This window comes from Cherax quadricarinatus, chromosome 71 (genome assembly GCF_038502225.1).
Source record: "Cherax quadricarinatus isolate ZL_2023a chromosome 71, ASM3850222v1, whole genome shotgun sequence".
Taxonomy (NCBI): domain Eukaryota; kingdom Metazoa; phylum Arthropoda; class Malacostraca; order Decapoda; family Parastacidae; genus Cherax; species Cherax quadricarinatus.
The window spans coordinates 21,700,285-21,769,369 of NC_091362.1; the positions used below are offsets into that span (position 1 = coordinate 21,700,285).

A 69,085-nucleotide genomic window follows, 5' to 3' on the forward strand; every position below is an offset into this window, starting at 1 on the left:
TGTACTCACTGGAGCGGAGAATACATGCTAATATATATCTGGAAGGTACTCGAGGGCCTGGACCCATAACATACTGGAATGAGAGATATGGTAGGAAGTGCAAGATAAACCCTAGTGAAAAGCAGGAGTGCAGTGAGCATAATAAGGGAACACTGTATCAACATTCGTGGTTCCAGATTATTCAACATCTTACCAGAAGATATCAGAAACACCGCTGAGACAAGAAGTTTTCGAAAGGAAACTGGGCAAGTATCTTCACCAGATGCCAGATCAGCCAGGCTGTGTTGGATATATTGGGCTGCGGGCCACCAGCAGCAACAGCCTGGTTGACCAGGCAAGTACAAGACGAGTCGGGCACATGGCCGGGCTCCGGGAGTAGAAAAACTCTCGGAACTCATCAAAGGAACCATGGGGAACGAGAGAGAGAGAGAAAACATCATACAGGTTGGATGGGTCACCTAGGAGAGAAACATCCACTTTAAGCACAGTCCTGCAGTAATTAACACTAGACAGGTGGCTGGTGGACGCATTTTTCCCCCTCTCTTCTCCTAATTGAGTTGTTAAGCTTAATTAAGTTTCTCTTGATAATGTAAGTATGAGGAAAATGAATACCTCGAGGCTTCTTCTCTATACCACAAGGAATAAACACACACCCACGCATATATAATATAAATATATATATGTCGTGCCGAATATGTAAAACTGGTCAATTAGCAAGAACTCATTTAAAATTAAGTCCTTTCTAAAATTTTCTCTTATTCGTTTAAAGATATATTTTTTTCATTAATGTTAATGTAAAAAAATTTAATTTTGCACCGAAAGAATCTTAGAAAACTTACCTAACCTTATTATAACAAGAACAATTTATTTTAGCCTAACCTAATTAAATATATTTTAGATTTGTTTACAGTAATTTAATACTAAACAAACACAGTGAAATATATTTTTTTCGTTAGGTTGAGAATGATTTTGGCGAAATTATTGCATACACAAATTTTCACTTGTCCTATATGGCAAGATGAGCGTTGATATTTAAGCCAAGATCGCAAGTTCTGCCTATTCGGCACGACACACACACACACACACACACACACACACACATATATATATATATATATATATATATATATATATATATATATATATATATATATACGTATATATATATATATATATATATATATATATATATATATATATACGCGTTTACGTTCATCATTTTTCCACATTTCATGCTAGAAAAATTGGAAGTCTGTTTTAACTGTGCGTATATATATGTTGGTGTGTATATCCCTGGTATTTAGGCGAGGTTGGTATATTGGGTAACGGGTGGTCGTAGAGCAAAGCAGCATTAGCATAATTGGCTTATCGGCATGTAAATACATAGAGCTGCAGATATTGTCACTGTGTAAAGAGTATCAGTGAGAGGTTAAATATTTACCCTGTGTTCTCTGTTGATTGTTAGCGTGTGTCAGTATATTGTGTATTGTCACCGTGTAATATTGTGTCTTGTCACCGTATATAGTGTGTATTATGACTACTGTAGGGCGTGTTGAGGCAGCTCTTGAACTGTGAAATCGAAAATTGTGGGAGTGCATACTGTGTTGTATTTTATGTAGTGTTTTTTTATTTATGTTATTATTACTGTAATTATTGTGATGGTGGGAGAGAGAGAGCTCCGCTATGATATTCTGGTGGTGTAGAGGGAGGGTAGCTGTGGTAGTGAGTAGAAGCAACTTCCTCTATGCACCACTCTTACCTTGGCCCTCTGCCGGCCTCCCACACCTCCCAGAGGACAACTTGATCGCTCACCCTTTTACCACACTGACATCCTCTTCCCCTTCACTGTAACCTCACCCCCCCCATCCTGGCTGCAACACCCCTCAACCTCACTTCCCCCTGGCTGCAACACCCCTCAACCTCACCCCCCTGGCTGCAACACCCATCACTGACTGACGACGAGGTCAAAATAGAAGGTTACAATATAAAACGCTTAGATAGGAACAGAAAGGGTGGTGGAGTATGTGCCTACATTAGAAATGACTTAGCTTACAACCCAAGACCTGATTTAAATAACAATAAACTGGAGATTCTATGGTTTGAAGTGCTGCTTCCTAAGACCAAACCCATCTTAGTAGGAACTAGTTATAGCCCTCCTACCCAGGACCAGTTCTTAGAAGACTTTTCCAGAGTCCTGTCCGGAGTTGAAAACAATTGCGAGACAATAATACTGGGCGATTTCAATATCTGTTTTCAGCAGCAAAATAACGGGCTATGCAAAAGGTATAAGCAAATTCTAGGATTAAATAGTTACACTCAACTAATTAATACTCCAACCCGGATCACACAGTTCTCAGCCACCCTAATTGACCACATACTTTGTAACCGCTCTGAGAACATTAGTCAGTCAGGCGTCATTACCACAGGTCTTAGTGATCATTTCATCATTTACTGCACCAGGAAAATCACTAGGGATAGGATAGGCCTACACAGGACAATAAAAATGAGGTCAACTAGAAACTACAGTAAAGAAACACTGGTAAATAGGCTACACAATTGTGACTGGACAGAGATAACAAGTTGCACGGAGGTAAACGATGCCTGGGAAAAATTCAAAACAATGTTCACTACCATCCTTGATAATATTGCACCAGTTAAAGAGGTTAGGATTAAACGAAGAACTGAACCCTGGATGAATACTGAGATATTAGATAATATGAAATTCAGAGACCAGCTGCTAAAAAGATTTAAAGCAAACAGACAGGATATTGCAGCACTAAATGAATTCCAAAGGGTGAGGAACAGAGTACAGAGACTTATAAAAGGAGCAAAGGCAAAGCACTACTGCTCAAAAATTGAAGAGTATAAGCATAACCCCAGAAAGCTCTGGCAACAACTAAAACAGTTGGGGTATAGCCATAAGCCAGTAGATAGGTCTAACATAGTACTCACTATCGATAATGAGGTATGCCACGAAACATCTAAGGTGGCAAATTGCTTTAATTCCTACTACACATCTGTTGCATCAACACTAGTAAGTAAACTACCAGCTGCATCAAATACCTTTAACACAGACTCTGATAAGTTTCAAACATACTATACCAATAAAGGGGTAACCCCAAACAGTTGTCAACTAGTAAGTGTATCTCATGACTTTATTCAAAAAGAACTAAGCAGGTTAAACCCAACTAAGAGCACAGGCCCTGATAACATCCCGTCTAAGTTCCTAAAAAAGATGGTGCTTCTGAACTGTCAATCCCTATTGCTCACATAATAAATCTATCAATCACCACTAATACCGTACCGGAGGGGTTCAAGGAGGCCAGAGTTACTCCTATCTTCAAGAAAAATAGTAGGTCTGATGTAAGCAACTATAGGCCTGTTAGTATACTCAGTATAATATCTAAAATTCTAGAGAGGGCGGTGTATTCTCAAGTAGTTAAGTACCTTAATGACAACAACATTCTCCATAGCTATCAATCGGGCTTTAGAAGATCCTACTCAACCGACACCTCCCTTATTAATCTGATGGATTACCTGAGAACTGAAATGTCAAAGGGGAACCTCATAGGTATGGTAACCTTAGACCTGCAAAAGGCCTTCGATACTGTCAACCACAATATATTATGTAATAAACTTCAAGCTATCGGTATAGGTTCTGTAGACTGGTTTAAGTCCTACCTTAGCAACAGGAGACAAATAGTCAAAATCAACAAAACAGAATCAGAACCCCTGCCGATAACATGTGGAGTTCCCCAAGGCAGTATTCTGGGTCCCTTATTATTCTTATGTTATGTCAATGATATGCCTATCAGTGTCAAGTGCAAACTCCTACTGTATGCAGATGACAGTGCTCTGTTAGTGTCAGGTAAAGACCCACAAGATATTGCTAATGTTTTAACACTGGAACTGGAGTCCTGCAGCAAATGGTTAGTAGACAACAAACTATCATTACACCTAGGGAAAACTGAAGCCATTCTCTTTGGCACGAAACATAAACTGAGAAGGGTAAATAATTTTAATGTTCAATGTAATGGGGAGCCCATCACTTTGGTTTCATCAGTAAAATATTTGGGAATCCCCTTTGACCCATGCATGTTAGGAGAATTGATAGGGAACAGTGTAGTAAAGAAAGCGAATGCCAGACTGAAGTTCCTGTATAGACAAGCACAGTGTCTACCTACTGAGGCTCGCAGGACCCTATGTCTAGCCCTTATACAATGCCATATGGATTACGCTTGCTCTTCTTGGTACTCTGCCTTGAAAAAAAACTGAAAGATAGACTGCAAATCACCCAGAACAAAATCGTAAGATTCATCCTGGGGCTGGGACCAAGAGAACATGTAGGCCAGGATGAATTACAGCAGTTGGATATGCTGAATGTTGAAGACAGAGTAAAACAACTGAAGCTAAATCATGTTTATAAAATTGCTCACAAACAATGTCCAGAATATCTTGCTGTCAATTTTGTCAAGGTTGGGAACCAAAGCAATCATAGTACAAGGGGGGGAGAGAGCACAACTTTGTAGTACCCACAGTCATTGGCCAGGCTTCAAACACCTTTTATTGTACGGCAATAAAGGAATGGAACAGACTGCCCGCACATGTCAAAGCCAGTCATAGCATGAACCAGTTCAAGAAGACTGCCAAAAGGTGTCTGATGAATGTAGCTACAGAAAGGGAGGGGAATGATTTTCTATTTTTTAGCTAACATACGTGTAAATTTTACCTTATTCCTAGTAATGACCCTCGTATGGTAGATAGTCTTAATGACCCTCGTATTGTAGATAGTCTTAATGACCCTCGTGTAGTAGATAGTCTTTTTAGTATGATAATAAGATGTTATCTTCATTGTAGAATAATAAGAAAATATTATAACCTTTATATTATAATAATAAGGTAAAAGGACCCCAATGGAAATAAGTCACTCTGTCTGACTTTTTTGGGTTATCCTAGGTTCTCTACACATATGCTGCTATGTATGATAATTCTATGTAACTGTATTTGTGTATACCTGAATAAACTTACTTACTTAAATCAACTTCACCCTTCTGCTGCAACAACCCTCAACCTCAACTCCCCTTGGCTGCAACACCCCTCAACTTCACCCTCCTGCTGCAACACCCCTCAGCCTCACCCCCTCCCCCTGGCTACAACACCCCTCGGCTTCAACCCCCCCCCCTGGCTGCAACATCTCTCAACCTCAACTCCCCTTGGCTGCAACACCCCTCAACCTCAACTCCCCTTGGCTGCAACACCCCTCAACTTCACCCTCCTGCTGCAACACCCCTCAGCCTCACCCCCTTCCCCTGGCTACAATACCCCTCGGCTGCAACATCTCTCAACCTCAACTCCCCTTGGCTGCAACACCCCTCAACCTCAACTCCCCTTGGCTGCAACACCCCTCAACTTCACCCTCCTGCTGCAACACCCCTCAGCCTCACCCCCTCCCCCTGGCTACAATACCCCTCGGCTGCAACATCTCTCAACCTCAACTTCACCCCCTGGCTGCAACACCCCTCAGCCTCACCCCCTTGTCTGCAACACCTCTCAACTTCACCTCCTGGCTGCAACACCCCTCAGCCTGTAACACCCCTCAACCTCACCCCCCCTGGTTGCAACACCCCTCAACTTCACCCCCCCCGGCTGTAACACCCCTCAACTTCACCCCCCTGGCTGTAACACCCCTCAACTTCACCCCCCTGATTGCAACACCCCTCAACTTCACCCCCCTGGCTGTAACACCCCTCAACTTCACCCCCCTGGCTGTAACACCCCTCAACTTCACCCCCCTGGCTGCAAACCTCTAGCTAGAATCCCCCGCTCCCCATAATGCAAACTTCCTTCGTTTCGTTTTTTCTTCAAGGGTAACGCTAACGACATTGCCACGTTCACCATTCACTCGCGAAATTATTATTTTATTCATGGGGAAGCGCTAAATCCATAGTCATAAAAGGCCTGGAGAATGGTGGGTAAGGGAGGGAAGCTTCAACTCCTTGAAACAAGAAGTCTTTACCGAGCATCAAGGAAACTTATTAGAGGCGAAGCACACTGTAAATCCAACAGACTAGCAGTGTGTCAATAACTGGTGATGCAGTATACATGTGGGAGGCTGGCTCCAGCCTGGCACCAGCTTGGCGCCACCAACCTTGCCTACTCCACCACTCCCACTATTGACGACCCGACTGTGGACCAGGCTTTTTTGTTGATTGCCTGGAACACTTGTTCTGCCAATATTTCTCATATATGCTGGTACCAGATTGAATAGTCTTGGACCACAGATGTTGACAATGTGTTCTTTTATTTATTTATTTATTTATTTATTTATTTATTTATTTCTATTTGTGCACACATACAGAGGTACAAAAAAATACAGATAAGAGCAGTATGCCAAAGCCACTTATACTATGCATAGCATTACGGGCTGGCTTAAAATTAACTTAAGATTAACTAAGCAATGATGAAATCAGTGATAAAACATTAATGTAAACAGATTACTATAAAGCACAAGTGAGTATTACAAAGACAGGTCATATGGTTGCATGCATTGTTGTACATTCAGTCGTATGGAGTATTCTGTTAGGTAGAGTATTTAAAAAATAATAAAGTTAGATTCGGTTTTAGGTTTAACATTTATGTGATATAATTGTGAGAAACATTTAAGATTTACAATTTATAAGGTTCAGTTATTCAGTATTTATTTGGTTTTGGGTGAGTAAGTGATCTTTGAGAAGAGACTTGAATTTATAATCAGGTAGTGTTTCTTTTATATTTACAGGTAATGAATTCCAGATTTTAGGGCCTTTTATGTGCATTGAGTTTTTGCATAGTGTGAGATGGACACGAGGAACATCAAAGAGTGATCTGTGCCTTGTGTTATGGTCATGTGTTCTGTTGAGGTTGGCAAGGAGATGTTTGAGGGGAGGGTTAATATCAGAGTTAAGTGTTCTATGTATGTAATAGGTGCAGTAATAAGTATGGATGTTTTGTATGGTGAGTAGGTTTAGTGTATTGAATATTGGTGGAGTGTGCTGCCTGTAGTGAGAATTTGTTATCATTCTAACTGCAGCCTTTTGTTGAGTAATTAGTGGTCTGAGATGGTTAATTGTTGTTGAGCCCCATGCACAAATTCCATAGGTGAGATAGGGGTAAATAAGAGAGTGATATAGGGCCAGGAGGGCTGACTGTGGAACATAGTACCGTATCTTCGATAGTATGCCTACAGTCTTGGAAATTTTCTTAGAGATTTGTTGTATATGTGTATGAAATTTGAGTCTATTATCAAGGTGGATTCCTAAGAATTTTCCCTCTGTTAGTTTTGTGATAGGTGATCCGTTTATCATTATGTTAAGAGGGACATCTGTAGCTCTGTTACCAAACTGAATGAAGTAGGTTTTGTCAATGTTTAGTGTAAGTTTGTTAGTCCTCATCCAGGTAGATATTTTCTGTAATTCGGTATTTACAGTATTGGCTAGCGTGACTGGGCTCGGGTGAGAGAAGACGTATGTAGTGTCATCTGCAAATAGTGTGGGTTTGAGTAATTGCGAAGCATTTGGAAGGTCATTTATGTATAGGAGAAAGAGAAGAGGGCCAAGGACACTTCCCTGTGGGACACCAACTGTAATTGGTTGCGCAGAAGAGTTTGCCCCATTTGCGTACACATATTGGCTTCTGTTGCTGAGGTATGACTTGAGGTAGTTGAGGGAGTGCCCTCTTATACCATAGTGTGACAATTTTACGTGGAGCAAGTCATGGTCAACTGTATCAAAAGCTTTACGTAAGTCAATGAAGATCCCCACTGGGACTTCTTTTTTCTCTATTGCAGTGTATATATGTTCTAGCATGTGTATAATAGCATCATTAGTATTTTTATTAGGCCTGAATCCAAATTGGCAGGGGTTGAGTATGTTTTGGGAGATAAGGTAGGAGTAGATTCGTTTATGAATTAATTTTTCAAAGATTTTTGAGAGAGGGTGTAAGTTGGATATTGGCCTATAGTTATTCAACTCTGTTTGGTCTCCTCCTTTGTGGATCGGGGTGACCCTTGCTATTTTGAGTACTGTAGGGAAGGTGGAGGATTCAATGGATTTGTTAAAGAGTGTTGCAATGATTGGTGATAGCACTTGTGACACTTTTTTGTATATAAAGGGTGGTAAGGTATTTAAATCTCCTGCCTTGTTTTTTAGTGCGTTGATAATAAGGGAGACTTCATATGGGTTAGTCGTATGGGTTTATCTTGCACTTTCCATATCTTACTTTCACCCTGGTACATTGTTATGGTACCTTGTAGACTTGGTACTAGGTCCTCAGGTATCTTCCATATTTATCTGTCGGTGTATATAATTTTGAACACTGCGTCTGCCACCGAGGTAGAGTGACAGACAAAGAATGAAAACATTTAATTTTTCTTTGTAATTTATACAGAAGGGTTACTAGCCCCTTGCTCCAGGCATTTTAGGCGCCTCTTACTACACGCATGGAAGATTTTTCTCTCATTTAACCATGGTAATGAAAAGAAACACTAACATATACCTTACCTTTGATAAGTTTCGAGAGTTCTTTTAGTCCCGGAGCCCGGTCATGGGCCATGCTTGTCTGGTACTAGTCTGGTCAACCAGGCTGTTGCTGCCCTACATACCCATCTTAGCCTGGTTGATCTGGCACCTTGTGAAGATAATTGTCCAATTTCCTCTTGATCAAGAAATATTTAGGAATTACAATAAAACTCAGATAAGTGTGTATTTACATACACAACTGCAAGTGTAGTATGTGTTTGTAGATCAAAGATAAAGATACAGTATAATGCAACACTTTACTGAGATCTGTTGATTAAGGCCAGTGTGTAGATGAAGCATGGTTGGTATACGTATGCACTTACATTCATGTATTACATGTGATATATACACATGTAATACCTGGACATGTACTTACTGAGTACAGTACACTTAACATCACAAGCACAGAGAATCACATTTGTCCTGAAGTCACATTAACATTTCATAATGGTTTTATATATTTCTTGAAATTAAGAGTTGGAAATGTTTGCAGATAAGTGGGTTTGCCGTGATCATCGTTGGTGCGGTGATTGAAGCCAACTACAGGACCTACCTTGACTTCATCTCCTCCACCTATGTGTCCGCCTCCTCCATCCTCATAGCCGTGGGTGTCCTCATCTTCGTGGTGGGCTTCTTCGGCTGCTGTGGCGCCGTCAAGGAGAACCATTGTATGGTAGTCACGGTAAGTAGTGTTTCGTTATGCTGTAGAAAAAAAAAGAGATAACCCGCATGTAGGAGAGACAAGCTTCTCTCTCTCCCCTTTGTGTATTGTTCCAGTCAAGGTATTGTGCCATTTTGTTCTTTACTGCAGTAAAGCAGAAGAGCCTGACCATGGGCCAGACTGTAGGAGTGAGAAGACTCAATAACAGTCACAGGTATACCCTTGATATATCACAGGTATACCCCGTGATATATCATAGGTATGCCCTTGATATATCACAGGTATACCCCTTGATATATCACAAACCTCAATATAACAGACTTCAAAAATATGGGACAAAATTGCCAAGTCGACTGATTTACAAAAAAAAAATGATATTCTTGGGGAAGCACTAAACCCAGAGGAGACATACAGTGCTTGGTGGATGAAAGGTAATCAGATATAATCCAAGGGGCATTCCAAATCCTTAGATCAAGAGCCCTTCACATACATCAAGGCACCTCTACTTGTAGGCTCCTCTATGAACATTATCATCATAATCAAAACTAAGTGGTAAACCCAGCAGGGTCATACATCGCTGCTCCTCCATGAAGAGCAGGGCTGTGGTTCGTATGTTGTACCACCCACAATAGCCTGATTTATCAGGTCTTGATTCAGCTGGTCCTATAATACAGACAGCGTAATGACAAGTTTTAAAATTTTGAGTGTATCGTGGAATGAAAAAGTAAGAAATTAATGCAGTATGCCTTATCTTGTTATAAATTTACATATCATTCACCTGGACTGGAAAATGATTAATGGATAATGCTCTGTGCTTCCATTATTTGTAGTTAATATCAGTACCTGACCAGCTGGGCTGTGGTTCGTACATTGGTTTGCATACAGCCAGGAATAACAGCCTGGTTGATTAGACCCTGAACTACCTCAAGGCCTGGGTTGTGGGGGCGTTGACCCCTGGAACACCCTCCAGGTATAGCATGGTTAGCCACAACTAGTGGTGGGATAAACAGGATTTGAAAAATATCATTATACAGCCTCTCCTCACTTAACGGCTGAGTTCCGTTCCTAAGACCACATCGGTAAACAAATTCATCGCTAAGTGAGGAGCATACTATAATGGTAGTGGGTTGGTATCAACTATCTTTGATATTGTTTTACTGCCACCTTTGCACCATTTATAACATATCTGGTATGTTTTTAAAATGTTTATACAGTAGTGTACTGTACGTATATTGTAATAAACAGAATAAAGGAAATCAGCACTAATATACATTATTTAGGTATGCATACAGGTCAGAGAGCCCGTCGTAAGTCCAAGGCATCAGTAAACAAGTACGTCGCTAAGTGAGGAGAGGCTGTAATGAAAAAGAAACGCGAAACCTCCAAGAGTCATACTGATCAGAAAAAAATTGATAGAATTCCTCTACAAATGCTGTTTTTTTACTGGCAGAATACTTTGGGTTAAAAGATTACGTATATGTTTTTGATGAATTTTGTTACATTAAGTAGGGTAGATATTTGGTAACTATAACTCAACATTTAAATTATATAAGTTTTGTTAAATTTCATAAATTGTGTCTGAAATTCCTTTTATAACTATTGCTTTGCCATATAAGATATTGTAAACCTGCTTCTGTAACTATTGTATTTTCTTGGATACTAAACTGAATGATAGTAATAATAACAACAGAATAATAATTATTCTTAAATCCCTATTGGGACAGAGTGCCTGGGAAATATTAGATACAGCAATTATGTTTGATCTAAGGAGCATGATGAATTAAGTTACTAGTGTATTCTCTGTAAAACTCCATTAAAATCTTTGTTTTTTTTTTCAGTTTGCTGTGCTACTGTGCATAATCTTCATCATGCAAATTGGTGTAGGTTTAGCATCTTACGTGCTGCGCTCTGATGTAGAGAATTTCCTGCACCATAACATGCTGGTCTCCATGCATAACTACACGGAAGAGCGTCCTGGCATCTACAAGACTTGGAACGTCATTCAGCATGAAGTGCGTACTCTCCCTCCCCACCTTGGGGAATTATTCTTTTAAGATTCGCGGGGAAGCGATAAACCCATGGTGGTCATGTACTGTACTAAAGTTTGAGCTTTGGAAAGGGTGTTCACTGACCTGGGGAATGTTTTGAGGGTCACCACCACCTGGGGAGTGTTCCGAGGGTCACCACCGCCTGGTGAGTGTTCCGAGGGTCACCACCGCCTGGTGAGTGTTCCGAGGGTCACCACCGCCTGGTGAGTGTTCCGAGGGTCACTACCACCTGGTGGGATCATAATTCCATTTCTTTGCATTCACAGCTTGTGATCAGTATCAAGACACTTGCATTGAAGGGGGTCATCTCTGGGAATCATTGTTTTGGTAAATTGTTCATTATATGTACATTGTTTATTCAATATTTATTATACAGTATTTAGAATAGGTTCAGCAGTTCATTCATTCATTCTCTCTCTTACTACATTATCGATGCCAGGACCTGTCACATAGATCTACGTCATGAGCTCAGCTCACTCAGATAAGCTGTGAGTGGTAAATTTTGCCTGGATATGAGAGAATGGGTCTGTGCAGTGAGTGTGTTTACCTGGAGAGAGTTCCGGAGGTCAACGCCCCCGCAGCCCGGTCTGTGACCAGGCCTCCTGGTGGATCAGAGCCTGATCAACCAGGCTGTTACTGTTGACTGCATGCAAACCAACGTACGAGCTACAGCCCGGCTGGTCAGAAACTGACTTTAGGTGCTTGTCCAGTGCCAGCGGTCTGTTGGTAATCCCCCTTATGTATGCTGGGAGGCAGTTGAACAGTCTCGGGCCCCTGACACTTATTGTATGGTCTCTTAACGTGCTAGTGACACCCCTGCTTTTCATTGGGGAGATGTTGCATCATCTGCCAAGTCTTTTGCTTTCGTAGTGAGTAATTTTTGTGTGCAAGTTCGGTACTAGTCCCTCTAGGATTTTCCAGGTGTATATAATCATGTATCTCTCCCGCCTGCGTTCCAGGGAATACAGGTTTAGGAACCTCAAGCGCTCCCAGTAATTGAGGTGTTTTATCTCCGTTATGCGTGCCGTGAAGGTTCTCTGTACATTTTCTAGGTCAGCAATTTCACCTGCCTTGAAAGGTGCTGTTAGTGTGCAGCAATATTCCAGCCTAGATAAAACAAGTGACCTGAAGAGTGTCATCATGGGCTTGGCATCCCTAGTTTTGAAGGTTCTCATTATCCATCCTGTCATTTTTCTAGCAGATGCGATTGATACAACGTTATGGTCCTTGAAGGTGAGATCCTCCGACATGATCACTCCCAGGTCTTTGACGTTGGTGTTTCGCTCTATTTTGTGGCCAGAATTTGTTTTGTACTCTGATGATTTAATTTCCTCGTGTTTGCCATATCTGAGTAATTGAAATTTCTCATCGTTAAACAACATAAAATGTACAATATAAAAAATATCCTGCCGCACACAGTGCATGACGAGAAAAACAAACCTAACTTTGCGTTTGGTTAAAAATAGTAGCAACTTTGAGGTGTTTTCTAATATGGTTTCATTGACTGTTTCTTGATATCATTTGATAGAATGGAAGAAATACTACTGAAATAGAGATGATTTTACTTCGTTCCAGAAGTAGCTTGAAATTGGCCTCAAGCTAGCAGAAATATTTGTCAATATTCCTGAAAATGAGTGAGGCCTTCCCCCCCCCATCTGTTTTATAGGCTTTTACTAGGTCTGATCCAATTATTGGAATGCCATAAATCATTCCTGGTTGTATTTTATAATCCAAGAAATATTGTAAATCTTCAATTTTTTTTTTTTTTTTTTTTGTGAATTCAAAAATGGAAGGCAAGTGTAATATAGGAGAGGCCTGGGGATGTGAGTTTTGCGCAGAGGGAAAGCTTTAGTGCCGGGGATGTCTACGCTGTTTATTTGAACTCTATTGTTAAATTTTGTTAGTCTGGACAGTGAAAGGGTTAAGTTAATATGTTGAGCATATAATTTCTTTAAATTTTCATTAATTTTAACATCAGCTTCTCTCTGCTTTTCCATTATGTCACTAGTTGTAAAGAAAAAAATTCAGTATCCTTTCTGCTCAGTTTTTTTTCTTAATTTATATCCATGACCTCTTGTTATCCCCTTTGAATTATTGTTACAATCAAAACTAAGCACTAAACCCACTAGGTATCCCTGTTGATGGTACTAAAATACTTCCTTACCAATTCTTTCATTTTCTTTAAAAACTTATATCTTTCTTCTTTCAACACACTGGTCGTATCCCACCGAGGCGGGGTGGCCCAAAAGGAAAAACGAAAGTTTCTCCTTTTACATTTAGTAATACATACAGAAGAGGTTACTAGCCCCTTGCTCCCTGCATTTTAGTCGCCTCTTACAACACGCATGGCTTACAGAGGAAGAATTCTGTTCCATTTCCCCATGGAGATAACAGGAAATAAGCAAGAACAAGAACTAGAAAGAAATTAGAAGAAAACCCAGATGGGTGTGTATATATGTGCTTGTATATGTATGTGTAGTGTGACCTAAGTGTAAGTAGAAGTAGCAAGACGTACCTGAAATCTTGCATGTTTATGAGACAGAAAAAAAGGACACCAGCAATCCTACCATCATGTAAAACAATTATAGGCTCTCGATTTACACTCACTTGGCAGGACGGTAGTGCCTCCCTGGGCGGTTGCTGTCTACCAGCCTACTACCTACAAAAACTTTTATATAGTTATCATAATACTTTTCTTCCTATCAATCAACAAGGATATACATCTTTAGTGTTTTCAGCCTTTCTTTGTAAATCACATAGTTTGTTTTAACTTTATAATTCATTTGTAACTCTTCTCTGGATTTTAGTTTGCTTTGATCCCCAGTTTTTTTTTTTAGGGTTATAGGTACTATATAACAGCTGCATAATTAAAAGTATAATAAACACTTGTCAATGCTCAGTAGAAACAAATTTAGGAGGTTAATTAATCTATATATTTCAACCTCCTGGGATCCTTTCTGCATATTCCAGTTTAGAAGACTAGTTTTTGTATGACAAGTTATCGTCCAGGTTGGACCAGAATTGGCTAGTGTAGTACGTACATGTATATGCATTTCTTTTATAAGAGCTTGTGAATTTAATCTTAGATCTCATTCCTTGTATATGTCAAAACTTTTTTCATGTAATTGTATATTCTTAATGTGGTCGGATTTTGCTTTCTCCTATTTCCATTACGTATATGGCATTTATCAACATTATATTCCATCATACATGTCACTTCATTTGCTTAATTTATTAGTCATTTTGTAAAGATTTAGTCTCTGTATTCTTTATTTTGTACATCACCTAAAAATAAATTTTATTTAATTTTCTATTCCATCTGGTTCCACAAATCATTTATGTAAAGGTAAAAGGACACAAGTGCAACTAATGTGACATTTTATTGTGGCAACGTTTCGCTCTCCAGGAGCTTTGTCAAGCCGTTAATTCAATCAACATATATAAATCGTTTAATTGAAAACACTACCATATATGATCAAATAACATTGTCCAGAGACATTTTTCATCTTTTCACTGCTTACATTTTCCTCAAATTATTCATTGTAATAATTTTTCCTTTCATTCCTCCTATATTTTAAAGCTTCACAATTACTCTCAATGGAAAATTTATCTGGATAAATACAGTTTATTCATCCATACAACAATGAAATCAGAAATGAAGCAGTAAAAACTATGTCTTTTGCCTTATTTATGATCCTTTGTTCACAGGTGGCCAAGATCACATTTTTGGCCTTGTTTACATCACATATGTCAATGAACTCAAAAGGTGGACGAGGGGCTCAGGCTATGGTTTGAGCTCATCCGCCTTTGTTTATTCACACATATAAATGTTTTGTGTTTCTTTTAGCATGCTTGCTGTGGTACAGACAACTACACGGATTGGAAGGAAACGCGCTTTGGAGAACACATTAATGGAGTTCCTGAAGCCTGCTGCATTCAAAACACTGATAATTGTGGAAATGACGTGTTTACCAAACCACCTTCAGAGGTTAGTCGAGTTAAATGAAATTTCATCCTGTGTATTAGATGTTGCATTTGAAGGTGATGTATGGTGTGTATGCAGGAGGGCCCTGTTTCTACAGCTGTTATGGTCCCATCCCTGACAAATGAAAATTGCCAGTGGGTGGGGAAAAAAAAAAAAAGCATTTTTTCAATATCGAATGCGTCTAAAATGCCTGATAACATGTTTAAATTATCATGTATTAAGTACTCGATACAGCTTTGCCTAAAAAAGACACAAAAGTGGCTCTTGTTGCCCTTCCCTTACACAACTGTTGTGTGAAGATGGTGGAAAAGCAGAAGCACTGAATAATGGCTCAGTTAAAAAAAAAAAAAAAACATGGAACACCAAAAAGAGGATGCCAAATATGCAGAGCCTTCCTATATTGTGCCGAGAATTCAGAGTGTGCAGGTTAGAAGACATGGGGTTACCAAAGTGTAAGTCTGAGACCATAGGAGTTGAGATGGTTTGGTCACTTAGAGATGCAGCAAAATAGGATGACTAGGTATATACATCTGAGGTAGAGGGGGTCATCACAGGAAGGGTATGAAGTAAATATACATATTTGGGAGTGGATTTGTTGGCAGGTGGGCCTATGAAAATGAGGTGAGCCATAGAATTGATGAGGGAGGATAAAGAGGAGTGGTGTATTGAGGCATCAGTGGCAACAAAGAACTTAAACCATGAGGGTAGAAAGGGAACTGTACCTGAATATAGCAATATTAACATTTTTATATGGTTGTGAAGTATAGATTTTTAATGTTACAGTGAGGAGGAGGAGGTTGGTGGCAGTGTTTGAAGACAATGTATAGTGTGAATATTATGCAGAGAATTCAAAGCTTGGAGATCAGAAGATGTGGGGTTGTTAAAAGCATTATTCAGAAGACTGAGGAGGGGTTGTTGAGGTGACTGAGCATTTAGAGAGGATGACTTAGGTGGGGGTATTATTCTGGGGCAGAAGGTAGTAGAAAGTCATCCCAGAACAGGTTGGAGAAGGAGGATGAAAAAAGGTTTTAAGTAATAGGGGCTTGAACATCCATTAGATAAGAGTAGAAGTGAATGGTTTTTTTTTACAACTTCATTGCTATTGGAGTGCTAGTAAGGTAACAGCTATGAAGGGATTCCTGGGAAACTGGTTAGCCAGACTAGAGTCCTGGAGGTGAGAAATGCAGCGATACCAGTATGCTTCTGGCAAGATATTATTATTATAATCAAAAAGAAGCGCTAAGCCACAAGGACTATACAGCGCTGCAGGGCAGGAAGGAAGCGAGGGCATCAGGTGGCAAAAGGGAGATGGACGAGTAATAGGTCACGGATAACAGCGGGGTAGTGGATGGTGAAAGGGTAAAGGGCAGCAAGAGACTGAACTAGAAAGGGCTGAGGGGAGAGTGAAAAGTATCATCAGAGTTTGTGGAGTAAATCAGTCATTGTCAAGAAGTCAATGAGAGAGTCAGGATTAAAGGAGGGTCCATCAGCAAGAAGGGAAGGTAAAGAGAGAGTAGTAGAACGAAGACGACGTTGGAGGTAAATTCTGCGTGCTCGTTGATAGAGAGGGCAGTCTAACAGAATGTGGCTAATCGATACTGGAACTTGACACTGCTCACAGAGAGGAACAGGGTGCCTCTCCATGAGATACCCATGAGTAAGACGAGTGTGGCCAATGCGAAGGCGGGAGAGAGTGGTCTCCCAACCTCAGCACTGATGACAAGAAGACGGCCAGTAACCTATGCTCGGTTTAATAGAATGAAGTTTGTTACCGAGCAGAGTTGACCAACGTTGTTGCCAACGGGTGCGAAGGTGGGTAGCTATTGCAGCAAAATAGTCCAGAAATGGAACACCTCGATAGGAAATCGGTAGGTCATGTACTGCTGACCGTGCAGCAGTGTTTGCCTGTTCATTGCCCTATACGTCGACATGACCAGGGACCCAACAAAAAACAATATCTTTGTTTGGTAGAGATACGGCATAGCCAAAGTTGGATACGGAGAACTAGGGGATGAGATGTATCAACTTTTCGTATAGCCTGTAGAGCACTAAGGGAGTCTGAGACTACCACAAATGATGACACAGGCATAGATGCGATACGAATAAGTGCTGCAAGAATGGCATACAGTTCAGCAGTAAAAATGCTAGCTGAAGATAGTAAATGGCCCCGCACGACGCTGTCCGGAAACACTGCTGCGAATCCGACGCCGTCTGAAGACTTAGAGCCATCTGTGTACACAGCGGTGGCATGAGAATGGGAGTGGAAGTGATCAAGAAAAAGAGAGCGGGAAGCCACCGTAGGCAGTTGAGCTTTCAAGCAAGGGAGTGAGAAAGAACAGACCCGAACAGCTGGAACTTCCCGGGGGGGGGTAGGGAAAAGTGAGATGCTACATGAACATATAAAGGTGGTAACTGAAGGGAAGACAAGAGTGAATGTAGACGAAGAGAAAAGGGACGGAGCAAACAGGGGCGGTGAACGAATAAAGAATGTCTACTAATATCGGTGACCATTCTATAAATGGAAGGATTGTGTAGATCGTGAGAGCGTACATAGTAGCGAAGGCAATGGGCATCACGGCGATCAGACAAGGATGGAACATTCGCTTCTGTATAGAGGCTCTCAACAGGGGAAGAGCGAAAAGCACCAAGGCACAAATGTAATCCTTGGTGATGGATAGAGTTAAGGCTAGAGAGAGTAGCAGGAGAGGCCGCGGAATAAATCTGGTCACCATAATCGAGTTTCGATAAAATGAGGGCTGAATGTAGGTGAAGCAGAGTTCGACGATCAGCTCCCCAGGAAAGATGAGCAAGGGTTTTAAGAAGGTTTAGCTGGCTGTGACAAGTTGCCTTCAGAGAGGTAATGTGAGGTTTCCAGGATAACCGACGGTCAAAGAGAAGGCCTAGAAACCTGACTATCACGTTCGGGGATACGGGAGCCATAGAGATACAAAGGATGATCGGAGATAACAGAGCGTCTAGTGAAAGTAATTTGGTGAGTTTTGGTACTTGAAAATTTAAACCCATGCATGGTGGCCCAAGTGGAAACACGGTCGACCGCATGCTGGAGAGAAACTGCAATAAGATGACAGTCAGCGCCTGCACAAGCAATAGCGAAGTCATCAACATAGAGTGATGACCAAATATTAGGTGGAAGAACAGAGGCCAAATCATTTATAGCAAGGAGAAAAAGTGTTGTGCTTAGAACACATCCCTGAGGGACACCTTCAGCTTGGACGAAGTCTGGGGAAAGAACATTATTGACTCGAACACGGAAATGTCTGTCATTTAAAAAGTTCTTAAGGAAGGATGGTAGATTGCCTCGGAGGCCTAAGGAATGGGCCTGGGCCAAAATATTATACCTCCAAGTTGTGTCATATGCCTTCTCAAGGTAAAAAAATATGGCAATAACTGAGTGATTATTCGCAAAGGCATTACGAACATACGTATCCAAGCGTAGTAAGGGGTCTATGGTAGAACGACCCTTACGAAAGCCATATTGACTAGCAGAGAGACTGTTGTGTGTCTCTAAATACCACATTAAACATCGATTTACGAGACGTTCCATTACTTTGCAAACTGCACTAGTAAGAGCAATGGGGCGATAGTGGGAGGCATTATGTCCTGTAGTACCCGGTTTGCGGAAAGGGAGAACAATGGCAGATTTCCACAGCTGGGGAAGAACTCCTTGTGCCCAAATAAGATTGAAGAGGTGTAAGAGGACTACAAGGGCTGACCGATGTAAATGTTGTAACATACGAATATGAATGTCGTCAGGCCCAGCTGCCGATGATCGTCAAGCGAGAGCGTTGCCTCCAGTTCTTGAATTGTAAAAGGCACATTATAATGTTCTCTGAGAGAAGAAAAGTCCAAGGGTACTAACTCTCTGGCAGACTTTGAGGAAAGAAACGAGGGGCATAGATGGAGCCCTCGAGAAATACGGACCAGATGTGTGCCAAGTTCAATGGCAACTTCGAGAGGGTTTGCTACATCAACACCAGCGACCCGTAGAACAGGAGCCGGGTCAGGAGAGTATTTACCACTCAATTTCCTCACTTTTTTCCAGACTGCACTCATAGAAGAAGCAGAGGTGATGGTGGAAACATAGTCTCGCCAACAAGTGCGTTTAGCTTCACGGATGACACGGCGAGCGATCGCACGCTTCTGCTTAAAATCAAGAAGTCTCTCAGAAGTTCTATTGTACCAGTACCTGCCCCATGCAGCACGTTTCAAACGTACTGCACAAGCACAAGCAGGAGACCACCAAGGCACGCACTTCTGAGAATGCCTGCCTGAGGTTTGGGGTATAGAATGAGAAGCTGCGGTATAAACTGACGTCGAGAAGATGTGTAGGAGCTCATCAATGGAGGATGAAGAAGGAACCTCACTAAAAGCAGTGAGGTGTGAGTAAAGATCCCAATTTGCCCGATCAAATTGCCAGCAAGGGCTACGGAAAGGTGGTGAATAGGAAGGAGAAGTAAGAATGATCGGAAAATGATCGCTGTCATGTAAGTCTGGTAGAACAGACCAGGTGAAGTCTAGTGCAGTGGAGGAAGAGCAGACTGATAGATCGATGCAAGAGAGAGTATGAGTACGAGGATCAAAATGGGTGGGAGTACCCGTATTTAAAACATGGAGGGGGTGAGAGGCGAGAAAAGCCTCCAACTGGATGCCGCGTGAGTCCCCCCCCCCCCCCAGAGGAAATGGTGGACATTAAAATTACCAAGTAACAGAAGTGGTGGTGGTAAGGATGAAACAAGAAAGGCAAAGTCTGGGATAGAAAATGCCCGAGAAGGAGAGAGATATAAAGAACATATTGTAAACCACTTATTCAAGTGGATACGGGCTGCAGTGTAATGCAGCGAGGTATGGACAAATAGTTGACGGTACGGAATATCATTGCGTAGAAGAAGGGCACTTTCATTAAAGGTCCCATCTGAGAAAGGATCCGAAGAATACAATAAATTATAGCCTGAGATAGGTTGGAAAACAGCCGAGTGTAATTTTGGTTCTTGTAAGCAAGCACCAACAGGGGAAAACCTGGAAAGCAACATCTGAAGCTCACCCCGATTACCCCTGAGGCCATGGATATTCCACTGTAAATAGGCCATGATTGGCGATGAAGAAAATACCAGGAATCTGTAGGTAAAGGCACCTACGGACTAGAGGGGTTAGAAAAGTCAACGTGTGGTGGCATTGGAAGACGTTCAAGTAGTGAAGGAATGGAGCGTTGCGAAGAATGGGGTTGTGAAGATGGAGGAGAGGGAAGAGAAGGAACAGGAAGTGAATCAGTGTCCATTGAAGGTTTAGTCTCTGCAATATATTCTGAAATGGCTTCAAGTGTTTCTGAATTCAAAGATGTATGGGAGACCACATTGGAGATAGAAGGAGGAGGGTGAGTAAAGATTGGGACAGTAATGGACTGTACCAAAGTAGAGGGGGAGGGAAGAGTGTAAGGGACTGGAGATAAGTGTGGGGGGGGGGGACAGAAGAGGCAGAAACCTGGGAGGGGATGGGGGTGGAAGGCATAGTACGAGGAGGAGGGTGAATCTCCACACTTGTAATAGAGCCAGAGAAAGGGGAAGAACTAGGTACAGAGACTGGAAAGGTAAAGTGTGGAGGTGGAAGAAGGGAAGGAAGGGGGCAAAGATGATTTGAGCAATGTGGATTTTTTGGACTTCTGAGTAGAGGGGCGATTGGTATTAGGTGTCGTACGAGGTCTTGTCGATACTGGGGCTTGTGAGGAAGGACGCGAAGATGTGAGAACAGACTGAGTTGTAGTTGGGACGTCAGAGCCAAGGACAGCAAAAGGATTAGATGCCGTAGTGGCTATGGGAGGGGTAACAACAGAGGAGGCTGCAGAAGATGGGACCCCAGAAGTGGGGGGATGTTTGGAAACACGAGAATAAGAAACACGGGGTAGTCTCCCTTGGAGGCAGAGATGAGTAACTGCCATAGCATAAGGGAGACCTTCTGCCTCTTTGAGGCAACGGATTTCACGTTCATTTAAGTAGACCTGGCAACGGCGGGAGTACGAAGGGTGAGCTTCATTACAATTAAGGCACGATGGAGGTTGACTGCAAGATGTATTAGAATGGTCGTCGGCACCACAGACTGGGCATTCGGCCATAGATCTGCAATATTTCGCTGGGTGACCAAAACGCCAGCAATTTCTACATTGTTGCGGTGTAGGTATCACCTTTCGAACTTGTAACCGATGTCCCGCGACATATACAGAGGACGGGAGTTCTCGGCTGTCAAAAGTTAAACGAGCCACATTGCAAGGGTAACGTCTCCACCCCCGGGCAGGAAGGACATAAGTGTCTACTTTGAGGATTGGGAGATCCTGGAGTTCCAGCTGTTCAAAAATGTCATTGCCACATGACTGGAAATTCTGTTGGACTATGGTATGGGGCAGAATGACAGTACCACTACAAGAATTGAGAGAAAGATGTTTTTCAATAGTGATAGGAGTAGTATCGATATTCGAAAGGAGAGAAAGATCATGAGCTTGGGTAGCATTCTGGACAGTGACGATGCGCATACTGCTCTTGAGAGCATGAAATGAAATATCTCTACCAACATGACGCAGGAGCGCTTTGCCAATACTATGGTCAGAAAGGTAGGCAGAAGAAGAAGTCAGTCTTAAAGTAAAGAATTTAGTCCATTGTGTGGTCCGAAACTGAGCGTGGAGAGGGAGTGCTTGACGTGTCGGTCTTTTCCGAGTAGAATGGGAAGGTAACGAAGGAGCATCATCAGGAGATTGACGTTGGCGTTTAGAAGTAGGACCGGAGTTGGTCCGGCGTGAAATGGGCGGGCGATTCGAAAATTGCTGTACCGTAGAGGGAGAAGCCGGAAGCATAGTCAAAGGAGAGCGGAGTTCAGACAAATCGAAGGAGTCAGTCGAAGCCCCGGTACCTGAAGCGGGTGAGGAAACAGCACCAACAAGAGGTACAGGGGCATCAGGAGTGTCCGAAGAGTGGTCTAAACACAAGGCAGGGTCAGAATGGGGTGCGGTATCAAGAAGGGGCCCGGGGGTAGTGGGTTCATGGACTAGGGCTGCCATGGTTAGGTTACTCCTTTGCTTTTTGTTTTTAAGAAAAAAAAAGAAAAGAAAATAAAAATAAAAAAAAAAGAATAAAAAAGGGGGGAGTGGGGAGGAATAGTTCCCAGGAGGAATGAAAGGGCCAGAAATCTCCCTCTGCGCCCAAGAAGACCTCAGCACCGCTAGTAGCGCAGATGCAGCATGGAACCCGTGCCATACCCTACCCTTCATGCCAGTAAACCAGCAATCTGGGATAGCAACCTCACATCTGCCGAGCTACCTCGGTGGACAAAAGAGAGGGCGGCCGGATATCTGCCACAAAGCATACCTCCTTCGGCCACCACCCCCGGAATCCGAAAGGTGGCTTCCAGAGATACACCCGTCGCCCGAAAGACACCCAAAGCTACTCCGGGATACCGGAGAGGGATCGGGACATCCCCAGGCAATCCAGATTCCACGGCAAACTACGCCACCACCAAGAACCTCAACGGAATGGGATGGACCCCGGTGTCCTTTCCCCTACCTAGGAACTAGCGCGCCTGTGGGAGAAATCCCAAAGGCCAAAAAGAGGAAGGGCAAAAGGGAGGGGTGAGGAGGAGGAATGGAAAAAGGGGAGGATGGGATAGGGGAGGGGAGAATGGGGGGTAATTAGGTTCGGTCTGAGGAAGAAGACCGACAGGGCTAATTCCTCAGACCAAGAGCCTCTTCACCACGCCAAGGAGCCCCCCTTGAAGAGGTCTGGCAAGATAGTGATTGAGTGATGGTGAAAAAGCATTTCTTCTCTCAGGTCACCCTATCTAGCTTCATGCAGTAATTACATTCCAGGTTGACAGCAGCATAAGCTAAACCAGGCTATCAGTACTTAATTCCACATAGTAAAAACCTTCAGTAGGTTTTGCAAACCACAGTTTAGTATGTACCCCATACCCATCCTGTGGGCAGTAGTCAAAAGATTACAGAGGTACATAATATGTCCAGGGACTGGGCTCCAAAGTTTTGATAGCTGAGCAAGTTACAAAGGTAATGAAGTCCAGGTAGATCTGGTCACAGTCATGACAAGTTACAAAGGTATATAATGGGTCCAGGGACTGGGCTGCCCAAAGTTTTGATAGCTGAACTAGGTACAAGGGTAATGTTTGCAAACCATGCAGATTCCATATGGCAAATGTCCATTACATGTATGGAATTACAGATAGAATTAGGACATTGTATGATTGCAAATTTGCTTAAAAAAAAAAAATTATGTATAGTAGTCTTCCCATACCTGTGGGTGATGTGCTCCAAAACCTGCCATGGATGCTTGAAACCTCGAATAGAAGTGAACCCTATATACAGGTTGTTCTTCATTTACATGTACATACATACCTATGATAAAGTTTAATTGATAAATTACACACAGTAAGGCTTTGAAGAACTGCAAGCATCACTACTTTTGTGCTTTGCAGCCATTATTATTAAGGGTTACTTTCACAACAACACTGCAACAAATGCGGACAGCGAAAATGGTAGAGGCTAACTGGATGCGAGTAAAGTGGGCCAGCTCAGGTACAGAGGACAAAGAGATGTGTACCAAGACAGGAAGGTTTCACTGCGTTACTCAGAAAGGCGTTCAGTTTGAAACTTATGAATCATTTATTTCTGAATAATATTTTTTTTATTATTTTTTTATTATCACACCGGCCGATTCCCACCAAGGCAGGGTGGCCCGAAAAAGAAAAACTTTCACCATCATTCACTCCATCACTGTCTTGCCAGAAGGGTGCTTTACACTACAGTTTTTAAACTGCAACATTAACACCCCTCCTTCAGAGTGCAGGCACTGTACTTCCCATCTCCAGGACTCAAGTCCGGCCTGCCGGTTTCCCTGAATCCCTTCATAAATGTTACTTTGCTCACACTCCAACAGCACGTCAAGTATTAAAAACCATTTGTCTCCATTCACTCCTATCAAACACGCTCACGCATGCCTGCTGGAAGTCCAAGCCCCTCGCACACAAAACCTCCTTTACCCCCTCCCTCCAACCCTTCCTAGGCCGACCCCTACCCCGCCTTCCTTCCACTACAGACTGATACACTCTTGAAGTCATTCTATTTCGCTCCATTCTCTCTACATGTCCGAACCACCTCAACAACCCTTCCTCAGCCCTCTGGACAACAGTTTTGGTAATCCCGCACCTCCTCCTAACTTCCAAACTACGAATTCTCTGCATTATATTCACACCACACATTGCCCTCAGACATGACATCTCCACTGCCTCCAGCCTTCTCCTCGCTGCAACATTCTGAATAATATACCATTCAATATTTTTGGGCCGTGGTAAACCATGGATAACTACGGAAACCAAATTTGCGGATATGGGTATGTATTTTAATTTTTTTTTTTTTCAACAAGTCGGTCGTCTCCCACAGAGGCAGGGTGACCCAAAAAAGAAAGAAAATCCCCAAAAAGAAAATACTTTTATCATCATTCAACACTTTCACCACACTCACACATTATCACTGCTTTTGCAGAGGTGCTCAGAATACAACAGTTTAGAAGCATATACGTATAAAGATACACAACATATCCCTCCAAACTGCCAATATCCCAAACCCCTCCTTTAAAGTGCAGGCATTGTACTTCCCATTTCCAGGACTCAAGTCCGACTATATGAAAATAACCGGTTTCCCTGAATCCCTTCACTAAATATTACCCTGCTCACACTCCAACAGATCGTCAGGTCCCAAGTATCATTCGTCTCCATTCACTCCTATCTAACACGCTCATGCACGCGTATTTTAAATATAACCAGTATATTTTATGGATCACCTGAAGATCCACCCCATAAGTAAAACGGTTAAATTAATATTATTCAAACACATTATTAAAGTAGAACCTCGGCTTTTGTATGCCCTAGTTTGTATGTAAAACTATAGTTATTCTCTATGAAATGTACATTTATAGAGAGTATAGTTTTACATACAAACTAGGGTATATGAAAAGAGAGGTTACACTTTATTTGGGGGAAACTGCTAAATCAATAGAGATCATATAACACCTGGGAAATGGAAGCTAATCAGGTTCAGTTCAAAGGAGGAGTCATCAGGTTCAATTAATTTAATCAAAATGAAATATTATTTCAACCATGAGGAAAAGGGTCAACACAGTGTCTAGGGAAATGGCAGACATTCAGGGTCTATCAATGGACAGGAAAGTCACTCGTGTCTGGAATCAAGAGGTATATAGTTTACCAGTATATCATACAATAGGAATTTATAATTAATGATATACACTATCACAGTTTTTTTTTAACATTCCTGTATACAGTGAGAATTATAAAATTAAATATTAATTCTATGTTAAGTCTCTTATCTTGTGCATACTTGTGAAAAAATTGTTAAGATCCTCTCTAATTTTATGGTGTCCTGTGGCTAAAGCTCTCGCTTTACATGGTGAGGGTCTGTGGTTCGATTCCTGGCGAGGGTAGAAACTTTGGACATGTTTCCTTACACTGGTTGTCTATGTTCCCCATCAGTAAAATGGGTACCTGGGTGTTAGTCGACTGGTGTGGGTCACATCCTGGGATAAAACTGACCTAATTTGCCTGAAATGCTCTGCACAACAAGCAGCATTCTATATAATAGTATGTCATTGATGTCAGCTAGGCCTGTATACCTTGTACTTGTAGGAATAAAGATGATATTATTCTCTTGAATAGACTGATAGAACAATTAGTATTTACCTCATAGGTCAATTAAAAGTGATTATGTTAACTCATAAAAATGTAATTACCAGTACCCAGTATGAGTAATATAGAAATATATTTTTGTGATTATTGAAGTCTTAACATATCTGACAGTTATGTCAACATAAAAGGTAATTGCAACACAACCTGAGTAAAGAATTGTGTTGTATAATAAGACTTGTTTAAAATTGTTAATATGAGACTATACAAATTTTTTTTTTATTTTTGCAGCTTGATTACATCAACAAGGAAGGCTGCTTCGACAAGCTTAAGGGAGATGCTAAAGAAAATGTCACCATCTTGGGAGGGGTGGCCATAGGCATTGGCTTTGTCCAGGTAGGCCTCAAAGATTCAGTTACATTATTTTTTTTGTTAACACATTGGCTGTATCTCATCGAGGCAGGGCAACTTGAAAAAGAAGAAATGCTCATTATCATTCACTCCATCACTGTACCAACACTACAGTTCAAAAACTGCAACGTATCTCCATCCCTCCTTCAGAGTGCAGGCACTGTACTTCCCATCTCCTGGACTCGTCAAGTCTGGCTAACCGGTTTCTCTTCTTAATGTTACTTAGCTCACACTTCAACATCGCATCTTAAAAGCCATTTGCCTCCACTCGCTCCTGTCTAACATACTCATGCATGCTTGCTGGAAGTTTAAGCCCCTTGCACACAGTCTCCTTTACACCCCCTATCCTGCCTTCCTTCCACTACAGATTTATATGCCCTTCAATTCATTCTTTCAACACACCGGCCGTATCCCACAGAGTCGGGGTGGCCCAAAAGGAAAAACAAAAGTTTCTCCTTTCACATTTAGTAATATAGTATACAGAAGGGGTTACTAGCCCCTTGCTCCCGGCATTTTAGTCGCCTCTTACGGAGGAAGAATTCTGTTCCACTTCCCCATGGAGATGAGAGGAAATAGACAAGAACTAGAAAGAAAATAGAAGATAACCCAGAGGGGTATGTATATATATATATGCATGTGTAGTGTGACCTAAGTGTAAGCAGAAGTAGCAAGACATACCTGAAATCTTGTCATGTAAAACAATTACAGGCTTCTGTTTTACACTCACTTGGCAGGATGGTAGTACCTCCCTGGGCAGTTCCTGTCTACCAACCTACTACCTAGGTCTAATTTGTTATACCCTCTCTAAATGTCTAAACCACCTCAACAACCCCTCCTCAGCCCTCTGGATAATACTTTCAGAAACCCTGTACCTCCTCCTAATCTCCAACCTACGTATTCTCTTCATAATATGCACACCACACATTACCCTCAGTCACATCATCTCCACTGAATGTTGCAACATTCACCCCCTTCCCCATGCTTCACACACTTAACTACACTCATATGTTCCCCTCTCTGCTTCCATTGATAACATTCTTTGTCTCCATAAACTCCTCAGTTCACCACTCACATTTTTTCCCTCATCAGTTCTCCTGACAAGTCACTCCCAAATGTATGAACACATTCACTGCCTCTGTACTCTTTCCCTCCAATCTGATACCTAATTTTTCCCCTCATCACATTGTTAGAATTCTATGTTCATTTATAATTTCCTTGTAGATACCCTCTCAAATTCGTCCACCAACCTCTTTTCAGAATCTCTCAAAAGCACAATGTTATCAGCAAAAAGCATCTGTGACAACTCTTACTTTGTGTTAAATTCTTATCTTTTAATCTCGCACTTCTTGCCAACACCCGAGTATTAACCCCATCTATAAATATATTGAACAACTATGGTGACATAACGCATCCTTGTCTAAGGCCTACTTTTCCTGGGAAATAATCTCCCTCCTACATACTCTAACCTGAGCCTCACTTTCCTCGTAAAAACTGTTTTCAGTAACCTACCACCTATTCCATACACAGTATTACTATTATTATATACAACACCTGTTGAATGAGAGGTAATTGGATTTGTTCTATAAATACGTGTTTTAGCATACTTACTGTGCTTCTGAAATTTCATACTTTTAATTTAAATGAACAGTATATCTAATTAAATTTCCATTATTTTTCAGCTGATTGGAGTTGCATTTGCTTGCTGCCTGGCCAAGTCCCTGAAACGACAATATGAAACCGTATAACTTCTCGTAATTCCTTCTGCCATTATAAGATGAAATATTCACATACCCGCTCAAACATTTAAATTTGGCTCCTGTTCAACATTTGTAGTTGTTTCACTTAAGAGTCAGAAGTGTTTTAGCAAGACTATTTTATGCATTTGGTTACATCGGCACTGTCATCCTTAATCAGTATTACAAATTTAGCTGCATAAAAATATAAATACTGTATTAGTAATAAATTAATTCAGCATTTTCTAATAACTGAAGAAAGCAAGATGCTAGTCATAATTTACCAACTGATTTAGCATGACATTATTGAATGTCAAAGTTGTTGTACGACTTGAGTGATGACAATGAAATCACTAGTAGCATCGGCAACGTCTACATGTTGATGGCATGGGGCATATTGTGAGAAATGAGAATTGCTTAATTACCTTCTATATTATAAGAATTTTGCAAAGCGCTTGGCTAAAGAAATAACCGAAGACCAAGAATGGAATGACTAATAAAATTGAGATCTTAAAGATAAATTAAGTTTACTTGGTGAGAAGACAATATGCTCAAAACTTTGGTTGTAATTATGAAGGCCAATAGACAACTGAATACATTTCAAGTTCCATCTATACTTTCAATTTCCTAGCAAGTATACCACCTGTGGTCGCGTTTACTACACTGTACGACGACTGTTATCACTTCTAGATCTAAGGTTGCAAAACAATTTTTTTATTAATAACTGATCCACAAGTTAAATAATTGGTTGTCACTCTTCATACACAATGTAACATTGGAAATTTATTAAGGTTTAGTTTTGAGATCATTTTCATTACTGTATTGGAAGAAGACAATGAACTAATTTTTTCTTCACCTGAAATTTCTTGAGTATTTAAAATTTTAGTTGGAAAATCCATCATTGCAGATACACTAAATATTGTATAATCATTCAGTTTTTACGTTAGGAGGACAAGTACCTGTATTGTTTTGATTTCAGAAATTTACTTTTCAATACATTTTGTTTTTTACATACAAACTTTAAGATTAGTGATGTAAAAGAATTATTTTAACTTGTTTCATTCAGTATAATATCAAAATTGGATTAAATTATTTAGGACTCAATATAGAGTACCTTAAAGAAAAAAAGAAGTCACTGCAGTTATTATTTTGGTGCAATAATACAATTATTACTTGTGCTTGAACTATTCATGAAATTGTTGTTTATTCAGTAAATATTGTCAGAATTCTTGAAATGATGAGTGGAATTAATTTTCTTGATCAGTCAATGCTTGTGTCATTAATACAACAGAAGTAAATTATGAAAGAATATTGTTATATGTTGAAAGTTCAATAATTATAGATACAATAATAATGCAGTGGTAATAAACAGGGACAATTGTTGAGTGCATCATTGACCAAGATTTTATTTTTAATTAGGTTTTTTGGCTAATGCATACAATTATAATGATGCCATACTAAAGTGAAAATGTTGAAGTTCGATGATTAATATTTAAGAGCTTTATAGATAACAGTGAAACACTAAGTGGCAAACCTAGGAAAACCAATCCAGCAATGTTTTGTAATTCTTGTGTTGCAATTTTTAGTACATTATCAGAAAATTATTACTTTGAGAATTGCAAAAAGAGGCAAATTATTTTTTATAGTTTTCACTCTCCTTATTGAATATATGATTTTAATTTGAAATGTTTCTGTATTTCTATAAATACAATAACAGAATTAATGCAACTGTGAGGTAGACAAAACATTATTGGGTATGTTTTCATGCCTCTATCCCTCCACTTCTGGTTGGTAGTTGCTGCTGTTATGCTTTACATTGGTGTTAGCATTGAGGGGCTGCTGGGAAGTCCTATCAACATCACAAGCTGAGAGTTGTTGGGAATGAAAACCTGTGTAAAACAGTGTAAAAAACACGGACTCCTTATCAATGATGGCTAATGTGTCTTGTGGCACTATCCTCATGAAAGCAACCAATCAAACTGGGGTAAAAAGCCTTTAGATTTCAGGTGAAGGAAGTATAATAATAATTATGGATTATGTTCAAATATAAAAGCCTTAATATTTAAGGTAAATAAGTGGAGATTGAGATATTTAAAGTGTGTCAGATCACAAAGGATTGTAGTAGGAACGAAGGCAGTCGTTTGATTCGTGAGCCGTGAGGTTGGGGCTTCCTTATGCTCCAATAGTGGCAAACAAGTTATTCTTGTTTACAAATGTATAAAGCTTTCATATTGGCAGAGTAGCAGTATTTTGATATTTACCTACAGGATGGCTGGAAATGAGAGTTTAATATAAGATGAAAGATGTGCCAAATGTACACAAAAGAGACAGGCTTCTGTTTGGCTCTGGGCTATGTCCTGTTTGTTATAAATGGCACAAAATCTTCTTTACCTTGCTGCTATAATGGCAAGGAGCACATCTTTTATAAGTCATATCATAAGTTTGAATTTTTGTGTAAAACTTCATGGCTAATAGCTCAGCTGCATAGTTAATTTTTGTATCTTCTGGAGAAATAGGCGGGTAAATAACCTATTAATGCCATATTTTTTTAATCTTTATTTGTAACATGATGAATCATTTTGATCTTTAAGAAACACCATCCAAAATATTTAATATCGATTTCAAGTTTGAAACAATAATGCCCATAGGATTAATATTATAATCATAACTAGGCACTAAACCCACAAGGGTCATACAGCACAGGCTTAATAAATCTTTGACAAAATGGATTATCATGTGACATTTTCTTAGCATTCATGGGTGAGTGTGGCATGTGTGTGTGGTGATGTTTGAATGGTTGCTAAGTTCCTCTCGGAGAGCTTTCACGCTGGTAAAACTTTCAACTTGTGAAAATAAAAAAAAAATTAATGCAGCGTGTAATTAGGCTTGATCAAGAGGTATTATGCTTTTATGTACTTTGCAGAATAATTATTGTACAGGACTGCATGGTGAAGTATGATGAAAATCTCAAATTTAGATTTTTACCTTGTAAAATAAATATACATAAATACATTTTGAATTACCAGCCACGAAATCTCTTTACAAATGCACTTTTTTTTTTTTTTATAGATTCCTATTCCTTTATCCATTCTCTGAAAACTATAGCCTGATTTTTATTGTCCATCACTTTTGGATGTACTATACTATAAATCCATACTATGTTCACAGTTGTCTTAGTTAAATATTCTCCAATCCATGAACATTCCATATTGTCTCAACTCTAGATACTTTAACCTACTCTGGAAAACTAATTTTATTTTCATTGTATCCCTAAACCTATATTCCTTTTATTTTTGCCTGGGGCTGCCTCCTAGATCTTTATATAATGCCAGTCATGTATTCAGATAAATCATTGCTTCAGTTAACCAGAGCACCTCAACTTCTAGCCAATCGAAGGAAATTTTTTTGCAACTTTATACTGCGGTTCTATCAATAACATGGGAAACAAGGCCTCCACCCACAACTTTCAGGCCTTAACAAGTAATTGCAGTCAATTTTTTTTTTGTTTTTTTTAGTTAAAAAGTGTCTCGCTCATTTGGTAAGGGTATAGCTAGTATTACCTGCTCATATCTACATTTTGTGATTGCATTTCTTGTATAAAGCCACAGTCCTTAGCTTATATAAATAACAAAAAAAATAAATATATATTTTTAGTTAGATCATAAGAGGATGGGTTATTCTATACATATATATATATATTTTTTCCTCATTCTTTGTTAATGTTAGGCAAGTGATAGTACATAGCTGCACTTGTATATTTTGATGGTTGACATAAGGTGGTGCTGATCAGCATTCTCTTAATCAAATATTAAGTAATAGCCACATTAGGTTATTTTTTCGTAATTGGATTGTGAAGATAAAGAGTAATGCTATTTTGCACTCTTGTATTAGTACAGTGTAAATGTCATTGTGCTCTCCTCTTGTACATTACATTTGTGGCAGGGGTGGCTTACCCATCAGAACCGGTGCTCGGGTTAATGTGATAGCAAGAATTTATATCTGAAGAGAGAAAATATAGAGAAGTATTTTGAACCTTTGCACAACTGCACTTGTGAAATCTATTTTGCACCTTATTAACCTATGTACAGTTAGTAGCAGCATGGGTTATCTTGAATTAGAAGCCAACAGTATTAATAATGATTATGAGAATGAAAGTCAAGTGTTAAATTTCTTTGCCTGGCTAGACTCCTTCAAGATCTCCCATCCCTGTAGGGAAAAAGCTGCAGTTATGTTTTAAATATTTAGATATTTATACCTTATAATGTCAAGGCAATCTATAATAGGAATTTGTGGAAACAATAAAATTGATTCAGGGTATTCTGCTTTGTTTTCTTTGGTTACCTCATACAGTTCCTCTTATAAAATCGGATAGATTGAAGTTATCTTACCTCTTGCAAGTGATATAAACATTATTAATAAAAAAATTAAGAATTATTTCCGAAATTTTTTTAATGCTTTGTCTATAAAGTAAGATGCCAGTAGACTCACATTATGCAAGGGCTTGGTTACTGAAATTAACACTACGTAATTTTGCCCTATGTAATTTTGCCCTATGCCCTATGGAACCTTGGTACTCAAACAGCCTTCTGAAACGAATTAAGTTTGAGTGCCGATCTGTTCAAGCACTGAACGAATTTTTCCCAATCAATTTTCTTTTTGGTTGGTTATTATCACTAATCATCTTAGGCCCCATGGTGACTTGTACAAATAATAAAAAAAAAAAATGTGAAGAAACAAAATAGTTTACAGCGAAGTTCCGGGAGGTTGTGGTTGTTTGGTCGAGTGCCGAGCAAACGGTCGACTACCAAGTGATTTTTTTACCAACCAAAGTGTTCAAATACTGAATTGTTTGAGTACTGAGGTTTCACTGTAATATGACTAATGTACAGGAAAACAGGTTAGGTTTGTGACAAGAAAACCAAGCAAATTTAACATTTTTCCATTTCTTCAAATGTAATGAAGTTTTTGACATCGTACATTATAGTCGTTGCTAATTTATTATTATTATTATATTTAAGGAAGTTCTAAAACCATTTGGGTCATATATCACTTTAGGCAAAAGGAGGCAATTTGGTTCAATCCAAGGATGGGAAGGATTAAGACATTCCTTGGATCAAGAGTCCCTCACCAGCATCAAGGAATATACCTTGGAGGGAACTATTTTATCTAGAAATATATGCTGTGTACCCAAAACGAACTTGCCTACTAAAAAAATTTAACATGGCCTGGGGAAAGGGCGAGAGATGGGTGTTTAAAGCAATACATGTATAGTCTATTCATCCTAGAGAAAGAATGAAATGCACAATGCCATGACTGGAACAATACACAAATAACCCTCACACAGGAGAATGAAACTGACGATGGAGTTTCGGTCCGACTTGGACCATTGACTAGTCACACAAGTGCAAATGGAAGGGAGCCAGTATATATATGATAGGGGGAAAGCCTGGGATTAGTAGAACAAGAGCATGTATTATAACTGTAGTAGTGGTAGAGGTATGGTAGCAATAATAATGTAGTAGTGGCTGTGAAAAGAATCAGACAGTAGAGTGTACAATTGTATATAGTACATATATATGTACTAGCTTGCTTCCCTTTGTGCTTCTGTGTGGCTAGTTAATGGGTTAGGTTGGACCAAAATATCACAAGTTTCATTCTACTATGTGCAGGTTATTGGTGTATCATTCCAAAGAAAATTGGCATGCTGTGACTTACAGAGAAGACCAAGAATGCTAAATTTACTCCTACTGGAACTTCAATGCTGCTCTTGTTTGTTAATATACAAGTGTTTGAAGACGGTTATATAGTTCATTTAAGTAGAAGGCAGCTATGTTTCCTTGCTAACACTTAAACCTTGCACTACACAATTTTCTCATTTATAGTAGTGTTAAATAAGAATTTTATCCTACCTTATAGTTCTTGTTAAAGAATTGCTTGGAGGTGATTATATAACTCTACTGGGTGGTAGACATCTGCAAGTTATTAGTTTTATCATCCGACTGCTGAGGGATTGTCCGTCGAGTCACAGGTTCACACTACAGCATACACAGCATTGAGCCAGTCAGCGGCTGGCTCTCTCAGGCTGTAAAATAGTCGTGCAATAATCAGAAAGAACCTCTAAGCAAACTGCACATATTATTAAAAAGTCTTAAAATGCTTAAGTATGCACAGTCAAAACTATGCAGGGTATTTGTGTACTGCATAACAAAGGAGGTTAAGTATGTATTTTAACCTTCATTTGTACAGTGTAAAGAAATAAATTAATGTAGTTCACATAAAACATTGGTAGGCTTGGTGCTACTGTTAGAAATTTGGAACTATAGAGTGGAAATAAAAATACATATTTTATAAGTTTCATGGATTAAAACTGAACCATTAGATACAAGAACACTGATAAATTTGCCTTAATGAGGACATAAAATATAAAACAAAATACACTAAAAAACAAAGAATAAATCATATTTGTGTTGAAATACTGAATCCATAAAAGTTATCCAACACCTGAGAAATGGGAGCTAATTGAATCTGATCCAAGGATAATGTAGCTCTAATTCTTTGCACAGTGCTGTATGACACTAGTGGGTTTAGTACTTAGTTTTGATGATAATAATAATCTAATTCTTCACATAAGGAGACCTTCAGCATCAATGGAACCCCCTCATAAATGAGGAACTTTAACATACAACAAGCATGTGTGAGTATGTTAGATAGGAGTGAGTGGAGGCAAGTGGTTTTTATGACGTACAGTGGGAATGTGAGAAAGGTAACATTTATGATGGGATTCAGAAAAACTAGCTAGCCAGACTCGAGTTCTGGAGGTGGGAAGTACAGTGCCTGCACTCCGAAGGAGGGGGTAGGGATACCGCAGTTTGGAGGGGCAACTTAGCCATAATGTCCGCTGGCTTCTGGCAAGACAGTGATGGAGTGAGCGATAGCAAAAGTGTTTCTTTTTTGGGTCACCCTGCCTCAGTGGGAAACAGCCACTATGTTAAAATTAAAAAAAAAAACATTAGTAAACGCTTAGGAAGCCGTTAAGAACATTGTCAATGAATGAGAGAAGTTGAGTGGTCTATTAGTAACACAGAAGCAGGGTATTTGTGTGTATTATTCATGGTATTATTCAGTGGCAGCATTGTACCACAATTCAGAAAATACAGAAAGTAGTGAGCAAGCATTTAGTGTATTCTCTCAAGGGTGGATTCAACCAGTGTGACCAATATAAAAAAAAAAAAAAACTGAGGAATAAGAGGGAATAGGGAATAGGAGGCAGAATTTGGAAAAAGCTCTTAAATCACTTCAGGGGATTATTATTATAATAATAAAAAAAAAAGCGCTAAACCACAAGGGCTATACAGTGCTGCAGGGCAGGAAGGAAGCGGGGGTATCAGGTGGCAAAAGGGAGAGGGATAATTAGTAGGTTACGGAGAACAGCGGGGCAGTGGATAGTGCAGATGTAGAGGATAGCAAGAGATTGAGGTAGAAAAGACTGAGGGGAGTGCGAAAGGTATCGTCATCAGAGTTTGTGGAGTAAGTCAGTTGTTGTCAAGAAGTCAATGAGAGAGTCAGGATTAAAGGAGGGTCCATCAGCAAGAAGGGAAGGTAAAGAGAGAGGAGTAGAGCAGAGACGATGTTGGAGGTAAATTCTGCGTGCTCGTTGATAGAGAGGGCAGTCTAACAGAATGTGGCTAACTGATACTGGAACCTGACACGTTTCACAGAGAGGAACAGGGTGCCTCTCCACGAGATACCTGTGGGTAAGACGAGTGTAGCCAATGCGAAGACGGGAGAGAGTAGTCTCCCAACCTCGACACTGATGACAGGACGACGGCCAGTAACCTATACTCAGTTTAACAGAATAAAGTTTGTTACCAAGTAGATTAGACCAACGTTGTTGCCAATGGGTGTGAAGGTGGGTAGCTATTACAGCAAAATAGTCCATAAATGAAACACCTCTATACGAAACTGGTAGGTCATGTACTGCTGACCGCACAGCAGTGTCTGCCTGTTCATTGCCCTGTACGTCAGCATGACCAGGGACCCAACGAAAAACAATATCTTTATGCTTGGCAGAGATACGGTGTAGCCAAAGTTGGATACGGAGGACTAGGGGGTGAGGTGTATTAAATTTTCATATAACCTGTAGAGCACTAAGGGAGTGTGAGACAACCACAAATGATGACACAGGCATAGATGCAATATGGATAAGTGCTGCAAGAATGGCATACAATTTGGCTGCAAAAATGCTAGCCAAGGATAGTAAATGTCCTCGCACGACACTGTCCGGAAACACTGCTGTGAATCTGACGCCATCAGAAGACTTAGAGCCATCTACGTACACTGCGATGGCATGAGAATGAGAGCGGAAGTGGTCAAGAAAGAGAGAGCGGGAAGCTACCATAGGCAGTTGGACTTTCACGCAAGGGAGTGAGAAAGAACAGACACGAACAGCTGGAGCTTCCCAGGGGGGTAGGGAAAAGTGAGATGCTACATGAACATAAAAAGGTGGTAACTGAAGGGAAGACAAGAGCGAATGTAGGCGAAGAGAAAAGGGAAGGAGCAAACAGGGGCGACAAACAAATAAAGAATGTCTACTAACATTGGTGACTATTCTATATATATGGAAGGATTGCAGCAATCATAAGAGCGAACATAGTAGCGAAGGCAATGGGCATCACGGCGATCGGACAAGGATGGAATATTCGCTTCTGCATTGAGACTCTCAACAGGGAAAGAGTGAAAAGAACCAAGGCACAAACGTAATCCCTGGTGATGGATGGGATTAAGGCTCAAGAGAGTAGTAGGAGAGGCCGCCGAATAGATCTGATCACCATAATCGAGTTTCGATAAAATGAGGGCTGAATGTAGGTGAAGGAGAGTTCGACAATCAGCTCCCTATGAAATATGAGCAAGGGTTTTAAGAAGGTTCAGCCGGCTGTGACAAGTTGCCTTCAGAGAGGTAATGTGAGGTTTCCAGGATAACCTACGGTCAGAGAAGGCCTAGAAACCTGACTATCACGTTCAGGGATACGCGAGCCATAGAGGTACAAAGGATGATCGGAGATGACAGAGCGTCTAGCGAGAGTAATTTGGCGAGTTTTGGTACTGGAAAATTTAAACCCATGCGTGGTGGCCTAATTGGAAACACGGTCGACCGCATGCTAGAGAGAACACGTAATGAGGTGACAGTCAGTGCCTGCACACGCAATAGCGAAGTCATCAACACAGAGTGATGACCAAATACTAGATGGAAGACTAGAGGCCAAATCATTTATAGCAAGGAGAAAGTGTTGTGCCCAGAACACACCCCTGGGGGACACCCTCAGCTTGGACAAAGTCCAGGGAGAGCACATTATTAACCCGAACACGGAAATGTCTGTCAGTTAAAAAGTTTTAAGGAAGGATGGTAGATTGTCTCGGAGGCCTAAGGAGTGGGCTTGGGCGAAAATATTATACCTCCAAGTTGTATCATATGCCTTCTCAAGGTAAAAAAAATATGGCAATAACTGAGTGGTTATTCGCAAAGGCATTATGAACATACGTATCCAAGCGTAGTAAGGGGTCTACGGTAGAACGGCCCTTATGAAAGCCATATTGACTAGCGGAGAGACTGTTGTCTCTCTCTAAATACCACATTAAATGTCGATTTACCATCACTTTGCAAACTGTACTGGTAAGAGCAATGGGACGATAGTGGGAGGCATCACATCCTGTAGTACCCGGTTTGCAGAAGGGGAGAACAATGGCCGATTTCCACTGCTGGGGAAGAACTCCTTGTGACCAAATAAGATTGAAGAGGTGTAAGAGGACTACAAGGGTTGATTGATGTAAATGTTGTAACATCCAAATATGAATGTTGTCAGGCCCAGCTGCCGATGATCGGCAAGCTGAGAGTGTTGCCTCCAGTTCCTAAAGTGTAAAAGGCACATTATACGGTTCTTCAATGAGAGAAGAAAAGTCCAAGTGTGCTATCTCTCTGGCAGACTTTGAGGAAAGAAACGAGGGGCACAGGTGGAGCCCCCGAGAAATACGGACCAGATGACTGCCAATTTCAATGGCAATGTCAAGAGGGTTTGCTACATCAACACCAGCAACCGCAGAACAGGAGTCAGATCAGTAGAGTATTTACCACTCAGTTTCCGTACTTTTTTCCAGACTGCACTCATAGAGGAAGCCAAGGTGATGGTGAAAACAATCTCGCCGGTAAGTGCGTTTAGCATTACGGATGACACAGCGAGCAACTGCTCGCTTCTGTTTAAAATCAAGAAGTCTCTCTGTGGTTCTATTGTACCAGTACCTGCCCCACGCAGCACGTTTCAAACATACTGCCGAGCACAAGCAGGAGACCACCATGGCACACACTTCTGAGAATGCCTGCCTGAGGTTTGGGGGATAGAATGAGAAGCTGCAGCTAAAACTGATGTTGAGGTGTAAAAGCTCATCAATGGAGGATGAAGGAACCTCACTAAAAGCAGTTGCGAGTAAAGGTCCCAATTTGCTCGATCAAATTGCCAGCAAGGGCTACGAAGAGGTGGTGAATATGAAGAAGTAAGAATGATTGGAAAATGATTGCTGTATGCAAGTCCAGTAGAACAGACCAGACGAAGTCTAGTGCAGTGGAGGAAGAGCAGACCGAGAGATCGATGCAAGAGAGAGTATGAGTACGAGGATCAAAATGGGTGGGAGTACCCATATTTAAAACATGGAGAGGGTGAGAAGCGAGAAAAGCCTCTAACTGAATGCCATGAGAGTCACAATGAGACCCCCCCCCAGAGGAAATGGTGGGCATTAAAATCGCCAAGTAACAGAAGTGGTGGCAGAAAGGATGAAACAAGAAACGCAAAATCTGGGATAGATAATGCCCGAGAAGGAGAGAGATACAAAGAACATATTGTAAACCACTTATTCAAGTGGATACAGGCTGCAGTGTAATGCAGCGAGGTATGAACAAATAGTTGATGGTGAGGAATATCATTGCGTAGAAGAAGGGTATTTTCATTAAAGGTCCCCATCAGAAAAAGGATCCAAAGAATACAATAAATTATAGCCTGAGATGGGTTGGAAAACAGCAGAGTGTAATTTTGGGTCTTGTAAGCAAACACCAACAGGGGAAAACCGGGAAAGCAACATCTGAAGCTCGCCCCGATTACCGGAGGCCATGGATATTCCACTGTAAATAGGCCATGATTGGCAACGAGGAAAATGCCAGGAATCCGCAGGTAAGGGCACCTACGGACTAGAGGGGTTAGAAAAGTCGACATGAGGTGGCATCAGAAAACGTTCAAGCAGCGAAGGAACGGAGCATTGCGAAGAATGGAGTTGTGGAGATGGAGGAGAGGGAAGAGAAGGAACTGGAGGTGGATTAGTGTCCATTGAAGGTTTAGTCTCTGCAATATATTCTGAAATAGCTTCAAGTGTTTCTGAATTCAAAGATGTTGTATGGGAGACAATATTGGAGACAGGAGGAGGGCGAGTAAAGATTGGGACAGCAATGGACTGTACTAAAGTAGGGGGGACGAAAGCGTGTTGGGAACTGGAGAAGTGTGGGAGGGGACAGAAGAGGCAGAAACCTGGGAGGCAGCAGAAGAGGGAGAAACTTGGGAGGGGACAGGGGAGGAAGGCACAGGATGAGGAGCGTGAACCTCCACACTTGTAATAGAGCAAGTGAGAGGGGAAGAACCAGGCACAGAGACTGGAAAGGTAAAATGTGGAGGTGGAAGCAGGGAAGGAGGGGGCAAAGAAGTAGAGGGGCGATTGGTAGGTGTCGTATGAGGTCTTGTAAATACAGGGGCTTGCGAGGGAGAACACGAAGATGTGAGAACAGACTAAGGTGTTGAGTAGGGACGTCTGAGCCAAGAACAGCAAGAGAATTAGATACAGGAGTGACTATGGAAGGGGTAGCCACAGAGGAGGCCAAAGATGGAACCCCAGAAGTTGGGGAACATTTAGAAACACGAGAATAAGAAACACGGGGTAGTCTCCCTTGGAGGCGGAGATGAGAAACGGCCATAGCATAAGGGAGACCTGCCTCTTTGAGGCAACTGATTTCACGCTCATTTAAGTAGACCTGGCAACGGCGAGAGTACGAAAGGTGAGCCTCATGACAATTAAGGCAAGAGGGAGGTCGACTACAAGACGTATTAGAATGGTCATTGGCCATAGATCTGCAATATTTCGCTGGGTGACCAAACGCCAGCAATTTCTACACTGTTGCGGTGTAGGGATCACCTTTCGAACTTGTAACCGATGTCCTGCTACATAAACAGAGGATGGGAGTTCAGAGCTGTCGAAAGTTAATCGAGCCACATTGCAAGGGTAGTGTTTCCACCTGCAGGCAGGAAGGACATAAGTGTCTACCTTGAGGATTGGGAGATCTTGGAGTTCCAGCTGTTCGAGAATGTCATTGCCACATGTCTGGAAATTCTGTTGGACTACTGTATGGGGCAGAATGACAGTACCACTACAAGTATTGAGGGAATGATGCTTTTCGATAGTGACAGGAATAGTATCAATATGTGAAAGAGAAAGATCATGAGCTTGGATAGCATTCTGGACAGTGATGATGCACGTACCACTCTTAAGAGCATGAAAGGAAGTATCTCTACCAACATGGCATAGGAAAGATAGGCAAGAGATTCAGATGGTCGTAAAGAATTTAGTCCATTGTGCATTTCGAAATTGAGAGTGGAAAGGAGCGCATGAAGTGTTGATCTTTTCCAAGTAGAACGAGAAGGTGGCGAAGTATCATCATCAGGCAATTGTTGTTGGCGTTTAGAAGTGGGACCGAAGTTGGTCCAAAGTGGGACGGGCTGGCAATTCAAAAATTGCCATACCGTAGAGGGAGAGGCCGGAAGCATAGTCAAAGGAGAGTGGGAGAGTGGAGGTCAGACAAATCGAAGGAGTCAGTTGAAACCCCGGTACCTGAAGCGGGTGATGAAACGGCACCAGCAAGAGATACAGGGGCATCAGGAGTGGCCGAAGAGTGGTCAAAAAACGAGGCAGGGTCAGAATGGGGTGCAGTATCAAGGAGGAGCCCGGGGGTGGCAGGTTCATGGACTAGGGCTTCCATGGTTAGGGTACTTCTTTCTTTTTTAAGAAAAAAAATAAAAAAAAGAATAAAAGAAGGGGAGACTGGGGAGGAATAGTTTCTAGGAAGAATTGAAAGGGCCAGAAATCTCCCTCCGCCCCCAAGAGGACCTCAGCACTGCAAGTAGCACAGATGCAGCATTGAACCCGTGCCATACCCTACCCTTCATGCCAGTAAACCAGCAATCCGGGATAACAACCTCACATCTGCCGAGCTACCGTGGTGGACAAAAGAGAGGGCAGCTGGATATCCACCACAAAGCATACCTCCTTCGGCCACCACCACCGGAATCTGTAAGGCAGCCTCCAGAGATACACCCGTCACCCGAAAGACACCCAAAGCCACCCCCTGGGAGACCGGAGAGGGATTGGGACATCCCCAGGCGATCCAGATTCCACGGCAAACTACACCACCGCCAAGAACCTCAACAAAATGGGATGGACCCCGGTACCCTTTCCCCTACCTAGGAACCAGTAGGCCTGTGCGAAGAATCCCAAAAAGAGGAAGGACAAAAGGGAGGGGTGGGGAGGAGGAGGAAAGGAAAATGGGAGGATGGGATAGGGAAGGGGGGATTGGGGGGTAATTAAGTTCGGTCTGAGGAAGGAGACCAATAGGTCTAATTCCTCAGACCAAGAGCCTCTTCACCACAACAAGAAGCCCCCCTTGAAGAGGTGAATAAATGTAGGATCTGTTGCCTATACTCAAAGTGGTATTTGAGTATATATCCTCAATATTACTACGATTATTTATTTTATCATTAATGAAGTTCGGTTTATGGCCCTTAAACGTTCTCATTGCTAAACATTAATCACTGTTCAAGCAGCAGTGATGTAACTGGAGTTTACTGCCCCTATCCCCCCGCCCTTGGATTTCATGGGGGTGACACCAAAGATGCCACCCCGGGTGACACCAGCCCTGGCGACGCCTCTGTTTTGTCTAACATTTGGGTATCTATTCTGGAAAGGTTTCTAGAATAATGTTGCCCAAATGTTTCACAATTGTCTTATTTATCAACTCGATTTTCTAAACCATACAAGTAAATGTGTTACATTTACATGGTCCAGTAGGTCTGCTGCCCTGAACTACTTTCATTTTTGAGTTACAAAAAAGGCAGAATACTGTATACAATAATCCTAAAAAATTATTGAACAGTAATTGCTCTGATTTGCTCACGGGTTAATTAACCGTCACCAATTTAAATCAGCTGGAGTTTACATTAGGTAAGGGTTAGTTAGGTTGGGTAATTATTATTATTATAATCAAAAAGAAGCACTAAGCCACAAGGACTATACAGCACTGCAGGGCAGGACGGAAGCGAGGGCATCAGGTGGCAAAAGGGAGGTGGATGAGTAATAGGTTATGGATAACAGTGAGGCAGTGGATGGTGAAAGGGTAAAGGGCAGCAAGAGACTGAGCTAGAAAGGGCTGAGATAAGATAAGATAAGATAAGATTTCGTTCGGATTTTTAACCCCGGAGGGTTAGCCACCCAGGATAACCCAAGAAAGTCAGTGCGTCATCGAGGACTGTCTAACTTATTTCCATTGGGGTCCTTAATCTTGTCCCCCAGGAGGCGACCCACACCAGTCGACTAACACCCAGGTACCTATTTGCTGCTAGGTGAACAGGACAACAGGTGTAAGGAAACGTGTCGAAATGTTTCCACCCGCCGGGAATCGAACCCGGGCCCTCCGTGTGTGAAGCGGGAGCTTTAGCCACCAGGCCACCAGGGGAGTGCGTAAGGTATCATCATCAGAGTTTGTGGAGTAAATTAGTCGTTGTCAAGAAGTCAATGAGAGTCAGGATTAAAGAAGGGTCCATCAGCAAGAAGGGAAGGTAAAGAGAGAGTAGTAGAGCGAAGATGGCATTGGAGGTAAATTTTGCATGCTCGTTGATAGAGAGGGCAGTCTAACAGAATGTGGCTAATCGATACTGGAACTTGACACTGCTCACAGAGAGGAACAGGGTGCCTCTCCATGACATACCCGTGAGTAAGACGAGTGTGGCCAATGCGAAGGCAGGAGAGAGTGGTCTCCCAACCACGGCACTGATGACAAGAAGACAGCCAGTGACCTATGCTCGGTTTAATAGAATGAAGTTTGCTACCAAGCAGAGTTGACCAACGTTGTTGCCAACGGGCATGAAGGTGGGTAGCTATTGCAGCAAAATAGTCCAGAAATGGAACACCTCTATAGGAAATTGGTAGGTCATGTACTGCTGACCGCACAGCAGTGTCTGCCTGTTCATTGCCCTGTACGTCGACATGACCAGGGACCCAACAAAAAATATCTTTATGCTTGGTAGAGATATGGCGTAGCCAAAGTTGGATACGGAGAACTAGGGGGTGAGATGTATCAAATTTTCGTATAGCCTGTAGAGCACTAAGGAAGTCTGAGACTACCACAAATGATGACACAGGCATAGATGTGATACGAATAAGTGCTGCAAGAATGGCATAAAATTCAGCAGTAAAAATGCTAGCCGAAGATAGTAAATGACCCCGCACGACGCTGTCCGGAAACACTGCTGCGAATCCGACACCGTCTGAAGACTTAGAGCCATCTGTGTATACAGCGATGGCATGAGAATGGGAGTGGAAGTGATCAAGAAAAAGAGAGCGGGAAGCCACCGTAGGCAGTTGAGCTTTCGAGCAAGGGAGTGAGAAAGAACAGACCCGAACAGCTGGAACTTCCCAGGGGGTAGGGAAAAAGAGATGCTACATGAACATATAAAGGTGGTAACTGAAGGGAAGACAAGAGTGAATGTAGGCGAAGAGAAAAGGGATGGAGCAAACAGGGGCGGCGAACGAATAAAGAATGTCTACTAATATCGGTGACCATTCTATAAATGGAAGGATTGTGGAGATCGTGAGAGTGTACATAGTAGCGAAGGCAATGGGCATCACGGCGATCAGACAAGGATGGAACATTCCCTTCTGCATAGAGGCTCTCAACAGGGAAAGAGTGAAAAGCACCAAGGCACAAACGTAATCCTTGGTGATGGATGGGGTTAAGGCTAGAGAGAGTAGCAGGAGAGGCCGCTGAATAAATCTGGTCACCATAATCGAGTTTCGATAAAACGAGGGCTGAATGTAGGCGAAGCAGGCGAAGCAGAGTTCGACAATCAGCTCCCTAGGAAAGATGAGCAAGGGATTTAAGAAGGTTTAGCCGGCTGTGACAAGTTGCCTTCAGAGAGGTAATGTGAGGTTTCCAGAAGGCCTAGAAACCTGACTGTATTACGTTCGGGGATACGGGAGCCATAGAGATACAAAGGATGATCGGAGATGACAGAGCGTCTAGTGAAAGTAATTTGGCGAGTTTTGGTACTTGAAAATTTAAACCCATGCGTGGTGGCCCAAGTGGAAATGCGGTCGACCGCATGCTGGAGAGAAACTGCAATGAGATGACAGTCAGCGCCTGCACAAGCAATAGCGAAGTCATCAACATAGAGTGATGACCAAATATTGGGTGGAAGAACAGAGGCCAAATCATTTACAGCAAGGAGAATAAGTGTTGTGCTTAGAACACATCCCTGAGGGACACCTTCAGCTTGGACGAAGTCCGGGGAAAGAACATTATTGACTCGAACACGGAAATGTCTGTCAGTTACAAAGTTCTTAAGGAAGGATGGTAGATTGCCTCGGAGGCCTAAGGAGTGGGCCTGGGCCAAAATATTATACCTCCAAGTTGTGTCATATGCCTTCTCAAGGTCAAAAAATATGGCAATAACTGAGTGATTATTCGCAAAGGCATTACGAACATACGTATCCAAGCATAGTAAGGGGTCTATGGTAGAACGGCCCTTACGAAAGCCATATTGACTAGCGGAGAGACTGTTGTGTGTCTCTAAATACCACATTAAACGTCGATTTACGAGACGTTCCATCACTTTGCAAACTGCACTAGTAAGAGCGATGGGACGATAGTGGGAGGCATCATGTCCTGTAGTACCCGGTTTGCGGAAAGGGAGAACAATGGTAGATTTCCACAGCTGGGGAAGAACTCCTTGTGCCCAAATAAGATTGAAGAGGTGTAAGAGGACTACAAGGGCTGACCGATGTAAATGTTGTAACATACGAATATGAATGTCGTCAGGCCCAGCTGCCGATGATCGGCAAGCTGAGAGCGTTGCCTCCAGTTCTTGAAGTGTAAAAGGCACATTATAATGTTCTTCTCTGAGAGAAGGAAAGTCCAAGGGTACTAACTCTCTGGCAGACTTTGAGGAAAGAAACGAGGGGCATAGATGGAGCCCCAGGGAAATATGGACCAGATGTGTGCCAAGTTCAATGGGAACGTCGAGAGGGTTTGCTACATCAACACCAGCGACCCGTAGAACAGGAGCCGGGTCAGGAGAGTATTTACCACTCAATTGCCTCACTTTTTTCCAGACTGCACTCATAGAAGAAGCAGAGGTGATGGTGGAAACAGTCTCGCCAGCAAGTGTGTTTAGCTTCACGGATGACACGGCGAGCGATCGCACGCTTCTGCTTAAAATCAAGAAGTTTCTCAGAGGTTCTATTGTACCGGTACCAGCCCCATGCAGTGCGTTTCAAACGTACTGCACGAGCACAAGCAGAACACCAAGGCACGCACTCCTGAGAATGCCTGCCTGAGGTTTGGGGTATAGAATGAGAAGCTGCGGTATAAACTGACGTCGAGAAGATGTGTAGGAGCTCATCAATGGAGGATGAAGAAGGAACCTCACTAAAAGCAGTGAGTTGCGAGTAAAGATCCCAATTTGCCCGATCAAATTGCCAGCGAGGGCTACGGAAAGGTGGTGAATAGGAAGGAGAAGTAAGAATGATCGGAAAATGATCACTGTCATGTAAGTCCGGTAGAACAGACCAGGTGAAGTCTAGTACAGTGGAGGAAGACCAGACTGATAGATCGATGCAAGAGAGTATGAGTACGAGGATCAAAATGGGTGGGAGTACCCGTATTTAAAACATGGAGGGGGTGAGAGGCGAGAAAAGCCTCCAACTGGATGCCTCGCGAGTCACAATGAGACCCCCCCAGAGGAAATGGTGGGCGTTAAAATCACCAAGTAACAGAAGTGGTGGTGGTAAGGATGAAACTAGAAAGGCAAAATCTGGGATAGAAAATGCTCGAGAAGGAGAGAGATATAAAGAACATATTGTAAACCACTTATTCAAGTGGATATGGGCTGCAGTGTAATGCAGCGAGGTATGGACAAATAGTTGACAGTACGGAATATCATTGCGTAGAAGAAGGGCACTTTCATTAAAGGTCCCATCCGAGAAAGGATCCGAAGAATACAATAAATTATAGCCTGAGATAGGTTGGAAAACAGCTGATTGTAATTTTGGTTCTTGTAAGCAAGCACCAAGAGGGGAAAACCTGGAAAGCAACATCTGAAGCTCACCCCGATTACCCCTGAGGCCATGGATATTCCACTGTAAATAGGCCATGATTGGCAATAAAGAAAATACCAGGAATCCGTAGGGAAGGGCACCTACAGACTAGAGTGGTTAGAAAAGTCAACGTGTGGTGGCATTGGAAGACGTTCAAGTAGTGAAGGAATGGAGCGTTGCGAAGAATGGAGTTGTGGAAATGGAGGAGAGGGAAGAGAGGGAGTAGGAGGTGGATCAGTGTCCATTGAAGGTTTAGTCTCTGCAATATATTCTGAAATGGCTTCAAGTGTTTCTGAATTCAAAGATGTATGGGAGACAATATTGGAGGTAGAAGGAGGAGGGTGAGTAAAGATTGGGACAGTAGTGGACTGTACCAAAGTAGAGGGGGACGAAAGAGTGTAGGGAACTGTAGAAGTGTGGGAGGGGACAGAAGAGGCAGAAACCTGGGAGGTGGCAGAAGAGGGGGAAACTTGGGAGGGGACGGGGGTGGAAGGTATAGTACGAGGAGGAGGGTGAACCTCCACACTTGTAATAGAGCCAGAGAGAGGGGAAGAACTAGACACAGAGACTGGAAAGGTAAAGTGCGGAGGTGGAAGAAGGGAAGGAAGGGGCAAAGATTTGAGCACTGGGGATTTTTTGGACTTCTGAGAAGTAGAGGGGCGATTGGTGTAAGGCGTCATACGGGGTCTTGTCGATACTGGGGCTTGTGAGGAAGGATGTGAAGATGTGAGAACAGACCGAGTTGTAGTCGGGACGTCAGAGCCAAGGACAGCAAAAGGATTAGATGCCGGAGTGGCTATGGGAGGGGCAACAACAGAGGAGGCTGCAGAAGATGGGATCCCAGAAGTGGGGGGACGTTTTGAAACACGAGAATAAGAAACACGGGGTAGTCTCCCTTGGAGGCGGAGATGAGTAACTGCCATAGCATAAGGGAGACCTTCTGCCTCTTTGAGGCAACGGATTTCACGCTCATTCAAGTAGACCTGGCAACGGCGAGAGTACAAAGGGTGAGCCTCATTACAATTAATGCAAGATGGAGGTTGACTGCAAGATGCATTAGAATGGTCGTTGGCACCACAGACTGGGCATTCGGCTATAGATCTGCAATATTTTGCTGGGTGACCAAAACGCCAGCAATTTCTACACTGTTGCGGTGTAGGGATCACCTTTCGAACTTGTAACCGATGTCCTGCGACATAAACAGAGGACGGGAGTTCACGGCTGTCGAAAGTTAATCGAGCCACATTGCAAGGGTAACGTCTCCGCCCGTGGGCAGGAAGGACATAAGTGTCTACTTTGAGGATTGGGAGATCCTGGAGTTCGAGCTGTTCAATTATGTCATTGCCACATGACTGGAAATTCTGTTGGACTATGGTATGGGGCAGAATGACAGTACCACTACAAGAATTGAGAGAAAGATGTTTTTCAATAGTGATAGTAGTAGTATCGATATGCGAAAGGAGAGAAAGATCATGAGCTTGGGTAGCATTCTGGACAGTGACAATGCGCGTACCGCTCTTGAGAGCATGAAATGAAATATCTCTACCAACATGACGCAGGAGCACTTCGCCAATACTATGGTCAGAAAGATAGGCAGAATTAGAAGTCAGTATTAAAGTAAAGAATTTAGTCCATTGTGTGGTCCGAAACCGAGCGTGGAGAGGGAGTGCATGACGTGTCGGTCATTTCCGAGTAGAATGGGAAGGTAACGATGGAACATCATCAGGAGATTGACGTTGGCGTTTAGGAGTAGGACTGGAGTTGGTCCGTCGTGAAACGGGCTGGCGATTCGAAAATTGCCGTACCATAGAGGGAGAGGCTGGAAGCATAGTCAAAGGAGAGCGGAGGTCAGACAAATCAAAGGAGTCAGTTGTAGCCTTGGTACCTGAAGCGGGTGAGGAAACAGCACCAGCAAGAGGTACAGGGGCATCAGGAGTGTTCGAAGAGTGGTCTAAAAACAAGGCAGGGTCAGAATGGGGTGCGGTATCAAGAAGGGGCCCGGGGGTAGTGGGTTCGTGGATTGGGTTCTCCATGGTTAGGTTACTCCTTTGCTTTTTGTTTTTAAGAAAAAAAAAAGAAAGAAAAGAAAAATAAAAAAAGAATAAAAAAAAAAGGGGGGAGCGGGGAGGAATAGTTCCCAGGAGGAATGAAAGGGCCGGAAATCTCCCTCCACACCCAAGAGGACCTCAGCACCGCTAGTAGCGCAGATGCAGCATGAAACCCATGCCATACCCTACCCTTCATGCCAGTAAACCAGCAATCCGGGATAGTAACCTCACATCTGCCGAGCTACCTCGGTGGACAAAAGAGAGGGCGGCCGGATATCCGCCACAAAGCATACTTCCTTCGGCCACCACCCCCGGAATCCGAAAGGAGGCTTCCAGAGATACACCCGTCGCCCGAAAGAAACCCAAAGCTACACTCCGGGATACCGGAGAGGGATCGGGACATCCCCAGGCGATCCAGATTCCACGGCAAACTACGCCACCGCCAAGAACCTCAACGGAATGGGATGGACCCCGGTATCCTTTCCCCTACCTAGGAACTAGCATGCCTGTGGGAGAAATCCCAAAGGCCAAAAGGGAGGGGTGGGGGGGGGGAGGAGGAGGAAAGGAAAAAAGGGGAGGATGGGATAGGGAAGGGGGGATTGGGGGGTAATTAGGTTCGGTCTGAGGAAGGAGACCGACAGGTCTAATTCCTCAGACCAAGAGCCTCTTCACCACAACAAGGAGCCCCCCTTGAAGAGGTAGGTTAGGTAAGGGTTGTCAGGAAACAGGAAAGTGTTTCCTGACGTGGGTCTTAGTCAGATGACCCATATTATTATTATAATCAAAAAAAAGCGCTAAGCCACAAGAGATGACCCATAGCTGCTGGAGTTTTTGGTCATCTGCCCGAAGCCTTCCACTGGCTTACCCCTCCACCCCTTTAAAATTTATGGTTATGATTATTACCATTAATTTTCACATTTATAAAACGAATCACTGTTCATTTTATCAAATTACGAAGAAAAAATAAAGGGAGCTCAAATATTTTTTATTTCTATTTAAAAGTGATGATAAGTCGCGATGCAAATAATGTGTCTTAGACACGCAAAATCTGATTCAAAAATTGCGTGTCCCTCCCTGGAAAAATATTTCTTGACATGACTACATAAATCTCAATAACTTTTCACTTTCTTTTGTGGGACTGCAGAGGTCGAGACAGCTGGCAAAAATACTGCTGCAAGATTTTGTGTTGCAAGATGTGTTCAGAGGTGCTGGGAGGAGCTGCTTCCTGCATGGCAGTACATGGGAGTGTATGACTGTACAAGAGTACATAGAGATGAGAGTACGAGAATAAATTGAACGCCTGCGAGTCAGGGCCTATTTTAGACCTTGGGGGGCCCCGGGGCACTTGAGGTTTGGGGGGCCCTCAACATGAAAATTAAATTGAATTACAAATAAGAAATTAATTAAAATGAACGATAAACAGCATTTTCAAAAGAAAAAAAAAGGTTTCGAAGATGTATAATTTTTTTTTTTAATTTTATTGACTAAGAATAACTGACTATAATTTTCAGTTTGTATTATATTCCATCTACACGATATAATAATTACCAATGTGTATTTATTTATATCTTTGGTGTCACACTTTCAGTATCTATGTATATGGTGGCAGTTGACCAACAGGGCACCACATGTCTGGGTCTGAATCACATGGTGAGGCTTCACTGTCCATGACATTATATATATCATTAACTACATTGTTATTAAATGTCAAAAAATCTGAATATTTTTTTTTTCAGAAGACCCAGTATGCCACGGAAAATTCAGTTGTCAGGAGCTCAGAAATGAAAGATTTCCAAAAAAAAAAAATCAAGGAAAAGAAATGCTGCAGTCTTGACAGAAAACCCCCTTATAGAGTTTTTATCTGCTTCCATAGTGGAATACATAGAAGCTACTAATGAACCAGTTCCACTACCAGATGTTCCTTCTGAGGACCCCACCCGCATTCCCAAGTACATCTGCAGAAAATAAAAAGAACTTAGCAAACCAAGACAGTAAAGGTGATGAATCACCAAAACCACATTCTACAGATATTTCTGTAGACATGGACAGTTGAGGCCACACCATGTGATTCAGACCCAGACATGTGGTGTCCTGTCAGTGAAAATCATGTGTCCTTTTGGTCAACTACCACCATATACATACTGAAAGTGTGACACCAAAGATATAAATAAATACACGTCGGTAATTATTATATCGTATAGATGGAATATATTACAAAAGTGAAAATTATACAGTTAAAGTCAATAAAATTGAGAAAAATAAAATCAATTGTCTTCTTCGAAATCGATTTTTTTTTTCGAAAACTGCTGTTTATCATTCATTTTAGTTCATTTCTTATTTGTAATTCAATTAAATTTCCAGGTTGAGGCCCCCCCAAAACCTCAAGTGCCCCAGGGTCCCCCCAAGGTCTGAATCCGGCACTGATCAAAACTAAGCACTAAACCCACAAGATGTCAAATACGTAAGCCCATCAAGGAGACGGTTTTCAACACGAGTCCGTGGACATTGTTCATTAGAATTACGAATATGTGGCCAATGAGTGTCTTTGGGCTAGTGTCCAGGGCGCTTCAAATATCAAGGTTCAAGCCACATAAGCACACAGTAACAAGACTGTTAGGCCCAAGTGACAACCATCCCCCCTACCCATCATCCTCCCACCAGTAACAACTACTCACCCCCAAATCTCTCCACCAGCAGGCAACCCCTATCCTTCCCTTAACGACCTTCCCCCTCCACACAACAACCAATGACGTCATCACCCCCCTTTCCAGGTCAATGGCGCCAATTAGTCATGGAGGTCAAGAATAGTGGCGCCACTAGTCACTCCTCTACCCTCCACCACACCATCAACACCTCCAGCTCTTCCAGTTCCATCAACCTGTGGTAATTTAAGAAACTTGGATTACTCCAATTTCATGGTATTTTTGGATAGATCAGCTTTGAAAATAGCAATTTTTCTTTCTACAAAATATTGAAGTAAGCACTCTAAATACATAGTAAGAATTCAAACTTGCTTAATGCAGTTCTTGAATAATCTAGTAATGTCCATACTTTTATCTTTGCAGACATTGTTTTGGAGTGTTGCTGCTGGTGATATCTCTGAAGACCTGCAGCTGCCCACCACACGGCCGTCACCACACAGCAGCTGCCCACCACACGGCCGTCACCACACAGCAGCTGCCCACCACACGGCCGTCACCACACAGCAGCTGCCCACCACACGGCCGTCGCCTCACGGCAGCTGCACCACACGGCCGTCACCACACAGCAGCTGCCCACCACACGGCCGTCACCACACAGCAGCTGCCCACCACACGGCCGTCACCACACAGCAGCTGCCCACCACACGGCCGTCACCACACAGCAGCTGCCCACCACACGGCCGTCACCACACAGCAGCTGCCCACCACACGGCCGTCACCACACAGCAGCTGCCCACCACACGGCCGTCACCACACAGCAGCTGCCCACCACACGGCCGTCACCACACAGCAGCTGCCCACCACACGGCAAATATCTCCAACCTACAAGATTCGATAAACTTTAAAATGTAATAGACAATTTATTTATTTCTTTATCACAGCGAAGAAATGTTCAAGGAACAAGAAATAGAAAAATGAAATGACTTAGAGAAGCCTCAACTGCTGCTTGTCAGCAGGACAACATTCACACAATTCGGGAGCTTTAAGCTCGGGGGGGAAAAAAAAAAATACCTACCCCAACACTACTAGTAACAGTAGTAATGAGGCTGATAGCCTCTATACTGCTGGTATTAGTACTTTGAGGTATGATGAAATTTCAAAATTAATGACCTTGTATTTGTACTGTCAGGAAGCTATCCTAAGTGTTGTGACACAGGACAATCAAGTACAACACTGCAAACACTTCCTGATGCACAACATTCTTGTCTCCTTGTGTGTTAAACACTGGTGATCACAACAGCCTGTCTTGTCAGGAGGATTCTGCGGTAAATTAAACAAGGAGTAAATCTCGACTATTAAAAAATAGTCGACTTGCACTACTCAATCAGGTTTGACTGACTTTCATCGACCTGTCCCCCGAGAGTTTACCGCTCCCTCCCACCCTATTCAAACAATTTTACAGACGTGTACATTTTATTTGGGTAAATTTCCCATAACTAGATAATCCCTAGGTGTTGTATCAAGATACCTTCACTAATAGACACCCCTTGAAGGTCATCCAAATTTAACATTAATGATCCTAACTACCTTAAAACAACACTATTTTCCCTACACTTCCGAGTCCCTCATGGCACACTAGGCTAACAACCAACACTATGGTATACGGCAGAGCTCTAACTGGTTAAATAACCCAGTCTCCTAACAGTACTATGCTAGCCTGAATTCATAACCTACCTTACCTGCCTACTTACGGCTGGTACAACCTGAGGTCCACTACATTCAAGCCCCACACTCTCCCTCTGTTTTTCTGAATTTCTAACCCAGTAGGGTTAATAATCCTATTCTCACTAATACCAATCTAAATCACCCCCCTAACTATACTCATCAGCATCAGATGTTAGTGAAGCCATTCTGCCAACACTTTAGATCAGAGGTTTTCATTATTTTCACTATTAACGTCTGCTGCCAGAAGCGTTACACTTCACTACATACAAACCATCAACCCAACTGCAATTCTGAACGCTAATACTTTTATATTCATAGGAACCTGAACGCCGCTTAAATGTTCCAAAACGATGAAACTGCCAACTCAATGAATCAATATTTAACTTTGCACAGTTTGGCCAAAGGCATAAAAAACGTAGAACACCCACCACAACCACTACCCAAAGCCCGAAACCCACCAACAACCCCACGGAAACCACGAGCAATAACAGATTCCCCACAGCTTCTGAGGGTCGTTGGTGGGTTCCCAGGCCCACAGTTCTACGTAATCTATGCCTTCGGGGGAGATTACTCTCCCCTGCTATATGCATTCATAATGCATATAGCAGATTCTCCAGTTCTAGACCTTACCTATCCTAACACCACCTAATTGTATAATTTATTTTGATTGTAGGTCTACAAAGTGTTGTATATATATATACCACAACTATGCAGCATACTCTAGGTATAGACCTTACTAATTTTCAGAACAGTGGCGGCGCAAGGAAGGATGAAGGGAGGGGGAAGGTATGATCAAGGGGGTCTACAAAGTCTCTAAATATATACTGTATAGCCCAATTTCAAAAATGCTCCCCCCCCCCAAGACGCTCTAATAGACTCTGGAGGCGTAAGCGCTAAACCCACACGACTATAATACCGAAAATATTTTTGGGGCTTCAGAGCATAAAATTACTTGGCCAGGCCCGATACAACCCTACTGAAAATAGGAAGATGTGGTTAATTCCACATTTCTGAGTAACTGTTATTGATTTTTCCGGCTATAATACATCCTGGCTAAGGAAAATTTATCCCGTCATGTGGAGCTAAAACTTTGGCTCTGTAGTTTTAAAAATAGGTTAGACCAATGAGTGGTTGAGAGTTGGACTTGCCTAACATGGGCCAATAGGCCTGCTTTAGTGCTCCTTTCTTGTCTTAATAATGGTTATGCCTGATTTAATAGGCTTTCCTTACACCCGGCATCAAGACCTCTATCATTACCCTCACCACACTAAATTATCTCAGTATAATTATTAATCCGGTAGATTAGCACAGAATTACGTAAGTCAAGATAATATTATGACATTTTCAGGATGCGACCCCTACCCGTAGGCCTGCTCAGGACCAGTAGGTCTGCTGCAGTGTTCCTTTATGTGAACAGTGCCAATGGATTTAAGGGTATATGTCCACTTGTGCCAGGGATCTAATCCCGGTTCTTCAGTTGACGCCACTACCAACTGAGCCACGGCATATCACTTATATCTGCTTCCTACAATCTTGTAAGATGGGTATAGACTGCATAATCAAGGTATTACACTAACTAAACTTACTAAAATCTAATCAGTCTTCAGTTCTAAGCTTTACAACCCATTTCTCCAATTATTTCCACCCCATTTAAGGTAACTAATAGAATACATTCATTATTTCCTGGCCAGAGATTTCATCTCTGGTTGGGAGATAAGCTAATACTTCCCTCTAAGCTACTTTTGACATCAGCTGCTTACAATCTTTCCTATACTCTTCCCAATAATCAAACTTTAGTGGACTTGTAACCTGGAAATACCTTACAAGTGGGCCCCGCCCATCTCTAACGACGTCTCCAACTGCTACATTTCCACATAACACTAAATATTATGGGTCAGACCATTTACTAGTGTGGTTGTCTCCACTCCTCAGACTGGTCAGTGTTGCTGTGTTGACCAACGTTGCAGCAGACACAGCCAGACACAGCAATGTTGCAGCAGACACAGCCAGACACAGCAATGTTGCAGCAGACACAGCCAGGCACAGCAATCCTCAGTTACCACCTGAAACAAAACATTCACATTATAACCATTAACATTACACATTTATAAGTAAACATTACCATGTAATATAAACTAATATTACCGATATAAACAATGTTGAACATAAGTAAAGCTATCTTTTTAATATATATTTCTTTCTCGTAAACCTGATTAAATTTGCTTACATGGAAGTCTATATCTGGATTACAAGGCGCAAGTTCCTTGGATCAAGAGACCTTCACTATTTTTCAATAATGAAAAAAAGTCCAGAACTGGATACACCATTATGGGTTATGTAACGCCTAGTGTGAGAGTGATTGTTTGATCAGAGGAAGGGGAGTAGCTCCAGTTCCTCGCATCAAAACCCTTCCACTAAGGTCAATCTCCCCCCCCCCTTCTGAGACAGACCCCAAAGAAAATTAAGACAAAATATTAAATTAGTGACCAAACTGGTGGTGGGGACCAAGAGCTGCAGCTCAATTCTGCTGCTGTACTAACAAATACGTTACCAGATAATACTTACGTTATTTAGGTGTATTAAAAGGATGAGGAAGCGATAAAGCCGGTGGGGCGGCAGGAGAAGGAGCAACATATCCCTTCCGTACGACGACTGAAGTTCAACTGACTTTTAGTGACCCTGAGGTTGGTCACTGTCCTGACCGTAACTATAACACCACCATTGATAACCTGACTAACTCTGACTACCACCACTAGATGGCACTACTACCCCTCACTATCGGCACTATTCATTGTAGATGAATGGTTCACACCACCTATGACTGCTGCACCTCTCCTGCCATACGGTTTATAAGCTCCTTCTCCGCTCATATGCTGTATTCTACTCAAGATTGATGGACTGAACACATCGACTCAAGGTTGAGGGACTGAACACATCGACTCAAGGTTGAGGGACTGAACACATCGACTCAAGGTTGAGGGACTGATTACCTCATTCTCCTCCTGTTCTTGAAGCTTCTCCTGTGTATGGACTGATGAAGCCACTGTGTGGCGAAACGTTTCCTTAATAAAGATACCCAAGAGTTGCACATGTGTCTAATTTATCAACATGGTGGAGCGCTCAACCCGTGGGGGTCATGAACCACCTAGGAGGATAAGTTCACTCCCGGGTGGCATAGGTCACATTCCTTGGATCAAGAGACCCTCACCACCACCTTCAAGGAACCTCTCTCAAGGGGACCACTCTCACCACCAGAGGCGCTCAACTCCACTACTATTGTATCACTAGTACTCTACATGAGAGGATTTAGGGGGTCAACGCCCCCGCGGCCCGATCTGTGACCAGGCCTCATGGTGGATCAGGGCTTGATCAATCAGGCTGTTACTGCTGGCTGAACGTAAACCTATGTACGACCCACAGCCTGGCTGATCAGGTACTTCAGGTGCCGGTCAAGCTCCCTCTTGAAGACAGCCAGGGGTCTATTGGTAATCCCACTTTATGTATGCTGGGGGACAGTTGAACAGTCTTGGGCCCCTGACACTTACTGTGTTGTCTCTCAGTGTGCTCGTTGCACCGGTGCTTTTCATTGGGGGCATGTTGCATCTCCTGCCAGATATTTTGCTTTCATAGGGAGTGATTTTGGTGTTAATGTTGTGTTAAATGTGGTGGTGTTAATGTTTATTATTGGGCAAGAGCTAAACCCTTATGGGCCATAATTATGAAATTAATAGTGCATCGAACAAACTGAAGGAATCTGCTAAATCTTACTCTGATAAGAGATACATTATTATTAATTATTATTAAGCGATGCGAAGCGGTAAACCCGTGTGGGCCACTTAGAACGAAGGATTGGCGGAGGCTCGAGCCTTCGTCTGCTAACAGCCAACAGCCACTGATGTTTGAGTATGCAGCACCAGTATGAAACCCACACTCGTGAAATTGGGAAAAGTACAGAGGTTTGCAACAAGATTAGTCCCGGAGCTCAGCAGCTGTGAAGACAGAAACTAAACCTGATAACAGGACGGGACTCGGGGGTGACATGATAACGAAGTACAAAATACCCATGAGTAATTGATAAGGTGGACAGAGAGAGCGTTGGAGAGGCGGAAAACCGGTACACGTGGGCACAGATGTAAGTTAACTACAAAAGATCTCACAAAAGATGTCTAAAAGTGGAACCGTCTAGACAAAGCAGTGGTAAAGGATCTATACGTTGTTATAAGAATAGGTACGACAGAGCCAATGCAGTTAGGAGAAAGTGAACCCAGTAGCAGACAGCGGAGAGGCGGGGCCCAAGAGCTGAGATCCGACCCTTGTATCAATAAATGGAAGAACGCTTACACTCGCACACACGCACTCACACACACACACACACGTACTCACACACACGTGGCGAGGTGTCAGAGTGGGCACCTGTGACCAGCGGGGTCCCACAGGGGTCAGTCCTAGGACCAGTGCTGTTTCTGGTATTTGTGAACGACATGACGGAAGGAATAGACTCCGAGGTGTCCCTGTTTGCAGATGACGTGAAGTTGATGAGAAGAATTCACTCGATCGAAGACCAGGCAGAACTACAAAGGGATCTGGACAGGCTGCAGACCTGGTCCAGCAATTGGCTCCTGGAGTTCAATCCCACCAAGTGCAAAGTCATGAAGATTGGGGAAGGGCAAAGAAGGCCGCAGACGGAGTACAGTCTAGGGGGTCAGAGACTACAAACCTCACTCAAGGAAAAAGATCTTGGGGTGAGTATAACACCAGGCACATCTCCTGAAGCGCACATCAACCAAATAACTGCTGCAGCATATGGGCGCCTAGCAAACCTCAGAACAGCATTCCGACATCTTAATAAGGAATCATTCAGGACCCTGTAAACCGTGTACGTTAGGCCCATATTGGAGTATGCGGCACCAGTTTGGAACCCACACCTAGCCAAGCACGTGAAGAAACTAGAGAAAGTGCAAAGGTTTGCAACAAGACTAGTCCCAGAGCTAAGAGGTATGTCCTACGAGGAGAGGTTAAGGGAAATCAACCTGACGACACTGGAGGACAGGAGAGATAGGGGGGACATGATAACGACATACAAAATACTGAGAGGAATTGACAAGGTGGACAAAGACAGGATGTTCCAGAGATTGGACACAGTAACAAGGGGACACAGTTGGAAGCTGAAGACACAGATGAATCACAGGGATGTTAGGAAGTATTTCTTCAGCCACAGAGTAGTCAGTAAGTGGAATAGTTTGGGAAGCGATGTAGTGGAGGCAGGATCCATACATAGCTTTAAGCAGAGGTATGATAAAGCTCACGGCTCAGGGAGAGTGACCTAGTAGCGATCAGTGAAGAGGCGGGGCCAGGAGCTCGGACTCGACCCCCGCAACCTCAACTAGGTGAATACACACGCACTCGCACACACACGCACTCACACACACACGCATTCACACACACACGCACTCACACACACACACACACACACGCACTCACACACACACACACACACACGCACTCACTCTCGCCGCTGGTTAAGAGTGTTAGGTTAACTTGGTTAAGTGCTAATGTCTTAGAAAGTTACTCAAAGCAAAGTATCTAAGTTAAATTGAGTTTTAAACTTCTCGAACCTTTATTTGTGACGACTTGTAGAGTATGACTGTGGGGGGGGGGAGTGTGGGAGGGAATGTGGGAGGGAGTGTGGGAGTGTGTGTGGAGTGTGTGTGGGTGGGAGTGAAAGTGTGTGTGGGAGGGAGTGTGTTTGATTGAGAAAGTGTGGGAGTAAGTATGTGGGAGTGAGAGAGTGTGGGAGTGAGTGTGGGAGTGTGGGAGTGAGAGAGTGTAGGAGTGAGTGTGGGAGTGTGGGAGTGAGAGTGTGGGAGTGAGAGAGTGTGGGAGTGAGTGTGGGAGTGAGAGAGTGTTGGGAGTGTGGGAGTGAGTGTGGGAGTGAGAGAGTGTGGGAGTGTGAGAGTGAGTGTGGGAGTGAGTGTGGGAGTGTGGGCGTGAGAGAATGTGGGAGTGAGTGTGGGAGTGAGAGAGTGTGGGAGTGAGAGAGTGTGGGAGTGAGGGAGTGTGGGAGTGAGAGAGTGTGGGAGTGAGAGAGTGTGGGGGTGAGTGTGGGGGTGAGAGAGCGTGGGAGTGAGAGAGTGTGGGAGTGAGAGCGTGTGGGGGTGAGTGTGGGGGTGAGAGAGTGTGGGAGTGAGAGAGTGTGGGGGTGAGAGAGTGTGGGGGTGAGAGAGTGTGCGGGTGAGAGAGTGTGGGGGAGAGTGTGGGGGTAAGTGAGTGTGGGAGAGAGTGTGGGAGTGAGAGAGTGTGGGGGTGAGAGAGTGTGGGGGTGAGAGAGTGTGGGGGTGAGAGTGTGGGGGTGGGAGTGTGTGGGGTGAGAGAGTGTGGGAGTGAGAGAGTGTGGGGGTGAGAGAGTGTGGGGGTTAAAGAGTGTGGGGGTGAGAGTGTGGGGTGAGAGAGTGTGGGGGTGAGAGAGTGTGGGGGTGAGAGAGTGTGGGGGTGAGAGAGTGTGGGGGTGAGAGAGTGTGGGGGTGAGAGTGTGTGGGAGTGAGAGAGTGTGGGGGTGAGAGAGTGTGGGGGTGAGAGAGTGTGGGAGTGAGAGAGTGTGGGAGTGAGTGTGGGGGTGAGAGAGTGTGGGGGTGAGAGAGTGTGGGGGTGAGTGTGAGGGTGAGAGAGTGTGGGGGTGAGAGAGTGTGGGGGTGAGAGAGTGTGGGGGTGAGAGAGTGTGTGGGAGTGAGAGAGTGTGTGGGAGTGAGAGAGTGTGGGTGTGAGAGTGTGTGGGTGTGAGAGAGTGTGGGGGTGAGAGAGTGTGGGGGTGAGAGAGTGTGGGGGTGAGAGAGTGTGGGGGTGAGAGAGTGTGGGGGTGAGAGAGTGTGGGGGTGAGAGTGTGTGGGAGTGAGAGTGTGTGGGAGTGAGAGAGTGTGGGGGTGAAAGAGTGTGGGGGTGAGAGAGTGTGGGGGTGAGAGAGTGTGGGGGTGAGAGAGTGTGGGGGTGAGAGAGTGTGGGGGTGAGAGAGTGTGGGGGTGAGAGAGTGTGGGGGTGAGAGAGTGTGGGGGTGAGAGAGTGTGGGGGTGAGAGAGTGTGGGGGTGAGAGAGTGTGGGGGTGAGAGAGTGTGGGGGTGAGAGAGTGTGGGGGTGAGAGTGTGTGGGTGTGAGAGTGTGTGGGAGTGAGAGAGTGTGTGGGGTGAGAGAGTGTGGGGGTGAGAGAGTGTTGGGGTGAGAGAGTGTGGGGGTGAGAGAGTGTGGGGGTGAGAGAGTGTGGGGGTGAGAGAGTGTGGGGGTGAGAGAGTGTGGGGGTGAGAGAGTGTGGGGATGAGAGAGTGTGGGGGTGAGAGAGTGTGGGGGTGAGAGAGTGTGGGGGTGAGAGAGTGTGGGGGTGAGAGAGTGTGGGGGTGAGAGAGTGTGGGGGTGAGAGAGTGTGGGGGTGAGAGAGTGTGGGGGTGAGAGAGTGTGGGGGTGAGAGAGTGTGGGAGTGAGAGAGTGTGGGGGTGAGAGAGTGTGGGGGTGAGAGAGTGTGGGGGTGAGAGAGTGTGGGAGTGAGAGAGTGTGGGGGTGAGAGAGTGTGGGGGTGAGAGAGTGTGGGGGTGAGAGAGTGTGGGGGTGAGAGAGTGTGGGAGTGAGAGAGTGTGGGGGTGAGAGAGTGTGGGGGTGAGAGAGTGTGGGGGTGAGAGAGTGTGGGGGTGAGAGAGTGTGGGGGAGAGAGTGAGAGAGTGTGGGGGTGAGAGAGTGTGGGGGTGAGAGAGTGTGGGGGTGAGAGAGTGTGGGGTGAGAGAGTGTGGGGGTGAGAGAGTGTGGGGGTGAGAGAGTGTGGGGGAGAGAGAGTGTGGGGGTGTGGTGAGTGAGTGAGAGTGTGGGGGTGAGAGAGTGTGGGTGTGAGAGAGTGTGGGAGTGAGAGAGTGTGGGAGTGAGAGAGTGTGGGAGTGAGAGAGTGTTGGGGGTGAGAGAGTGTGAGAGTGAGAGAGTGTGGGGGTGAGAGAGTGTGGGAGTGAGAGAGAGTGTGGGGGTGAGAGAGTGTGGGGGTGAGAGAGTGTGGGAGTGAGAGAGTGTGTGGGAGTGAGAGAGTGTGGGTGGGAGAGAGTGTGGGAGTGAGAGAGTGTGGGGGTGAGAGAGTGTGGGGGGTGAGTGAGAGAGTGTGGGGGTGAGAGAGTGTGGGGGTGAGTGTGGGGGTGAGAGAGAGTGTGGGGGTGAGAGAGAGTGTGGGGGTGAGAGAGTGTGGGGGAGTGAGAGAGTGTGGGGGTGAGAGAGTGTGGGGGTGAGAGAGTGTGGGGGTGAGAGAGTGTGGGGGTGAGAGAGTGTGGGGGTGAGAGAGTGTGGGGGTGAGAGAGTGTGGGGGTGAGAGAGTGTGGGGGTGAGAGAGTGTGGGGGTGAGAGAGTGTGGGGTGAGAGAGTGTGGGGGTGAGAGAGTGTGGGGTGAGAGAGTGTGGGGGTGAGAGAGTGTGGGGGTGAGAGAGTGTGGGAGTGAGAGAGTGTGGGGGTGAGAGAGTGTGGGAGTGAGAGAGTGTGGGGGTGAGAGAGTGTGGGGGTGAGAGAGTGTGGGGTGTGAGAGAGTGTGGGAGTGAGAGAGTGTGGGGGTGAGAGAGTGTGGGAGTGAGAGAGTGTGGGGGTGAGAGAGTGTGGGGTGAGAGAGTGTGGGGGTGAGAGAGTGTGGGAGTGAGAGAGTGTGGGGGTGAGAGAGTGTGGGGGTGAGAGAGTGTGGGAGTGAGAGAGTGTGGGGGTGAGAGAGTGTGGGAGTGAGAGAGTGTGGGGGTGAGAGAGTGTGGGAGTGAGAGAGTGTGGGGGTGAGAGAGTGTGGGAGTGAGAGAGTGTGGGGGTGAGAGAGTGTGGGAGTGAGAGAGTGTGGGGGTGAGAGAGTGTGGGGGAGAGAGAGTGTGGGGGTGAGAGAGTGTGGGAGTGAGAGAGTGTGGGGGTGAGAGAGTGTGGGGGTGAGAGAGTGTGGGAGTGAGAGTGTGGGGGTGAGAGAGTGTGGGGGTGAGAGAGTGTGGGAGTGAGAGAGTGTGGGAGTGAGAGAGTGTGGGGGTGAGAGAGTGTGGGGGTGAGAGTGTGTGGGGGTGAGAGAGTGTGGGAGTGAGAGAGTGTGGGGTGAGAGAGTGTGGGGGTGAGAGTGTGTGGGGGTGAGAGAGTGTGGGGGTGAGAGAGTGTGGGGGTGAGAGAGTGTGGGTGTGAGAGAGTGTGGGGGAGAGAGTGAGAGAGTGTGGGGGTGAGAGAGTGTGGGGGTGAGAGAGTGTGGGGGTGAGAGAGTGTGGGGGTGAGAGAGTGTGGGGGTGAGAGTGTGGGGGTGAGAGAGTGTGGGTGTGAGAGAGTGTGGGGGTGAGAGAGTGTGGGGTGAGAGAGTGTGGGGGTGAGAGAGTGTGGGGGTGAGAGAGTGTGGGGGTGAGTGAGAGAGTGTGGGGGTGAGAGAGTGTGAGAGAGAGTGTGGGAGTGAGAGAGTGTGGGGGTGAGAGAGTGTGGGGGTGAGAGAGTGTGGGGGTGAGTGAGAGAGTGTGGGGGTGAGAGAGTGTGGGGGTGAGAGAGTGTGGGAGAGAGTGTGGGAGTGAGAGAGTGTGGGGGTGAGAGAGTGTGGGGGTGAGAGAGTGTGGGGGTGAGAGAGTGTGGGAGTGAGAGAGTGTGGGAGTGAGAGAGTGTGGGGGTGAGAGTGTGTGGGGGTGGGGGTGAGAGAGTGTGGGAGTGAGAGGTGTGAGAGAGTGTGGGGGTGAGAGAGTGTGGGGGAGAGTGTGTGGGGGTGAGAGAGTGTGGGGGTGAGAGAGTGTGGGGGTGAGAGAGTGTGGGGGTGAGAGAGTGTGGGGGTGAGAGAGTGTGGGGGTGAGAGTGTGTGGGGGTGAGAGAGTGTGGGGGTGAGAGAGTGTGGGGGTGAGAGAGTGTGGGGGTGAGAGAGTGTGGGGGTGAGAGAGGCCACATAATAACAATCAAACATTTATGAAAGGTAAACATTACAGAATGTTGTTAAGATAACATCTTGCAGCATAACACCAACTTCGTTACTCCGTCTTATTTACTCTTTAAATCAATATACATACTTATACCATACACACACACACACACACACACAGTGATGTAGTGAAGGCAGGATCCATACATAGCTTTAAGAAAAGGTACGATAAAGCTCACGGAGCAGGGAGAGGGTGGACCTAATAACCACCAGTGATGAGGCTGGTCCAGGAGCTGTGACTCTACCCTTGCAACCATAAACAAGCGAGTACAAACACACTTTCCTGCGCCTCTACAAAATACGTCTTGATACGAACTTGGTACCAAAATATTTTTGTACATATATTTCCGTGATACACTTGGCCAAGACTGAGCACTCAAGTTTGTATACAACTTTGAGAGCCAAGTTGAAAGTTTTCACTCAAGTTTTCTTCTTCCACGACGAAAATAAAGTTAATATCAGCCAAGTACATCCGTTTTGTCTCCTGGGGGGGGGAATTATTTAAGAAATGTTAGGCCTCTACAGCTGTAAATTGATTTTGTTTACAAATTTCAGAATTTTGCACAAATTAATCTATATAGGCAAAAAGATACTGATATGAATAATAACTTCTTTATATTGCTACTAGGCCAACGGTGCCCGTGACCTGGTGGCTAAAGCTCTCGCTTCACACGGTAAGGGGTCCGCATTCGATTCATGGCAAGGGTAGAAACATTGGACGTGTTTCCTTACACCGGTTGTCTATGTTCACTCATCAGTAATATGGGTACCTGGGTGTTAGTAGACTGGTGTGGGTCGCATCCTGGGACAAAACTGACCTAATTTACGGAAAATGCTCTGCATAACAAGGGGCTTTCTATATAGTAGTATGTCATTGATGTCAGCTATGGTCTGTATACCTTGTACATGTTGAAATAATTATTATATTGTTTGGAATGTTTATAGATGTCATCGGTCATTATTATTATCATGGGGAGACCTAGACCCGTAGGGATTATACAGCGCCTGGGGGGGGGGGTTATGGAGGGTATTTAAGCTCAGTTCAGGGAACTGGAGCACAGATCCAAATCCATAGATCAAGAGCCCTTTACCAGTTCCATCCGTCAGATCACAATGTTCCAGCACACGTGCACGCACGCACACACACACACACACACACACACACACACACACACACACACACACACACAGACACACACAGGAGAGGTTTGTACCCAAGGGTAACAGGAATAATGAAAAAGCCAGGATGAGCCCATGGTTTACCCAAAGGTGCAGGGAGGCAAAAACCAAGTGTGCTAGGGAATGGAAGAAATATAGAAGGCAAAGGACCCAGGAGAATAAGGAGAGCAGTCGTAGAGCCAGAAACGAATATGCACAGATAAGAAGGGAGGCCCAAAGACAATATGAAAACGACATAGCAGCAAAAGCCAAATCTAACCCGAAACTGTTGTACAGCCACATCAGGAGGAAAACAACAGTCAAGGACCAGGTAATCAGGCTAAGGAAGGAAGGAGGAGAGACAACAAGAACTGACCGTGAAGTATGTGAGGAACTCAACAAGAGATTCAAAGAAGTGTTCACAGAGGAGACAGAAGGGGCTCCAGAAAGACGGAGAGGTGGGGCACACCACCATGTGCTGGACACAGTGCACACAACCGAGGAAGAAGTGAAGAGGCTTCTGAGTGAGCTAGATACCTCAAAGGCAATGAGGTCAGATAACATCTCCCCATGGGTAATGAGAGAGGGAGCAGAGGCGCTATGTGTACCCCTAACAACAATATTCAATACATCTATCGAAACAGGGAGATTGCCTGAGGCATGGAAGACAGCAAATGTAGTCCCAATCTTTAAAAAAGGAGACAGACATGAAGCATTAAACTACAGACCAGTGTCACTGACATGTATAGTATGAAAAATCATGGAGAAGATTATCAGGAGAAGAGTGGTGAAACACCTAGAAAGGAATGATCTCATCAACAGCAGCCAACATGGTTTCAGGGACGGGAAATCCTGTGTCACAAACCTACTGGAGCTCTATGACATGGTGACAGCAGTAAGACAAGAGAGAGAGGGGTGGGTGGATTGCATATTCTTGGACTGCAAGAAGGCGTTTGACACAGTTCCACAAGAGATTGGTGCAAAAACTGGAGGACCAAGCAGGGATAACAGGGAAGGCACTACAATGGATCAGGGAATACTTGTCAGGAAGACAGCAGCGAGTCATGGTACGTGGCGAGGTGTCAGAGTGGGCACCTGTGACCAGCGGGGTCCCACAGGGGTCAGTCCTAGGATCAGTGCTGTTTCTGGTATTTGTGAACGACATGACGGAAGGAATAGACTCTGAGGTGTCCCTGTTTGCAGATGACGTGAAGTTGATGAGAAGAATTCACTCGATCGAAGACCAGGCAGAACTACAAAGGGATCTGGACAGGCTGCAGACCTGGTCCAGCAATTGGCTCCTGGAGTTCAATCCCACCAAGTGCAAAGTCATGAAGATTGGGGAAGGACAAAGAAGACCTCAGACGGAGTACAGTCTAGGGGGCCAGAGACTACAAACCTCACTCAAGGAAAAAGATCTTGGGGTGAGTATAACACCAGGCACATCTCCTGAAGCGCACATCAACCAAATAACTGCTGCAGCATATGGGCGCCTAGCAAACCTCAGAACAGCATTCCGACATCTTAATAAGGAATCATTCAGGACCCTGTACACCGTGTACGTTAGGCCCATATTGGAGTATGCGTCACCAGTTAGGAACCCACACCTAGCCAAGCACGTAAAGAAACTAGAGAAAGTGCAAAGGTTTGCAACAAGACTAGTCCCAGAGCTAAGAGGTATGTCCTACGAGGAGAGGTTAAGGGAAATCAACCTGACGACACTGGAGGACAGGAGAGATAGGGGGGACATGATAACGACATACAAAATACTGAGAGGAATTGACAAGGTGGACAAAGACAGGATGTTCCAGAGATTGGACACAGTAACAAGGGGACACAGTTGGAAGTTGAAGACACAGATGAATCACAGGGATGTTAGGAAGTATTTCTTCAGCCACAGAGTAGTCAGTAAGTGGAATAGTTTGGGAAGCGATGTAGTGGAGGCAGGATCCATACATAGCTTTAAGCAGAGGTATGATGAAGCTCACGGCTTAGGGAGAGTGACCTAGTAGCGATCAGTGAAGAGGCGGGGCCAGGAGCTCGGACTCGACCCCCGCAACCTCAACTAGGTGAGCACAACTAGGTGAGTACACACACACACACACACACACTGCTCTACCCACGTCTCTGGACATGAAGGTAGTATGAACAAGGTGTTGCATGGTCAATATTAGCACCTTCATGCCCATATATGTCTTAGTAGTGCATCCAGACAACTGAGGTGGTTTACCTACATTCACACCAGACTCACACACCAGACTCACACACCAGACCCACTCCTGCTTAATTTACATGCAGCTAAGCGAGAGCGACGAGGCAGGTTACCCAGTTAAATGTTAGCAGACAGATTCAGATCTCGTCTTTCCTAGCACTGACACACAGGGTTGAATACTTCACAGAGAAATAAAACGATTCCTACACGGACTACCTCTCCCATACAAACTGTCCAACTTAGTTGACAAGACTATATACACAAAACTGCATATCTCTCAGTGTGTATAAGCAGGTTTATATTTGATTGCCTAATGCTGTTATTCTATGGCTTATTAAAACAGAATGGTCTTTCATTTTGGAAACCAAAATTATAGAAAGAAATATAATGGAGGGTCATTATGAAATTAAACTTCAGAAGGGCCTTTTATGGTATGGAATACTGGTGAATTACTCAAGTGTGTCCAACACACTTGACAACGTCGTCCCCACAGGGTAAGTGTGTCAGTACTGGACTGCTATGTAGGCTGTAGGACAGTCTAAGTGACACCCCGAGTGACTAATTAAAATTCTAGAAGATAAAATATCTTTTAGGACGGCTACTTCCCTGATGGGTAGTTACTTCCCTCACTGACTGGAGTGGTCTGACCCAGAGAGCTGTGTCTGCCAGCAGATCACCTACTGTCGCATATATATATATATATATATATATATATATATATATATATATATATATATATATATATATATATATATATATATATATATATATATACTAACATATGTTTCACTCATTTGATTACGACTCCATCTAAGTACCAGAAGCAGTACCAACTATCAGTATATATACTCTAAGAAGTATGTCTCAGTATATACACTGAGAAGTGTCTCTCAGTGTATTTACACTGAGAAGTTTACTTTAATCTCTATTCTGGGAACTAAAATATTTTTAACTGGGGCTGTACAGGTGACAAAAGCTTTAATAACCTTGGTGTAGACGATAGGTTTTAAAGTGAGTAAAGCTGGTAAACAAGAGAGTGTTATATGTTTATTATACTTTTACATAATAAATCTAAGCCATGTGTGTTGATCAAGTCTCGTTCATCACTTGAAATGTCAACTTTATTTTTTGACCTCTGTACCGCCCCAGTGAAATATTTACCAAATCCAGTCATCCTCTCTCAAGGTCTACCTTAATCGTGTCCAGTCATCCTCTCTCAAGGACCACCTCTTTCTGGAGGACCAAATTTAACATTTACGATCTCAGTGAATTCTTATCCTGGGTTAAAGTGTTGTGTCAGGTTAAGGGACTTTCATTCTCCTCCTTCATAATAGATGACCTGAAGGTCATGCTTAATGTGCTTATGTCTTGCCTCATTGTAGAGCTGAATGCCCCATACAGGTTTAGCTTTTGTTTACGATACACAAACACATATATATACACCAGCATACACTGACACAAACATGGTGGGAGGACTCTGGCGGGGAATGACAGAAGTAAGCTATGAGTTGAATACAAAATTCCAAACACTAAGAAGCCAGAGACCGGGTGGTGTTTGAACTTACGGCGAGTGAGTGGTAAAACTCCAGGCCAGTGCGTCAACCACTGGGCCAGCTGGATAAAATAAGATTCATCCAACTAGGTATATTTATACTCCATAGGAAGATTAGCATGGACCAATACTGTAACCACAAATGCAAGATTTTAAGATGAATCTCCCTCCAGCATGGCTGTGTCGAACTATAGCTCAAGTCCCCTCAATGCTGCCATCACGAGATCAAGTGATACTCGAAGGCAACAATACAACGTAAGAAGGAATTAAGAAACTACAAGTTTGACGCAACAGAATCACCAAGCACAGACAGCATATCTCCGTGGATGCTGAGGGAAGGAGCAGAGACTGTATGTAACACAATAACAATGGTCGACACTTTCTCCAATCAGGACAAGTGCCAGAAAATTGGAAAAAGGGGGGGACAGACAAGAGAGACTAAACTACAGCTATTGTGAGTTATGTATTATTGTATGTTATGTGGTGTTATTGTGTGTTACGCTGTGTTACTGTGTGCTGTGTGGTGTTACTGTGTGCTATATGGTGTTACTGTGTTCTATTTGGTATTGCTGTGTGCTATTTGGACTAATACTATTATTTAATTCTATGAGACCATTTTCCAGTAGCAACTGTACCTCAGTCCTCCATAAGTTCGTCTTCACCAAACAGTCATGACAGTGCTGCTGTTGCTGCTGCTGCTGCACTCTAGGAACAGCATTTTCCATAGCCACACTGCTGTGGACAAATCCAGCCTTCACAAACATCTGCAGACAGACGTCGAAAACGATCAATCATTTGCAGCAGTCTGACTTCACTAGAGGGCAGGCCGAGGCAGCTGGTGGAAGGCAAACACAGGTGGTTCAGGTAAACACAGCTGGCAGGAGGATCTTTACTCAGCTTTACTGACGAGTATATTGATAATGGTGTTCAGTATCGGTTATAAAGATGCCTGGGTGATATATATGCGTCCAATCCATTTATTCCATAATGTTCACTTCGTTTCCTCTCTTGAGGCCAGACACCAGCCTCCCTGGAGCATACAGGTTGTGTGTATTATTCACGATGATGGATTATACAGGCTGTGTGTATTATTCAGGAATATATATCACGATTATACATTCTATGTCTATTATTCAGAAAGATGCATCCATGATTATACATTCTATGTATATTATTCAGGATACTGTATCCATGGCGCCTTGACAACTAGGATCTGCTGGAAACATGAGGAACACGCAGGCAGCGGTGTCCTGCTGCTGAAATTTGTTATTGTGGTGTG

At 43.6% G+C, this 69,085-nt stretch overlaps 1 long non-coding RNA gene across 1 annotated transcript; it reads right to left on the bottom strand.

Moving 5' to 3' along the window:
* Window positions 1–33,982: 33,982 nt before the first annotated feature.
* Window positions 33,983–55,053, bottom strand: LOC128700377 (uncharacterized). Its single transcript, XR_008408761.2, has 5 exons — window positions 54,788–55,053; window positions 52,414–52,563; window positions 51,653–52,125; window positions 51,277–51,479; window positions 33,983–34,182 (listed from the first exon to the last, which is right to left on the bottom strand). It is a non-coding gene; the product is annotated as an uncharacterized lncRNA (long non-coding RNA).
* Window positions 55,054–69,085: the final 14,032 nt, after the last annotated feature.